Here is a 72,089-nt window from a genome sequence, read left to right as displayed (position 1 = left end):
CGTTCGCGCAACAACTCAAACTCTTTCTCTGCAATTTGTTGGTCGTTTGCTGAGTTTTTCCCGGAATTCGGTCTGTTCTCACTTAGTTTATCAACACTAGTGCCCGCGTATTGTTCGTATAACAGTTTGAATTTCTGATTGAGGGTGGTGAAATTGGGCCGTTCGAATTCCTTCATTGCCCAGCACTGTTCTAAGGTGGCGTAGACATTCTTGGGACAGGTGTTGGGTCTGGCTAACTTCTGTCCGCCTTCAATGCACTCCACTATTTTCTGGTTCTTCATGCCCTAGAATTTAAGAGAACTTGGTTTTCATTTTGAACATTCAAAAAACCCTATTTCTAAATCTCATTGAGAAATAACCAGACTTTGCATATTGACCTTGGAAGAAAAATTCGTTTGCTTTCTTTCATAAAAAGGAGGACAAAAGACTGCTTTTAATTTTTTTTCGGAGAGAAATATTGCACAAAATTGATATATACCTTCAGAGTAGTTTTGCCAAAGTTTTTACTTGAAAAAATTTTCAAATCACGATTTTTTTATGATGATATGATGCGAAAAGAAATGTTAAACAACAATTAGGTTGGTGCGCAAAGAGCACAGAAAATTCAGGCCACAAACATAAGCAAATATTTAAAAAAAAACAGTTTCTTTTTTTTCAAGTTGTGTTGTTTTTTAATTGTGTTGTGAAAAAGAGAATCTAAGCGAAAGCCAAAAAATTTTTACTTTGCCCAAACAACTTGCATTTCAACCTAAGAATGCTTGAAAGAAGTTCATTAAACTCACGCGTGAAGTCATTGACAAACAGGTGTTTGGTTTTGCTACGTATATTGGCTTGAGAAAAGCATTAGACACTGTAAACCATGATAATATAATTGCAAAACTGGAATGTATTGTTTTTCTTTAAAAAATTTTGGACCTGGTAAAAATTTAGTTTGCTGGTAGATATAAATATGTCGAAATATATGGCAAAAAGTCTGAACACGAAGCAATTTCTTCTGGTGTTTGTGCTCAGTTTTAGGACCACTAATTCTGTAATTCAGTATTTCACTGAATTGACAATGTCTTGGAAATTCAGACTGTTTCATTTGCACAATACTATAATTTTCCATGCTAACAAACTGAAAAAAGATCTTTTGTTGAAAATATAAATTTTGCAAAAACTGGTTAAATAAGAACTGTTTAAACATAAACGATTCGAAATGCCAGATAAGAATTTTGGGAGGAAAAAATATGTCGAGTTCGGAAAAAATTGTCGCGTTGGCAACTGCTTAATCATCAAGGAGTTGATGTTCTGGTTGTAATGTTCTGGTTGATGTTCTGGTTGTAATGCCAGAACATGATTTTGGCTGATTTTGGATGATTTTGGATGATCAAGGAGTTGATGTTCTGGTTGTAATGCCAGAACATGATTTTGGCTGGAATAAGCTCCAAATAAGTTGGAAAACATTAGCGATTCATTGCTGCAAACATTTAGGTGTTTTGGCTAACAAAAATTAACTTTCCATTAACATGCTCAAAGAATTGTCGAAAAACAAGCAACACTTTTTTGGGTTGTTGACAAGAGTAGACATATTTTTTTGAAAAAAAAAAATCAAAAAATAGTTTTTGTAATTCCTACAATAGATGTGTTTATTTTGGTATAGTCGCATATACAAAAGTCACTTTGTAAAAATTTACAAAATGCAAAAAGAACAATTAGTGGATTTTTTTTCCAACGAAAAGTCAAATCCGTGCGCGAAATCATTATTGTTATCAGTATTATCAGTTTTTGGAAAATTTTGCTGTAAATTAGATGATATCCTGTTTAAATCAAGGATAGACGGAAAAAACATGAAAAAAAAATTGATTTTGAATCAAAAACGAAGACAAATCACACCCATAGTAGAATCAAAAAAGTTTTTGCATCTAATATTTGTCAGACTAATTATATGATGAAAACCCTGGAACGTTTTCTTTCCTTAGCATATATTTTTGGCGGAATAATTTGCAAAAGCCTGCAGGCATTGACAAAATGTGTATTACAGATTACCAGAATTTGTTAAAACTTTTTTCAAAAGTCACTTTGACGAAATTTACAAAATGCAAAAACAAATAATTAGTGGCATTTTTTTTTAAACGAAAAGTCAAATCAGTGCGTGAAGTAACAATTGAAAATTGTGTATTATCAAAAATGATTTGTTTTTCAATCAAGATCACTTCTTGTTTGAGAATTATTTCTTTCATTTTTCAGGTGTGCCACTTGTTGGTTCGTATTAACCTTTGGGAAATCTTCGGTTCAAACTTAAATGATTGTAATTTTTTATATTGTAGCCTAAATTAAATCAAATTTCAAACTTAAGCCTAAAAGTAAAGCAATATGATTTTTCAAAAATTCAGAAAACTTGTTTCACCTATAACAAATTTAATTTAAACAAAATTGCTGAGAGAATCTTAAGAATATTTTTCGCCAATTTAAAACTAATATTTCGAGTTGAATTTTTTCGATATAGACAAAACTCACAAAACTAGACTAGAAATCAAAAGTTTCAAATCGATTTTTCTCGATACTGAGAAAATGTTTTGAAATTTTTGTAGTTTACGTTCGAATGAGGGCTGAAAAGCTTCGAAATTATATGATGCTCAGTCCATTCCGATGAATGGGTACAACGAGACCTGATTTTTTTGCGGAAAAAATTTATTTCAAACTTCAAGCAAGCTTGCAAGTGTAATCATCTCAGTGATCTGAAAGAAGAACAGATTGTTATTTGTCCTACGTTGTCATCATTTGTTCGGTGAACTTAAAAAACAGCTTGTTTAAAATTAGCTGTTTTTCTAAGTGATTGGTATTAAATCAGTCCTAGATTGCTGACTATAATCCAGTGTACTTGGAAGGCAAATTCTTGTAAAGGAATGCTTTTATTGCAAGATTTTTGAAAAGAGAGTAAATTGAGATGTTTGTACCGGTGAACAAGATTTATTGTGATATTTTTGCAAGTTTTTGCAAGTTTTTGCGGTTGTAGACTACCGGTTTTTTTTCTTGAAAAATTTGTAACAATGGTAGGTAAAACAAAGGATGCAGTTGATCTGTTGGTTCGATGCTTGCTGAAGAGCACTACTCGAATTTGACGATTGTTTTGATTTTTATTGTGTGGAAAATAAATTCAAAATTCAACAAAGATAGCCGGTTCTTGTGCAAGTAGCGCATATTGTTCGGACCACATTCATCAAAAACTAAGAGAGGAAAGTGTCATGTTTTTGTGCGCGGTATGATGAGAAAAATGAGAAAACTATATAAAGGCGTAGAGAGTTTTAAAAAATAAGGCATAATTGACAGTAGTTGTTATCAAAAAATATATGACAAACAAAAAATGAAGAAATTTTTCAGAAAAAATTATATAAAATTTTTTCAAGTTTTTTTGTGGATTAATTTTTTTTTATTAAAAAAAAACATTTGATTGCCAAGGAAGCGCTAAATGAAGCCTCTTAAATTGTTAGGGTTGTTTGTAGTACCCTGTGATTGGTTGAAAAAAATAATTATCACCCTAAGTCAAAGTTCCTCTCCATTTTCAATGGTCGGAGCAAACAGAGTGCCGAACATCAGTTGTGTGGCTTACCTGGTATGGTTTGACCCCGAACATGAATATCTCCCAGCAGCAGACTGCGAACATCCACACGTCTGAGGCGGAGGTGAAGCGACGGTAGAAAATGGACTCGGGAGCCATCCACTTGATCGGCATCTTCCCTACAGGCAGTCAACAAACTTAAAATCAACAATAAAAAGAGTTACAAATATTTGAAAAACTCCCAGATATGCTCTTAATAGGTAGAATTACGCATGCATGTCATAATGTTTACTTTTTGAAGTGTGCCATTACCTTTACCATTTGAGTTTTGGCTCCGTGTTCCATTCTGCTTTAAAATTATCAAAAAATTATCAGAAAAATATCAAAAAATATGTGCAATGGCAACGGTGGATCAAGTATTTTTTTAAGAAGGAATTTTCAAAAAATTATTTCCATCAATTCGATGTGAATTTTATGCGATATACTTTAAAATTGAAAATAAAACATGCGTGGTTACCTTTGGATCTCGCTCGGTAGTAATTGTGATCTTGCATCAGCCTTGAAAGCCCAAAGTCGGCTAATTTAACGAGCTCAAAATTGAATACGAGACAGTTACGAGCAGCTATGTCTCGATGCACGACTTGTTTTGATGCCAGATATTCCAGGGCGTTCGCTATTTGATAGCAATACAGCAAGAGGTTATCCAGCTGAAGTTTCATCTGGTTTTGCTGCAAAAATGATCTCAATTCGCCGTGTTCGGCTATTTCCATAATTAGGCTAATTGGCTGTGTTTGTGATACGACCCCCAATAGGCGTATGATGTGGGGGTGTGAAAACTTTCGCATCGTCATTGCCTCCAGGAAGAAATGATCTTGAGCAGAATGTTCGACTTTAGTCAGCATTTTGATTGCGACTTTGGTTACCGTTCCGGTCATCGGCGACCGGATGGATCCCTGGAAGACTTTCCCAAATTGACCTTCGCCGAGTTCCCGAATGATCGTAAGCTGTTCTTTGGGAACCTCGATTGCCCGGAGACATTGGAAACTGTCCATTAGAGCTAAATGAAGAAATTTATACAAATAACTTGCAGTAAGCTGGGTAAATAAGTTATTCAGTGGGTTGGAGTAAACAAATGGTTCCGCGAGAATTGACCGCTAGAATAAAATAAATCAATAAAACCGCTTCCCTAAAAATATCCCACCTCAGACGTATTTATTTCTTAATAAATGCTATTAAGCTTCAATAAAAACAAGAACACTAAATGAAGAAAAAATTATACATTTCAAAATCGATGATCTATTCATTCGTTTCAGACATTGCAAGTTTGAACGTTCTTTTATATTTTGACTTGAGTCTAGAGGGTTTTATTTTGATAGGTTTTATTAGATTTAATTATACCAGTGAGTAATAACTTATAACTCAAAAGTGCAGTAAATATATGGATCAATCTAGGCCTTAACAAAGGTGTTTTCAATCAGTTCTGAAGGGATTTTGTACCCTTAAAAGTAACCGTCTGTTTATTTGCTTTCGACATTTTATAAGGATTAATTTTATCCCGATCCGTTGCAAAGTTAGATCTTTGAAAGCTCCTTTACTTCGAAACTAAATTTCAAGAAACAAAGGATTTGACTTAAGATTTAGTGATATATAAATCCTAGCTTTTGATAACCGTTTTAGTACATGAGGTTTCAAGTTAACTGAACTTAAATTGCACAAAAGAGCATAAAAGTAATGCCATTGTTTGTTTTGGTTACTTTCGTAGTCTTCATTTGAAAAGCCCTTTCAAGAGGCTATAAAACTGACAATTGTGTCAATTAATGTTTGACCAGTTTGAAGCAGTTGTAAATTCGGTCAGCATTCAAGTCAAGTTAACGAGTCTGAGTTTTGTTCTTAAATCTTCCCAATTAAAATTTCTGTAGCGATCGGGAGATTTATTGCCCTGACTTTTGAAGTGAGTGACGGAATATTTGTGCTCGGGGCGGTTTTTTCTCTGAACAAAGTTTGAACTTTTAACTTTCAATTTTTTATGGAGTTTTTTAGTATTCGGAAACGATTCAGTGCAAGAGTGCCAAAGTAAAAAATTGCACTTTAACAAAACAATAAGGAAAAACAAACAACGGAAACTGATAAACTACTCCAATAATTAACAAAACTGTCCGCTTGAAAATTCTCATAGTGAAAATTTTATAAGAATCATCATTTTCAGCACTCGTGAACATTATTTCCATAATTGAACATTAGGCGAAAAAGGATGGCTTTGTACTCATTGCGTGCGTTTGATGATATTGGAAAACTTTTGGTTATCATTTTTTTGATTTTTTTCTACTTTAAGTCATAACTGCATCAGAAACATAAAGAGCAGCCTAAGCAATCAAGATTTCACCCTGATACAAGAAAAACTTAGATTCTTATCTACAGAGCTGAAAGTTATATTACTTAGCAACTTCAGGCAAATCATTTTTTCAATTGACATTTGCTAAAAAATTATATCAAATGACTTTAATTGTTCAAATTACTGCGAAGAAATTGCTACAGGCCACATTTGTGAAAAAAGTGAAACTTTTTTGCGTTCTCAGTCCTAAAAACGTTCTATTGCTTTAAGACAATTTTACAGGTTCCTTAAGTGTTGGCGTTGATAAAAGCTTAAAGAATTCATTATTTTGATTTTTGTTTTTACAACCAACAACATATCTCAAACAAGTTTTAAGAGTCATGTCTCCAAAATAAATTCAGTAAAAAAGCAACCGGCCTTTTAAAACTTGCATTTGAAACTGTCAACACCTCAAAAAAAGTACCCAGTAATATATCGAAGGAACTCGATAGACGCGCCGCTACTCAAGAAATATGAGATTTTTTTTAATAGGAGACCTAAGAAATATTCAAAGCGCAAAGTTTCTTTTGTAACAATAGAAAACGTTTGTTTTCTGATATTTGGCGTTCGATTGAAATCGAAAACAAAATGTGTAAATTTGAGACATCCAAACAAAAAGGATGCATTATAAAAGAGAGAACAAATATAAATAACCTTTTAAATATCGAGTTTTGAAGTTAATAAAAATGGCAAAAACAATAAATTTTCGGGTAAATTAAGTGCTAGTCAAACAACTTACTAGTCAAATAAATTAGCGCGAAATACTTTCCTATTTTTATCAAATTAAAAAATCATATATAAAATACTACAAATGAAAATTCTTATTTTGGATTCTCGTCACTGACATTTTTTCATTATATGGAATTGTAAGGATGGTTTTTTCTAATGCACAACAGATTGGCAGGTTTTTTGAAGTTTTCTAGGGCTTTTTCAAGTTTCGTTTCCAACAAATTTCTTTTACAAACATAGTATCTTGGAAAGTTTTCACACATAACTAAAAATAGCATTTGTAATCTCTTTTAATTGGTTTGTTTTGATAAAAACTCGAAATTAGAAAGAGCATAATTGTTGGATTATTTATTGCGCAATTTGTTTTATTTTAATTTTGCTTTAATTTTGCTTTAATTTTGTTTTATTTTGTTTTATTGTAATTTGCTAACTTCTGACAGTTCTGTGTTTTGCAAATTTACTGTCTTAGCTTTCCTAACCGTTAATATGCTAGTGGTACTGTTATTACTCTAAATTCTATAGCTATTTCTTCAAATTTTTCGTCTGCAAGTTCTTTTTAGCAGTCATTGCTTGGATTTTTGTTCCGACTTTTGTAACAAAACTAACGGGATATTTGTGCTCGAGGTGGTTTTTTTTTTCTTCAGACAAATTTCGACTTTTTAACTAGCAATTTTTGACAAAATTTTTTTATCATTCAAAAAGCATTGTTGTCCTGAGCTGAAATTCGAAAAGATATTTCATCTGTGATCATTTTTTGTAAAATTATTGGGGTTAAAAGTTGCCATTTCGACCAATTTGGGACAATTTATGCGTAAGCGGAGATTTAGTTCGTCTTAGAAAATATCCAAATTGGTTGAAGGAAGCTTATTTGCCATAATTGATTTGTTACTAGGAGCAAAGTTTATCGCTTTGTAATTTATGTCGCTTGTGGGGGAATGGTTTTCTCAAAAAAATCTCAAATTAAAAAGAAATCAATTTATTTTACTATTTTTAACTTTTTGATGTTATTACCACTCCATAGACCTTTAAAGGCGGTCGGAACATTCAGGGCTGAGCCTTGATACGAGCAGTCTTGATTATTTTTTAGATTGACCTAAGAGTGTGTATCTTTGCGTTTGGTTTCGTTTCTTACTCTACTCCTCTTTTACGATTTAAGAAAATGGTTGATATTTTAATTAATGATACATTTTATTTGATCTACAGTTCCGGAAAAAAAGTAAAAACGGACAAAAAATCAAATACCGTGGTTTCTATGTTTCTTTTGCAGTTCAGTATCATCAAATGATTTGATACGAAGGCATATTTTATTTGAAACTTTCTGAAGCACTGCAGTTGAGATAATTGTTGATCAAATAGAAGCACTTCCAATGAAACGCGGAATTTTTCGCTTTGAATTTTAGTGATTCGTTTTTAAGCAATGAAATCAAAAACTAGAAAGAAGCATCAAGTATCAGTACTGAATAAAATTGAAAAATGGTTGTTAACTAATTTGCTCGGTCTCTTCATTAGCTACCTCGATGAAACAAAAAATATATCTAAGCCCGCAATTTTAAGTAAGATATCAAACCTGTGGGGTGAGTGAAAAATTCAAAAACTAACTCGGACGCTAAATTATTGAAAAAGCATTCTTCACCTAGAAAAATGGCAACTCAAAAATTATCAAGTCAAAAAAGAATTGGACTCAAAAAACATGATCAAGTTCTAAACAATGTCACAGAAACGGAAGTCTAAGAAAAGTAGGTCACCAAATTATCAAGGCCTTGAAAAATAAACAAAAATGCCCTTTCATATGAAGTAAAGTGGAACAAAATTTTAACTGCATTATAAAGTTCAAATTCAACTAACTATTTTTTGGTTGCGCAAATTTCAGCCGAAAACGAGTAGCAGAGGAGTATTCAGATTATTCTCGGAAGCAGCGTTCGTTTCAATTTCAGCGATGAAAAAAGTAATGACACCGATCAATACGTAAAATGTAACGCAATTTCTCTGTTGTTCAGACCAATCTCAAAAAATATAGATACATATCATTAAAAAAACTGATTTTTTTTTGAAAAAAATAAAAATTTTCCCTAATGCTCAATTTTCAGTACAATATTAGGCGTGATTGGCAGATTCTGCGCTAGTTGCTCAACGAAATTAAATGGCTTCATAATCAGTTATATAAATATGAACAAAAACAAACATCGCGAAATTCGAACATAATCATCTTTACAGATATTTTGAAGCATTACTTAACTAACCATCAAAATCCGTTTCGCGGTTAACTAGTGATAGGCGAGGGGAGGCAAGCCAAAATGAGTAAAGACATGTGAAGTGATTAGTTTTGAAATGAATGGGATAATAAATTTAAAAGATCAGATAATGTGAAAACGTTGAACCAAAAAATTAGAGATTTGATCAAAATCAAGAATTTGTGATAAACTGCGAGATCAGACAAGATTTCAAAACTTAATTACCTGCCATTTCAAATGATCTAACTACAGATTTCTAACGTGAGCTGGAACACAATAAAAATAGGGTAGAGGAACACATTTTTCTAGGGCTGACCAAATAACTCAGGTTCAACCACTTGTCTAAAACAGACTTTGGGGTTATTACGCAAATCTAGTGGGGAAATTTGACGTTCACAAGGAAATTGCCGACCGATTTAAACTGGGAAGAGTGAACGAAATTGGTTGGTGAAGAATCTTCACATGGTTTGGCTGAACAAATTGAGTTTCCAACCGAGAGTCAAATGCATGACCATGCTACTAGACATGCAGTTTAAAGTACTGTATGGGATTAAAAGTTGGTTTAGTCCTTGGTTTACTAAGTATGGTACGTGACTTCTTTTACTAAGTGTTTATACAGTGAAGTCAATTGCAGTTTACTGAGAAGTGTTCGCTGTTTTGACAAACGTAGGGGGAAAACTGAAGAATTTTAACCAGCTTTAGACAAAACAAACCGGCTCAGTTAGTTTTTTTAATTGAAAAAGTTTGTCACAAATTTGGGCTAAATTAGGTAATACATATGGTTTTCACTAACCGTGTTATCAGCTTTCAAATAACAGTACAAATTAATTGGGCGAATATCCAGACTTTTTCCTTCAGCTGGATTTCACTGAGAATTTAAATTCTTGATGATTTATCGGTAAGACAAACAAAAATTCCAATTAAACGCCAGAAGCAATTTAAACTCGTCAAATAGTCATCAAACCATATAGTCGTAAAATGAATTAAAATCAGAGATTTTTACTGTTTTTTCGGTTACACAATTCTGATAGAACAAACAAAACAAGCAATGCAAGCTTACTTATTACCAAATTTATAATTGAAAAAATGCGAAGAATTTGCTGACTAATTTTTCGTTATTTGGTATTCTATTCATCATCAAGAGCATGAAAACTATTTGAGAGAATTGCTCGTCAACCGTATATCTTTTGCTTAACTTCTAAATAAAGGAAACTTATCCAAAACAAAGCTAAAATTAGGGGAAACTACTGTGGTTGTTCGTAGCTTCGAAAAAAAAAATTAAGTTAGCACTGTGGTTGTTCATAGCTTTGAAAAAAAATAAATTAGCAAGTGTTTTTTATCAGAGTAAAAATGATGCCCGAAACAATTCATCTCGTTCTGTTTTCCACATTCAAACTTTATACCTACTTTTGTTTAAGAAAAGCTTTATCAAAATTTGGAGTTAGGATTTTTCAATTTATGCTTAGAGCCATTTTAATGCTGCAGCCCCAGTCTAAAATGGTGACAAAAAATAATTCAATACCCGTCTTTTTTCATCTGGAATTTAGATACTTTCTGGAAAAACCATTTTTTTTACTTGCTATCGACTCATCCTCGAATATTTGTAATGCCTCGTGGTGTGGCCAAAGAAGGTGATTTCACAAAGAGATTAAGAATGTGTTGCTCCGACCGCATTTTTATTTGCAATTTAAATCATAATTTTTTTTTGCTTTTCTGTGTTCTTTTTTTATAAAGGGATAAAAGATGGAAAAAGTGTAGCTCCGGAAACTACTCAATGAAACTTTTTGGTATATGTTATTTTTGAAAATTACATTATTCTGTGATACTAGGATGAAAAATAACACGTTTTCCAGACATGATTGAAAGTAAAGACATTCAGACCGTGTTTTATCGGCAAACTACTCAAATAAAATTATATTTTTTGCTCAATTATAAGAAATTTGAAGAAAAAACGAAAAAATACAATTTTTTATCCTTTCAGAAAAGCTAATGGTTTTTAAATGGACAGGATTTGCTGTCTAAGTTTGTACTGTACACGCAGGGGCGGATCAAAAATTTTCTTGAGGGGGGGGGCGTATTTTCGAAAAGTTTGTCACCTTTTTTTATATAGGTCGGCTAAATTGATTTTCCGAGCTCTCCCAAATCATTAAAGAAGCCTTGTTTCTGCCATTTTTTGCGCCAGTCGTATTTATGAAAAACAGGCCAAAAGGGCGTTTTGAGGCGCTTTTTGGACAATATTGACCCAGAAGGTGTGTTTTTTTGGCGAGCGCTCCCCCCTCAAAAATAGTAATTTTTGGCGCCAAAAGCGCCCTTAGAAAAAAATAAAGTCATTTAGTCAAAAATGTAGGTCTTAAAATGGTACCAAAGAGGGTCTTTTTTGGTAATCAGGGGATCGAATCCCTGAGGGGTAGCGCGTATAGATCATTTGATTGCTAAGCTAGTAAGGAAGACGGTTCGGTTCACGGTTTTTTCTATCTAAACTGAAGCACATAAACGTACCAAAATAAATTTTTAATTGTGGAATAATCAATTTATCATACCGCTTTTGTCGGTTTTCCAGCTAATTAAAAATTGCTGGGTTGGGTGGACCTGGGAATTTTTGAAGCAATTTAAAAAACAACAGGCCAAAAAATGATCAAAAATCTGGTTTTTTCGAGGAGCGCTCCATCTTCAAACTTAGTATATATTGGCGCCACAAGCAGCTTTAGAAACATTAAGGGTCATTCAGCCAAAAATGGAGGTCTTAAAATACTGCCAAGGGGGGACCTTTGGATAGTCAGGGGGTCGAATCCGTGAGGAAGCAACGTAAAACCCCCCTTAAACCCCCCCTGTGAACACGAGTCACCAACCCACCAATTAATACCTGCATTTTACTCATTAGGCCCTAAACTGACTCATGTGAACACCTCTCCATATCGATCAAGCGAACTCTCCCCATCAATCAAATAAGAAGACGAAATCAACAATTTATTGGACAGAACTCGTTAATATGCAGACAAATATTATCGAAACAGTTATGGGCAAAGTTGTCGGGCTGACAACAATCCAAGTTCTGTAAGACCAGCGAGGAAAAATTGTTTATTGTCCAAATTTTTGAGAACAATCGGCTATTTAAGCTGTCAAATTATTCCTCATTTTCACAATTTCATTTACTTTCTTTCTCTCAAAATAGCTACATTCTAATTTGTTGAACGTTAGCATCGTTCATAGTGCAAAAAAAGCGAAATAACTAAGTGAACTTGATCCCCTCAAATTGTTCGGGGAGATTGCTCATCATGTCCTTTTAACTTGAAGAATACAAAATTTGCTTTATATTTACTACGCTATTTTTAAAACTTTATGGACAAGCAAAAAAAAAATCAGCAAAAACTACATAAGAGCACTCACTGCGTTCATGATTCTTATGCAAGAAACACAAACTGAAACTACCAAATTGTATATTAAAAAACGAGAAATTAGTTAACTTTACAAACAAACAAAAAAATATCTCTCCATTAACTGTCAGTTGCGTTTGCATGATATTTAAAATTACCAATATAATTTATCAATAATACGCTAATAGAGGCTGTCATTTTTGCAGTCATTGTGCTCCCTAACTAGATGCATTGAACTTGAATATTCTACAATCTACGACCTTTAAATCGTCTTTCGAAAACCTTGCCCAATTAATTCCATTAAAAAACGAAAAAAGGCACGATATCTTCTCTGGAATTCGACATCGCTCTTAAAGTTCACGTTCCCTGGTTAATTTTCCAGTTTTTTGCAGAAGGAGAACCCTTGTTTTAATTAGTTAAATTGTTACAACACTCGATTAAGTGTAATCTTGCTTAACAGTTTGCACCTACTTCAACTGGAGGACAAAGAGAAAACTGAAAGACACACCGAGGCCAAGCGGAGCTCCAAATCTTTTGCGAAACAACACAAAAAAAAATTTGAGTCGAAAAAACTAGGTTTACAAAAATGAAAGTTTTCGTAGTCCTCAGTAGAAGTTCATTTTAGGCAAATATGCCAGACATTCGATATTAAATTAGCAGCAGAAAAAAACTTTCCAAGGGGAAACAAAGCCGAGAATTTTGAGCAGACACGAGCCAAGCCAAAAAAAAGTACTTAAAAAATTCTAGCCTTTCTGAAACTACATTGAACAACACTTGCAACTTCAATAAAAGTTGCTTCCAGAACAAGAAAATCCGTATCAATGATAAAGCAACTAAGTCGACAATCTTTGAGCAGTCAAAATTTCAGCTGAAAAAATTAAACTTGAACAACACTTGCACTCGCAATTACAATGAAAGCTGCTTACAGTACAAGCGAAATCCGTGATATGCCAACCAAGCCGAAAAAACTTTAGCAGACAAAAGAGAGTCCGACAATTCAATTTTAACCGGAACAAAGTTTCAATTGCATACATCATGAAAAAAAAATACAAGGTCCAGCTGGGACTCAAACCCCTGACTTTAGGATGGAAAGGTATCGGCGTTATGTCTAGGCCAACTCAAAACGAACCTGAAAGTAAGATTTGTAAGAAAATTTCTTAACGGGAAAAAAATTCGTTCACGATTACAAGACACTTGCTTTCGCAAGTATATAAACATTTTAAGTCAATCATGATTACTTCTATCGAGGGCGCTCTATTGCACCGAAATACATCAGCGAACGTAAAAATTTATTTTCAGTGTTGGAAACTAATGATATTCGAATGTTCTGAATGCAGTTTGAGAATTAAACGCAATTTCGCGTGAATAATGTTTTGCTTAGAAGCAAAATCGAGAAGAAGTTTGACAAATCCAGTTTTGATTGTTCGATCCCAATTCAACTATGTTTTAATTTTTGTACAAGACATCCAAACTTTTGAAAAAATCCAACTCCTCCTCGATAGAAGTAATCCTGATTGACTTTAAAATGTTTATATACTTGCGAAAGCAAGTGTCTTGTAATCGTGAACGAATTTTTTTCCCGTTAAGAAATTTTCTTACAAATTTCTTAACGGGAAAAAAATTAGTTCACGATTACAAGACACTTGCTTTCGCAAGTATATTAACATTTGAAAGTCAATCAGGATTACTTCTATCGAGGGCGCTCTATTGCACCGAAATACATCAGCGAACGTAAAAATTTATTTTCAGTGTTGGAAGCTAATGATATTCGAATGTTCTGAATGCAGTTTGAGAATTAAACGCAATTTCGCGTGAATAATGTTTTGCTTAGAAGCAAAATCGAGAAGAAGTTTGACAAATCCAGTTTTGATTGTTCGACCCCAATTCAACTATGTTTTAATTTTTGTACAAGACATCCAAACTTTTAGAAAAATCCCGTCACAAATGGCTTTTTAAAAAACCGACCTTCATGCAACCTTCTTTCTTTGACAGCCGGAAGAACAACAAAAAATTAACTTGGAAAACCTTTCAAAAGAAACAGACAGCTAAATAAAGGTGAACGTAAAATTTTTTTTAAATTCCCTTTCGAAGTTTCTTTTTCAAATACCTAAGAAAAAAATGACATGGAAGCTCTTAAACTCAAGAACTTTTTATGACTGACATTTTTTTTGCTTAATTTGCACCAATTTGATAAAACTGGATGAATAGGAGAAAATAGTTCGCCGAAAAAGCTAACATCGCAAATAGACAATTGAGAAAAAAAGTCAATGAACGCAAGTTCTGATTTTCTAGTTTTTTGACAACTTTTTTGACAACATTAACCCGATTTGAGAAAACTGGATCAATTTGACAATTTTGTATTTCGCTGGGAAATCTGAAAATTAAATTCCATTTTTGAAACTAGAAGTCGATGGTTCTTTTTGTGACCTTTATACTTATGCTGTTCGAGTGGAGTTTTCCTCCTTTCGACAGAAGAAATTTACTGCACTTAAAAAATTTAAAATTCAAACCGCAAAAAAATCATTTTTAGGCCTGAAAAAAAATCAAGACATGAGTATTCACTACGTTCATGACTCTTAAAAATGATATTCCACTTTCGAAACAAAGTATTTCACGTTTGTTTGCACCATTTCATTTTTTAGATGGAGAGCGCTGTTTGCCTTCCTTTTAGCAAATGAATTTGAATTGAACTTAAGGCACGAAATAATATACTCGAATCCGAAATAGTTATGAACTAACTTTTCAGATTTTTCCTGAAAAAAAAACAAAAACGGCAATAATCTACTATTTCTGAATGTCACTTTCTTTTTCTCGAGGGGCCGGATTACTTATCAAAATATCATTTTGGGCTTGATTTTCGAAGCACTTCAATTATAACTTTTAACAAAAATAATAGATTAAATTTGATTCGATTCTATTTTAAATGTACACAGAAAATGAAGATGAAAGAGGCATTAGCATGTGCACAGAGAGTGCGCACAGAAAATGAAAATGAGTGAATGATATTACAATGAATATACTATGTTTTTACAGTTTGGCTTGTACGCTATTCGGTATAACCAAGTCAGAAAACTCCTTCGAGTCAGCTTTTCCTTTTCCGATTTCTCTGAACAGTTGAATAACAATCTCTGAGTGGTCTGCATATAAACAGTTTATGTCAAAATCGGCATCTAAGTCCACCCACTGAGCGCCCACAGCGTCGTCTCCTGCCTGCAATTTGCGGCCGAGGTCGTCTTCGGTGGCGAAATGAAACCAGAAGGCTTGCGTTTCCATCCACGCATTGTCCGTATTTCGAGGGTCATCCACCACCTTCGAGATGATCTGCAGAAAAAAAAACATGATTCAAGCTTTGGGAAAGAATAGCGAGACTTCATATAAGCAGGAATTAACTTCGATTACATAGATCAAACTATGCTGTGTTCAAAAGCATAGAAGCTCTATTGCAGTGCACTTGCTAAGTTTGGATATTGTTTTGCCTCATTCGCAGAAAAACATGCGCTGTAGTTATTCCGAAATTTATGGTGTCAAGAGTAAAGGAAAGTTAAAGCTACAATTTCTTATTTTTAAAACTCACTAGTGGCCGGCAATTAAGTTAGCCAATCAGGATTCAGTATTCATAACGTTGATTGGTTCAAAATCTTTGTGATTATGGTCCTTTGGACATGAGGATTCATACTCACAGGTTCCTCCATCTGTTTGTGCTGTACGAATCTCTTCACAATCTCCGCCCTCCGCTTTTTCTTCTCCTGGGGTGACAGGGCACCAGTTTCATCTCCCTCGATCGCCTCCTCACAGAACTCCCTGATAGCAGTGCCCGACAACTCATTCTCCCCAGGGTCCACCATACCCTGCAAAGAAGACACTTCTGTTGAATCGATCATCTTCCGCAAAATTATGCCAGCACGAATCGTTAAAAGTCAATATGTATGAATGCACATCTGTAGTTATTACACACTTTAAGAGTTCCTGAAAAAAAAATCAGTAAGACCTATATAAGAGTCATCACTACACTACGTCATTACTCTTAAAAACTGATTTGGACGTTAAGAACAATATTCAAATTTTGAAAAATTTTCCAAGCTCGTCTTCCCGCCTCTATTGAATGCATTGACGCAAGCATTCTCAGTTTGTCAAAACCTCCTGGTCCAGTTCACTTAAAAGTTAATTACACGTTAAGTTAATTACTACTGATTGTGGCCTCTGGAAATAACAATCGGATCGAAAACCCTCGGACCAATCGAACTTCAAATGAGGGGTTTCTGACGGGTTCTATTAGTAGCAAACTTACTCCCGGGAGAGCAAACTCTTTCGTGTCTTGTCTGGAGATGAGAGCCAGCTTCAGAGTCTTAGGACCACTTTTTGTGGAGAAACTGTAACATCATACAAAATTCATGACTCATCGTTATAGAAGAGACAATAATATGCTGGTAAAAAGTACATGTACACTTGAACCATTAAAAAAAAAACTTTTTTTCACAGTGAGTACCCAAACCTAAATAAGGAGAATTTAGGGTAGGGCGGGGCATTCGATTCCTCACCCACGCAACTGGTATCCTTTTGGTACTATTTTACCAAAATTTGGAAAATTTGCGCTAAAACTTTTCCAATGGTGCCAATATACCTTAAATTTGTGAGGTGAACCATGCAAAAACGCCTTAAAAGGTCATTTTGTGAGGTCATTAATGTTTTAGTTCCAATTTTTTTTTGAAAAAAAAACCACCACCTCGAAAAAACTCTTTATGCGCGCCTGCTAATACTAAAACTAATTTTCAACGTTATTCAATTCCAGATTGTCAACGTGGTGATTCCACTCACCAGGTGACAACTGGATCGGCCGCATGGTTGGGTCCATATTTGCCCAACAGTCCCCTGCCCACCATGCCAGTGCGCCCACTTGGGTTCAGAGGAGCCCCTGTGATCGGATCAAGCTGATAAGTGCCTAGATACGAGATTCTGTTCACTTCTGTGGTCTTGTCAGGCTGAAAGATAGAGGTTATTGAAACTAAATGGTAGTTTGTTAAACTACTAAAACATTTCTTTTGACCTTGTCTACTTACACCGTGCATTGGATGATAAGGAACTTTTGCCCTGTCATTGAACTTGAAGTACATATCCCTGTCATTCCTATAAAGTTAAATTGCAATTTTTCATTTGCCAGAAAAACATTCAAACATAATGGAGCGCATTCATATATTGATACTCATGTATGTTTTTTGCGGAACAGTTGATTTCCAGCAACAAATGCTCAATAGTTATACTGCTATCATTCAATCATGGCTACTAAATAATTGCTAGCATCTTCTCAAATCACTATAATCACTACATTGTTGCAAAAAATACAGGCCTCAGACGAAAATTTACACGAAACCACGACTGTGACTTACATTGTCATTCCTAGTAGTTCTGGGTCAGCCCATATGGGGGGATAGTACAGCATGTTCTTCTCATACCCCCCGTCCGCCTTCACCTTCTCCATCAAATTGAACTTCTGCTGCATTGTGTCACGCGGCTTCGTGAACAACTCCTGCGCACTATACAGTATGGGCGCATAACCTGGGTACTCCAACTGTAAGAAAAGGCACATTAGCCAGGCGACAGATGTATTTGGATTATTTAACCCGATTATTAAAAGTCTTGGAAGCACTAGGCTAAGATATTGTTGAGTACTCTGAATTAGGAGCCATCATCATCCACTGAAGGAAGAAATGATGAGCCAACAAGGACAACTTTTAGGTTGAGTATTTAGCTTTTTAGCATGAAAATTTGTCAATTGCGTTCGTGGTTTGAGATATTGTTTTGCAATTATGGGATCAATATACCGTTTTCGTGATAAAATGTTGCAAGGCTTTGTGGCTGTAGTGCTGTACTAGAATTGAAATGCCAATTAAGTTTAATTATGAACAAGAATGAACACGACGGAACCGATGCGGAACAATGTATGTACCTGCCACGACTTTTTCTCCTTTGGCACTGGATATCTGGCCAGATACTTGCTGTTCTTCAGAAGCACTGGTTTAGGGTACTCGTCCATAACCACTATTTCATCCTGCTCCTCCCTCGCTTTTTTGCTCCCCCCTGACATACCTGAGCAGAAAAAAAACGAGAAATAGAACTGAGACCCCATTGGAACTTGCTAACTATTTTAGGGGACAATAAGGGGGGGGGGGATGAAAGTTACAGAATTGCGTAAATCAAAACACGGAAAAGCGCTCGAACTTAATAACAAGTATACGTAGATATATAACAGTACGTAACTTATAACAGTAAATAACTTGCCATTTCTTCTCTTATTCGAGCACTTCGAAACATGAACATAAAATAGATCCAAAACTATTCCATCTCCTAGCAAGCTAAATTTGGGTGAGTGAATACAACAGAAAAGCATAACGAAAATCGTTTTATCGCAAGGCGACTAGATTATAATTGAGTTATATCAACTACTCGAGAATTTCGAGGAGCTGATTCAGACTTATGTTTCAAAAATATCTTTTATGAGAAAAAAATACAAGCCTTTAATTTTTCTGCAGTAATTTCCCATCGTAAAATTAGGAGCAAAATTGCAAATTAACGAAATTTAATCACACGGTTTCAAATTGTTCACGAAAAAGAGCTTTAACTTGGTCGCGTACGAACATCATAAAAATGACTTGAATCAAAATTTGCTTCCGTTCAGTTTTTGAACCTGAATATCATTTTAAAATTTACATACCAAGGACTGAAAATAGACATAGTGTTTAATCTAAAACGAAAGGTATGCAGATGATTTATCATTGATTTGTGCTCGACCGTATCACTTTAAAAAATCAGCTTCTTGGATAGTTTGATAAAATTAAGTCAAAATTGAAAGATAAGTTTTCAGCTTTTCGAAATCATTGACCAAAAAGTTAATTTTTTTGCACGAAATCAAAGGCAAGTCCTCAAATTAAATTGTGAAACATAAGAAAAACTTTTTATTCGCAAACAACCAATTTGGAAGCTTTTTGATGACTAAAATTCTTGATATTGCGGTTTCAATCTCACTGAGGAATCTTTCCTTCTCAGTTTCATAGCTCACTCTTCCAAAATTTACTTGGCCCGGAATTTGAAAGATGGAACTGCTACTTGAGTAAAATCCTGCAGACTATTCGGTTCTCTAGTCCAAAGGAATACGTATATTTCATGAACAAAACATCCACTGGTCGGAAAAAAATCACCTGTTATATTTCGTTTACGCTTGCGTTTATTCGGGTTCTTAGGACGAATATCAATAATCTCATGGCTGTGTTCATTTCTAGTCGCGACCAGTTCGAACCCCGAAGTCACTGCCGTTTTTCGACACCTTAACGACTTCCACTTGGCACATTTCCAGTGCTGGGTGGTGAGTGTTGTAGTTTTCTTGGTAAAAGAATGCCCGTCTATTATAAGGGTGCGCTGGTTTTTCTGAGACAGACCCCAGCTAATTTCGACCATGGTTAAAGACGACTAAATGATTCTTAATTTAAGTTTTAAAATAATTAGAACTGATATGAAGAAAACGATTATCGGTAAAGATGATTAAGTATTTGAATCAAACGGATCCAAAAAACTGAGTAAATGATTATAAAAATATATAAAATATGGCTATTTTTAAATATCGCCAAGTTCGCTAATCCGATTAAAGCTTAATATTATAAACCAATTGAGTGTGAACAAAAATCATCTAATTTTGAGAAAACTTCACATTTATGTACTCAATATTGAAGCCTCACAGATAAGCAAATTGGGCCATTGGGGCTTTTAAGCCTACAAACAGTAATCGTACAAAGCAATGCATTAAAATGGTCTAACCACATTGGGTATTTTCCGTCTTATTTGGATATTAAACACAGCTACTACTGCCTGAACAGAGACACAATATAACGTGTTACTCCGAAGGTTTTACTTGCACCACTACATACTCTATCTATGTTTGGTAGGTTAGTCTAACGGCACAAATGTTTTAACCTTTTCGGTGTTCACATTTGGTTATTTTATGTTGGGATATATTATAAATACTTCTGAAGCAAAGCAAATGCGTCCCCTTTTAATTTCAGAGCTAGCGGAGCAAAAAGCGCATGTAGCATTGTTTGATGCAAAAAATACCTTCAGTAAAACAAAAACTTTTTAATGATGATACTGTAGCTAGAGCGCGACATTTTACAAAATTTAGATCAAGAAAAAATACACAGAAAATTTTAAAACACCGCCCATAATGCTCGCATCACTTTAACTAACCAAAAAAACCAACTGACAACGAATTAACACAGAGGCAAAGCGGAGTTTAGCACCACTTGCGATACAACAAGACAACGGCGAACTGGCCGACAGAAAAAAAGACAAAAGCCGCTAAGTTGAAAATTTTTATTTAAAATGTCTGAAAAAACTAGATCTCCCAACGTTTTTCATGAAAAGCAAAAACTCCAAAAGCCCCTCTCAAATTATAAAGATAAGCGAGATTTGTTGGAGCATGATTCTTCGTCATCCTGTGGAAAAAGTTAATTCCGGGAGAAAACTCTGGGACCCCGTTGCAATACTGTTGCATAAAAAAACTAAAAATTGAAGAATTCCAAAAAAAAGCGAATCAAAAGCTTTCAGTATTGGCATTTTTAGATGAGTCTAAGAAATCAGTACTTCCCTGCTTCAATCTACTTGAAAGATTAAAACTAAAATTCAACTAAAAAATTAAAGTGAAGCTGTTTTCTGAAAGCGTAACTTTGCTTTCGTCTTCGTGAATGAACTTGAAGCTTCAAAAACCACAAAAGCTTCAGACCACAAAAATTGATCATAGGCAAAGCTGCACTTCGAAAACACAAGCGATAAAACGGCAAAAATAATCTGTTAAATTGCAAGAAAGCGAAATACGTTTATATATTTCAAGGTTCATTTTCTATGGGCCGGTATCGAATTGCCGACGGGGAAATTACGAGTTTCGCATCCTCTCATCTGCTCCCAGGCCAATTGAAAAAAATGTAACACTAGGCAACAAACTAAAGCCAATAGAACACAGAGTAATGAATTAAACTAACTGCCACTTTTCATACTATGACTTCACGCCATTCATTATTTTCTGACCACTGACATCTGCCTATTAAAAAAAATATCTGATTTGGTTAGCTTATAACAAACTAATTTTCAACGGATAAAATTTGACAGCTCCAAACCGATTGTCTGACTACTGTTAAACCTTAGAAGTCATTGCATCTCAAATCAAGTCTGGAACTGACGCAAAATTTATATCAATTAGCCCTTTCTAAACTTTATCTGTTCAAGCTCAATTTTTCATCTTGGCAGCTTGACTTTTAATTTGTTAAGTTCACTTCGTATTCATTTTCCAAGTGGAAAAAAATTACGCTCTGCAAAACAAATGGCGCGAAAAAACGTGAATTACTTTTAGTCGGTCACGAATTAAAGCTTCCCATCGCAATAGAAAATTTACGTATAAATAGTTTTATCAAAAAACCGTCATGTAAATCAAAAATTCAACCGTAGGCAACAGACAGTTGGAAAAGATAAATGTACAAAAGGAATCAGAAAAAAGAAGACCTGTTTTTTGAAAAAACTTCAATTGTCCAATTTCAAAATAAAAAAATAGATGAAATTAAACCTCTTTGAACGCCAAGAAAAATTAAAAATGTTACTTTTTGATAAAACAAACCCAATTTGAAAAATAAAAACTGGATTATTAGGTGAAATTTGTATTCCGCTGAAAATCAATATCCACTTTCGAAACTAGAAGTCGACCACGTTTTTCGTGACTTTTACACTTTCGCTGTTCGAAAAGAAATGAACTGAACTTAAAAAGAAATCAGAAGTCAAACCACGAAAAGTAAATTTGAGCCTGAACAAATTTTAAGACTTTTCCTGAAAAAAATCACCAAGACCTATATACGAGTATGCACTACGTTCATGGCTCTTAAAAACACCTCGAGCACAAAAATTCCGTTATTTTTTATGAAAGTAGTCGAAAGAAAAATGTTCCGAAGCTAGAAAACGACATGGTCACGAAAATGAGCTTAAAAAGCAAGCAAAAATAAGAAGCTGAAATTTCTCCTCCGCCGAACGGTAGACAAACCAGGGACATAAGGATATCAGCACATTGTTTAGTCATCCGCTCCACTATCTATGCTATCGGCACCTGCTATATGGATCAAAAATATCAGGTACAAAGTTTGAGTTGAAGTTTTCAGTAGTTTGGAAGAAAAACTCACCTACGACAGAGACGGTTTAACAATAGAAAGAAAAGACCAGTACCTGAATTTCTGTGCTTCTGAAAATCAATAGTAAGTCACTTCTAGTTCTTGTGCAAACGTTTGTGCTTCGGGTTTCAACAATCGACACAGTAATTTCTCTGACAGTCTCCAAAAATGGCCTTCAGCACATTGTATTCATTTGGTCAAACGGTTAGAGATAACAGCAGCAAAGGATTGAAATCGAAGTTTGTTGAGCTTCTTTTACAGTAACAGCATAACGGAAACGAATCAGTTGGTGCTTACCGGACTAGAAAACCCAAAATGAAATTAAATAGAACGCGTCAACAGCGCTTTAGTGGAAATTCAGACTGATATAAACTTCAGTTTCAATGTGGATTCTAAATTGCATGCATTAAGAACTCACTCACTCTTCTTACTTAAAAAAAAATGGGCAAAAAGCTTTTTATATCCGAATTGGCAGATATTTGACACGATATTAATTTAAACACGCAATGCTTTACTACAGTGGTTCTACAGGCCAACTTGGTGAGTTAAAAAAAAAGACAAGTACATATACTTAACTAGTTTCCAAAAATATATATACATTTTCATTGACTACTCCAGATACCATTTAACACAGTAATAGAAATGAAGCTTCCAGGGGTTTTTATTTAAACTGACCGCTTTGGTCGACTGCGGCTCGCCTTCTGTTACCACCATTTGAACACTTGCTGGAAGGAGTATCAATATTCATTTTAATCTGAAAGCCATTTCAAATTTTGTTGCTGGTGGATGCTCTAAGAAAAATTTTACGTTGAATAGTGTTCTCAATTTTACGTTTATCGATGTCAAATTTAAGTTCTCGACTAAAATAATTCATTGAAATTTTTGTTCCGACCATTGAACTTTGTCTTCGGGTTTGTTTAAGTTTTTATATAGTTTTCACCCAAAATCCGGTGCTTTTTGTTTTCCTCGCAGAATTCGGTGCTTCATTCAAATCAAAATGTTCGTAATCCAGCTTCAAGACTCTTTAATGATTTAACCTTTTCGATAACACTGAAAAAGTTTACAAAACTGTAACAATAGGCAAGCTTTATTTCGCTGGAAAATCTATTAACTAAAATCTATTTCCGAAACTAGAAGTTTTTACTTTTTCGGGCCATTTCTGCTTTTATCATTGAAGAGCATAAATTGCTATCTTTCAGCATATGAACTCAGCTGAAATTGAAAAATTCTTTAGGACTTTTCCTGAAAAACCAATCACCAAGACCTACATAAGAGTATTCACTACGTTCACGGCTATCAATGAAAAGTAAATTAACACTAAGGCGTAGCTGATCTTCGGCCACGTGCGATACAAAACAAGAAAGCCGCTGTTGAAAAAAAAATCGAAAATGTCGAAAACCTAGATCTATCTAAATGAATAAGGCTAGTTTCGAAACAAAAATGTGCCAAGACAATAGAATATGAAATTAGCAAACAAATCTAACCAAGCGATAATAAAGCCAAAAATACCTTGGCAGAAACCCTTTAACTTGAAAAAAACTCAACAAGACTTATCAAAAGTTATTGAATTCACTCGCCCTCATAACACATACACACAAAGAGAACTTCCGTTCCTCGAACGACGCAATATGAGGCCACTAAGCCGATATAATATAGGCTAACATAGGCCTAAATTTATAAGGCCAAAAACAATTAAAAGGAGCCGAAAAAAAATTAAGAGTTAAAAGTTACAAGCGTGTAACGCACCTCCGGTTTTTCGAATTTTTGACAACTCATGAAAAACCGCTTATATTGAAAACCAGATCTGCAGGCTTTTAGTGTACTCTGACAGCACCCAATTACATGGTTGGTAATTTCATTTTATAAAATTTTTTAATTCCTATTTTCCGTCATCTCGAAAAGTACAAAGATTTGAGTGGTCATATTTGGAGGCAACATTTGCAGCTCCTGGGAGTAGCCTAGCAGCACCCAATTACAGGGTTGGGATACTTAAATTGTGTGAATTTTTGAAAACCTAAGTTAACTGAAAATTTAGGAAAAATCATAAAAAAGCCCTCATATCTCGATAACTACAAGGATTTGAGAAGTCATATTTGGATGCTAGATTTACAATCCCTATGAGTACCCAGACAGCACCCAACTACAGGGTTAGGAATTTGAAATTGAAAAAAAAAATCAAAGTTGAGTTTTCTGATAAACTTTGCAAAAAAATCACAAAAACGTCATATCTGGAAAACTACAAAGATTTGAACAGAAATAATTGGATAGATAGAAGGTTTGCAACCTGTGAGAGTACTCTGATAGCCCCCAAGTATAAGGTTGGGAATTTCAAATTTTGAAAAAAAAATTGTTTGAGTTTACTGAAATTTTTTTGAAAAAATCACAAATAAACAACACTTTTGCTTGTCGAACGACGCAAAATTAGGCCACTAAGCCGATAGAATATAGTCCTTACTTATGCTGCCGAAAAATGAAATTAGAAACTAAACAATTTTACGAAGCGGAAACAAGGCCGAAAACCTTTGAGCAGACACCAGTTGAGCAAAAACAAACTGATTTTATAAACAACTTTAAAAAGTTTCAAGTCCCCTGAAACTATCCTCTGAGTAACTATTGCCCACTCAGTAGTTATTGGTAAGCTAGTACCCACCCAGATAGTTCACACACATAAGTGATTCAACTAATTTTGTTCAACTAGTTGTTAACCCGAAAAAAAAGTCAACTTCCGATTTAACAACTCTTGCTAATCGCAAGCGTAAAAAAGACATAAAAACTAATTAAAAAGTTGTTAAAGCCCAATACTCTTCAATACACACACACGGACGCACACAAAAAATTTTTTGCTCATCAAACGACGCAATCTGAGGCCAATAAGCCGATATAATACAGGCCGAAACTTAAACCGAAAAAAAAAATGAAAACAAAAAATGAAACTTTAAAGACTTAACTAATAAAAAAAATTGTTAAAACCCCATCACCTTCAATACAAACAGGCACCAATTTTTGTTGCTCATTAAACAACGCCATATCATTGCACTAAGCCGATATAATATGGGCCGAACTATTTAAATCGAATAAAAAAACATTAAGTTTTAATAAATCGAGTTGGTAAAATTACAACCGTTACTTGAAAACATTTCGAACAGGACAGATATTTCAAATGCCAACAAGCACACAATATTTCTGTAGCGGTAAACTTGTTGCAAAGAGGCTCCCATGAAATAGGTCCAGATGAAAAGAGTCCTGTGAACAAAGTTATTTACGGGTAAATAAGTACCAGATTGCAACACGGTTGCTTATCGCAAGGGTAATTAACTTTGCAAAACGTAATAAGCTTTGAAAAACGTAGAAAATTGTCCTCTACGGCATTTGACCGACTCGATAAATTAGGTTAACGTTTTCAAAACAGCTCCATAGCAACTTCCTGTCTTCAAACACTAGCCAAAATTTAAATACTGCTAAAAAAAAACAAAAAAAAATTACCAAGACCTATATAAAAATAATCACTCCCTTCATGACAGCTGTACTTGTATTTAATAAAGAACGTTTTAAATTTTTAAAGACACCATGGAAGGAAAAAAACGCAAAAACAGCCGAGAGACGATTCGAAAAGAGTCAATGAACGCAAGTAAAGAAAAAAAATTGTTTTGTTATTTGAAAAATCTTCCGAATTTCCAGGAAACCTTCCGAACTTTCGAATTTCCAAGAAAAAAAAACGATGGTCTTAAAATTCTTTGAAATTCTAGATAAAATTATGACTAAAATCAACCCAATTTGAGAAAACTGGATCAACAGATATAACTTTTACTTCGCTGGGAAATCTGATAATTAATTTCTATTTTCAAAATCAGAGTCGATCACGTTTTTGTGACCTTTACACTGCTATTCAATAGTGGAGTTTGTCATTCTTTTAAGAAAGAAATAAACTAAACTTGCAAAGAAATCATAAGTCAAACCGTGAAATATAGCCAACTGACATTTGGAAAACAGTAATGAACGCAAAGAAACAGAAAAAAACTGACGTGTTTTCTTTAAAAACATCAAGTTTTGAAATTCAATATATATAAGATTTAAGGGCATATATATGCCCTTGAAGCTCCTTTAATTTCAATAAAAATTTATGATAGGTAATTTATTGATAAAGAAAAAAAAATATCACGACATATATAAGAGTCTAAGCTACGTTCATCGACTCTTTAAAAATATAAAAATATGTACATGGACAGCAGAAAAATGGAAAGTGTCAACGAACTCAAGGTAACCGAAAAAATTTTCTTGGAAACTTTTCGAGCTTACGAATTTCGATGAAAAAAGTACATATCAATTTCAAGAATCTATTATGATTGCCATTTTTTCATTAAGATAACCCAATTAGAGAAAACTGAATCAACTTACCTTTCTATTTTTGCACCATTTGCACATTCGTGAAAGAACAGCATAAATGCTTCTTTTTGGCAAAAACATTGACTTGTTTTTGTAAAAAAAAATGGAAAAATTCGCATTAAATTAAATCTTATTCAACCCAAAATTTGAACACAAGTTTGGATCTGAAAAAATGGTTTAAAAAAGAGGCGAAGCTACACGTCGAGAAAACGCCAGAATTAGCACTAAAAAGGCAAAACAAAAAAGTCAAGTCAAATATTCAAGTTCAAAACACAGAACTGAAGCAGAGCTTCACATCACTTGCGTAACAACACGAACTTAAAATTTACATCAGTCGAAAAAAATGAAAAATTTCGAAAATAGGTCTACCGAAATTTCCGTATGTCTCAACACAAGTTCTTGCTAGGCAAACAAGCCAAGCAAAACATTTGAATAGTAATTAAGAAACGAAACCAAACTTACAAAGAGGAAACAAAGACGACAACTTTTGAGCCGACACCAGTTGTAAAAAAAAAATCAATTTTAACCGGAAACAATTTCAGTTTCAAAAAAAGTGAGGTCCGGTCCGGACTCGAACAGCTAACCTTGGATGCAATGACGCCAACGTTACCTTTAGTCCAAGTGGGAGCGAACCTGGAAGTTTTTACGTTTCAATAATAAAGAAAGTTAGAAAAGCAAGAAAGATGTTGAAGAAAAGTTGTTTACGGGAAAAAAATCTTGTTCTCAATTATAAGAAACTTGCTCCCGCAAGTGTAATAAAGAAAACATAGACAACTCACTGGTGAAAAAGAGTAATGAACGCAAGGAAATAGGAAAAAAAGCTGACTTATTTTTTGAAAACTAGAACTTTCGAATTTTAAAATACATTTGGTGCATTTTAAATAAAATTAACCCAAATTGAGAAAACTGGATCAATAGGTAAATTTTTAATTGCGCATTTTTCGTGAACTTTAAATTTTTGCTGTTCGATAGTGGAGGTTGCGGGAAAAAACTGAGCGTGAACAAATTTCAAGACTTTTTCCTGGAAAAAAAAACCAAAAAATTACCAAGACATATAAAGGAGTACTCGCTACGTTCATTAATATAAGACAAAATTCAATTATTGACCAAGAGATTAAGAATTTCACGTCCTCCCATCTGCGCCTTGTTTATATTCAAATAATAGCCAACAACAGAACGAGTATCGAAAACATGCTATCAACATGACATTAACACAGAGACGAAGCTGCGCTTCGCATACACTAGCGGAAAAAAGCAGCTCTATAAAGTAAAATAAGCCAAAGAAGAACTAAGCCTTCAAATCGGCTACGAGTCGGATTCCATCATGCGACCTAGAGAATATGAGTCTCCCGCACTTACCACTCGGCCACGGACGCTTAACTATCCACAAACACTAGTCAAAAAAAGCATAGATGCTATGCAATTTCCAATGCTTCAGATCTAGATGAATTATAACAAAAGTGCCACCAAACGAGCACTTTTATTGGTGAGTTGGTATGGATAAAAGAAATTTTGTACAAATACACTATGCTAGCAAGCTCGATGGTGTTAACACTGTTTCAACGAACGCGTTTACTTGTGACTTGGTTGAGAAAAAAAGTCAACTCGTAGAATAACACTACGCTTGCTAATCTAGTGTCAAAGGAATTGGTCTCTTCGAATAACGTTAAAGGAGAAAAAATAAACATAGCCGATTGAAGATTGGAACAGAGTAATGAACGCAAGGAACTAGGAAAAAAGCTGACTTATTTTTTGAAAACTTGAACTTTCGAATTTTAAAATACATTTGGTGCATTTTAAATAAAATTAAACCAAATTGAGAAAACTGGATCAATTGGTAAATTTCTAATTGCGCATTTTTCGTGAACTTTAAATTTTTGCTGTTCGATAGTGGAGGTTGCGGGAAAAAACTGAGCGTGAACAAATTTCAAGACTTTTTCCTGGAAAAAAAACCAAAAAATCACCAGGACATATAAAGGAGTACTCGCTACGTTCATTAATATAAGACAAAATTCAATTATTGACCAAGAGATTAAGAATTTCACGTCCTCCCATCTGCGCCTTGTTTATATTCGAATAATAGCCAACAACAGAACGAGTATCGAAAACATGCTATCAACATGACATTAACACAGAGACGAAGCTGCGCTTCGCATACACTAGCGGAAAAAAGCAGCTCTATAAAGTAAAATAAGCAAAAGTAGAACTAAGCCCTCAAATCGGCTACGAGTCGGATTCCATCATGCGACCTAGAGAATATGAGTCTCCCGCACTTACCACTCGGCCACGGACGCTTAACTATCCACAAACACTAGTCAAAAAAAGCATAGATGCTATGCAATTTCCAATGCTTCAGATCTAGATGAATTATAACAAAAGTGCCACCAAACGAGCACTTTTATTGGTGAGTTGGTATGGATAAAAGAAATTTTGTACAAATACACTATGCTAGCAAGCTCGATGGTGTTAACACTGTTTCAACGAACGCGTTTACTTGTGACTTGGTTGAGAAAAAAGTCAACTCGTAGAATAACACTACGCTTGCTAATCTAGTGTCAAAGGAATTGGTCTCTTCGAATAACGTTAAAGGAGAAAAAATAAACATAGCCGATCGAAGATTGGAACTGAGTAATGAACGCAAGTAAACATAAAGAAAACACTTCGTTGAAAAAACTTCAACTTTCGAACTTCAAAGAAAACAATAGACTCTTTAAGCTCTTTGAATTTCTAGAACGATTTATGACTGCCGCTTTTTTGATAACATGAACCCAGCTAGAGAAAACTGGACCAATAGGTAAAGTTTTTATTCCGCTGGAAATCTAAAAATTAAATTCCACTTTCGAAACTAGAAATTGTTCACGATTTTTCCCGCCATTTGCACGTTTGTATTTGGAGAGTGCTATTAACGTCACTTTCAGCAGATCAATTTCAATTGAACTCAAAAAGTGCATATATGCCTAAGTGCATCAATATTTTTAGACTTTTTCCTGAAAAAAAAATCAGCCAGCCCTATAAAAATTAGAAGTGGGTTTTAACTGTTCTGTACTTTTGCCCTGCTTCAGACAAAAACCAATGTTAAGTTGAATACAACTTACCATTACTTCGTCGGCAACAAATAAGAAACATCTAGAAGAACTGCATGAAACTCTTTTTAAACTCTTAAGCAGTGACGATGACAAATTAGATTGGCTGCAAAATATCTCCTTGCAACAGACAAGCAATCATAACAATTTTCACTTTCAAAAGATAAATACGGAGGTGTGCGTAAGTAATGAAAAAATGGACCTAGCTTTCAACAAACCTTTAATTGAAACATTGAAGATTGTATCTCAAATATGGTTCATTAATTTAGTTACGATGGTAAGAAAACTCTTTCAAACGCTACATTTTATACATGGTCATACAAAACTAAGAATCCAAATGAAAATCGGCGAGTTAAATTCGTTCTATAAAAGCGTTTTATAACACCGTTCTGCTTATATTATAAATCACTACGTTTATCTAAAAACTTACGAGATTAATAAAAAGCCATTTTTAGCGGCAGCCATAAAAATTAAAATGAGAATAAATCCAATTCCAACGCTAAATTGCAAAACCTTCTAAGGTCTGAGTTATAAATGAACCGACTTACTTTTTCGACCACAAAATAGAAACATCGTCGAAACTAATAATATATAAATTTTCAGTGTTTTTGCTATTATTTTTCAAAAAAAAGTAATCGATTTTGTTCTAAAATCACATATGAGAGATAGGATAGATCGAACACAAAAGCAAGTCTAGTTCTGATATTACTTAAAGTTAATCGGTATACAACGCAGTTCAAATAGATGAAATTTAGTACTGAACTTACCAAGTCTTTCCAACAGCGCCTGCATGTTTTCTTCAAGGGTTGCGATCTTAAACAAAACGAAACGTATTAAGCAGACCGCTCAGTAACACAGTCGATAGTGAAACTAACCTATAATATCAAAACCAAACCCATTGAAAGAATTTGATTGCTTTTCATGAAGGCCACTACGATTTGCGTCATCGTCGCTTTGGCCTTAGTGACAAATTTGTTTTTGAAGTTTTTGCGAAAAGTACGTTTGCGTCATTGATCCAATTCAAAATATTTGTTTTTTTTCCCGTAAACTACCAATTTTATTGCAAGCAAACATGATCATTATCGTCATCATCCGTTTTTAAGATCATTTGCTTGTATTCGATGACGTGGGTGATTTTCTGTTTTCTTTTGTAATTACCTTATTTCCGCTACTTTTGATTTTCAGAAATGAGTGGCTATTTGTTTTTTTTTGAATATTTGTAAAATTATTTTTGCACGAAAACCTTCAACGGGCATTTGTGCAGAATCTTTTCTGAAGGACTTGTAGCAACTGATTTCAACTTAAAGACCTTATGTGGCCACTTTAATTACTTTTTCGAGGACTAAACGTGAAGAGAAGTAAAAATACCTTAGACTGCCATAAAGCTTTTCGAAATAAAATAAGGAAATACAAACTGTCTTAAGCAACTATGTAGACTAATAATAAAAAGTCGATATTCCGGTGGAGATTGATCGCAAATCCCTTGAAAGCAAAAAATGATCAGAAATGCCCTGGTTTCAATCTAATCGACGTCTAAAAAGATTTGATTTCGACTGCGTCTGTTTTGGTTTATCCGACCATTTCTACTAACGGAGACAAATATAGTTGGATAAGACATGTACATTCACCAGCGCAATCTAGATACCGAAAATGTTTCGGACAGAATTGGTTAAGGTATTATATTAAATCCTATATTTATCGCAATTCTGATATAAATAAAACCGTACTAGAGCTTTTTAGTTTGCGGAAGTATTCAGGCCGTTATACAAATTGCCAAATATTAATCGAATTGCCAATTATTTTGAGCCTAAAACAGTAATAACCTATGCATTAATCAAATCAATGAGTAATCGGATATTCTGAGCTGAAATGTTCAAGGAGGGGCAGCTTAATCGGATAAGCTGCCCTTCCTTAAAATTAACACCCCACCAGTCATGCAGACTCAGTTTGATATATTCTAATTTTTTTATTAAGACGCCCGTGGAGCCAGTGTTAGCAAAACTAATGTTTAGAAGGGAAGCGCTCAACTGAACAGGCATTTTTTTGGATCCAAGCAAAATTGTTTATGCACTTTTGCTCAACAGATTGGCTGCGAAGAAACTTTTTTCAACATAGAGTTTTTTTAGTGTCAGGAGAGCTCAGAGGGAAAATTCAGAAGACTTAGAAAGCTGCCCCCAAAACAAAAAACCTAAATCTTTCGGCCTAAATGTAGCAAAAACTTATTCAGAAACTTAATGAAACCCAGTATTAAAAAATTTGTGGACAAACAAATCAAAAGATAAAAGACACAATAGAGCTGGGTGCAAAAAATGTAAATTAGAAGCTGAGTCTAAGAGTATACAACGGACGGGAGAAGGTGATCACCGTTCTAACTCTTGACACAGAGGCGAACTTGTACTTCGCATACACAAGCAAAAATATGACCGCTAACGTTACTGGGAAAAACTGAATAAGTAAAACTTTGAGTCTATAAAACTTCTTATGTGACGCACGCCAATTATGAGTCTACAAATTATCAGTACCAGTCAATTAGAAAAAAGAAAGAAAATTACAAACTAACATGCCTCAATTTATAGAGCGAACGCATTTCAACTAGTATACGAAAAAGTTCATTGAAAACATCCGACCCTGACAAGGTTCGAACCCTCTTATTTTGCTGTTGATCTCCTTCCCTACCTCTACGCTACAGATTCATGATACCTTGAAGCTAAAGTGCTATTTGTAATATAATAGTCTGTGATAACATCTTTAGCAGTGACTGTAAAAAATTAACTGGTTATTGATCAAAATTAACACTTTCAAATTGAACACATTTTGTCGCAACAAAATTTGCGTCGCATCAATATTTGCGACTTAGGTAGGAAAAAAGAGAGTCTATACTATCACAAGCTCTTCTTATGCAAAAAACGCGGTGAAGTTGAAAAAGACCGTAAAAAAAGAAAACTTCCATACTCGAAAATAAAAGTTTTAAGCAACCCCAACTCTTAAAATTTGTTAAGTATCGCGCTTGAGACTTTTCAATCTAACGAAACAAGATCGAGAATCCAAATCAACTCTGTACACCAGGGTGAAATAAACTTCAAATTGAGCGAAAACAACAAAATACAATGAATTTGGAGTTGAAACATGGCTACAGGAATGTAATAATGCCAACTGCTCTAAGCTGAAAGTTGATTTTCATAAAACCTGTTGTTATCAAACAGGACTTTAAGTTTTCTAATTAACGCAAGTCTGAAACTCTCCCAGGAAAAAACATGTTAGAAGATTCTGATCAAATTTTTTAAAAAAAAAATCAAGTAAAAAGAAGCATTGAGTTACAGAGAAAGAGAGAGGAAAAGAGAGGGACTTAATTTACCCCTTAAGGAATTTACAAAAACTTACACAATTAGGATTGAAAAAAAAGGAAGTTACATTTTGCTGACCAAAAACAGCTTACACTCTGATTTAAAGTCATCAACGATTTCCTGTAGAACACCTGAACAGTCTTTTTCTATTCATAAACTTTTGGTCTTGAAATATTTCCGTTTCTTTAAGATGAACAAACAGTTTTCAGAGCTCCAGAGTGAAGCTTGTCTGAAAGGATAACGTTATCGAAAACGTTTACATTGTGTTTCCCGTGGAAGAGTCCATAAAAAAAACAATAAATCAAAAATTTCGAGTTTATAACAAATCGGAAAAAATATTCAAGCTCAGGAGGGACGAGTTATAACAATCAAAGATCCTAATCCATTTAACGCGTCCTTTATTGAAAGACTCTAGCTGGATGAGATCTGTTTTGTTCGGAAAAAAAACTTGAGAAGCAAAAGATAGAATCTGAAAAATAACTGCAAAACTTTTTCATAACTGCAAAACTTCGATAATAGAAAATCAAGTGCTATTGAATGACAAATAAAATTAAAGAAAAAGTATTGAACAAAAAAAACGATAGCAAGATTTTTTTGAAATAGCCAAAATGGTAACCGAAACTGAAGTAAAGAAACGTGATAAATATTATCACTATGATCAGTTCAAAAGCTGTATCAATAACAAAGCAAACACTATTAGCTATTTAATGAGATTAAAAAAAATAAAAAAAGAGCAAAGAGAAAAATTTCTCAACAGCACAGTCCCAGAGCGGTGAATAAGCAAACGACATTCTGCTGATGCTGCGTGTAATATATATGCCTCAATTTATGCTGCGTGTAATATATATGCCTTAATATATATGCCAACTAACATGCCTCAATTTCTAGAATTATCTGGTACACGAATAAGTTCATTTTAAATATCCAACCCTGTCCAGGTTCGAACCCTCCTATTTTTTCATATATTTTTTGCGGGTCTCCTACCCTACTTCTACGCTACATGTCCATGATACCTTGAAGCTAAAGTCCCATTTGTAAAATAAAAGTCTGTTTCAATATCCTTAGCGTTGGCTGAACTTAATAGCTGGTTATTGATCAAAATGAACACTTTCAAAACAAAGAGTAATATTTGCTACTTAGGTTGGAAAAAAGAGAGTTCATACTATCACTCAAGCTTTGCTTGTGTAAACAAATCACGGCTGTCACTTTTTAAATCAAATAATTCCAATTTGAGAACACAATGGTGGAGTAAACCTTCCTTTTAACAACAAAAATGAAGTGAACTTAAAAAGAGCTCAAAAATAAATTTGAATCTGAACAAACTTTAAGACTTTTCCTGAAAAAAAAAACAAAAAAAATCATCGCGACCTATTTAAGAGTCTAAACTACGTTGATCGAGTCTTCATAAAATAATCCTTCTTCTTCTTCTTTCTTCGTCAATGCTTATTATACTATAACTACTAAAGCTTTAACCCCGATAATTGTAAAAAAAAAAAAAAAAAAACCGGCGCTGCGAATATTAATATTGTGGTTTCCGCGATTCGCAGAGGATCTAAGAAAGGATATTCAGCCTGTCTAAGCATAGTCCATTTCTCTCAATTCCCCACATTACAGACTGAGTTAATTCTTTGAGGGAAGCTCGAAATCAATCAGGCTGTGGTAGAACTGCTCTCACATTATCATTACCATGGCAGTGGATCGAATACCCGATCTGAAAGTTAACGCCATACCACTATGCTAAAAGCCCGAGAGCGGCTATAATGGGAAAAATCCATTAGTTCGACATGTAAATAGCAAATTGTCAGCTTTAAGGAATATAGAAGTAATGGCTCAGATATTGACCTGTTTCTTCATCTGTGTCACTTCGTCATTCGACTGGTTCATTCTGTTCCCGATATAGTCTCTGGTCCGCACACCTTTCCCTGCTGTTGATGCAGTGAATGGCTTCCGCGCAACAGGACCATCTTAAACAAGGATAAGAGCTAGCATTGAAAACAGTAACTAATTGCGATTATAAATTGCCAAATAACACTGTTGTTGTTCAGAAGTGTCACATTGCTCGCGGACTAAGTCCCTCTAAAAACTCTTCTTTGCAGTATAAAGCGTGAGGCGACAATTCGTAACAGTCGACGATTCGTAACAGTATACTGCTAGCCAATGCCTTGTTAAGAATTGTCGCTTGCAAAGAATAGTCGCCCTGCCATATAATATCCCCATATAAAAATGGTTGAAAGATAATTACAAATTGGAAACCATAAAAACAATTTAAATTAAAAGTATCCCCTTGAAGTAGGCCGATGGGAATGCGAGCTGTTGGCTCTTTTTCTTCCCTTTCCCATCCACTGTTTGATTTTTATCCACCTTTTGGGCTCTTTTCCAGTTCCCCCCTTTCAAAAAACCGAGTTTTATGTTTGTTTTACGTGTTATTACAGCTAAATGCGTGATGTTACGCTGTTAAATATGAAGAACAAATCTGTTCACAGTTGTCGATTTGTTGACCACGCCAAATATCATTGCCTTATGACAACGTTAATTAAGCTTTTCGAAATTGAATTTGAAAAGGGGGGGGAACTGGAAAAGAGCCCACCTTTTGTTTGATTTTTACGAAATGTTCATCATGCTAATTAGTCCATGATGAACATTTGGCTTTCATACTTAACCTAGTGAAACCCCTCTGTACACCATTAAAACGCAACTGCTGGTCTCTCTGAGGCGAATAAAAGACTCTGGTGAAAAATGCAAATCTGTACACGACTGCAACAATTTGCCACTACAAACAGTTCTTAGCAAGGCTATCACCGGCTTCAAATGGAGACTTGGCAGACACTGGATAACAACCGGAATTTACATGTACGAGAAATAACAGAAAAGAACGAACCGATAAAATGACCACAACAAGCGTAGCGTTGAACGGTCATAAAAAACGCGAATTGACTTGATTTGATTTACAAATCTCTTTCCACTCCCCGCATCTTTGAATTTCCTTTTTCAAAAACTACTTTGGCATTGTCACAATGCAAAGAAACCTGGCATGTTATCAAACTAACAATTGTCAACAAATTTGTTCTTCATTCTCGAAAGATTACGCGTTTAACTTTAATTGCACATAAAACAACAATAAAAATAGAATACTTAAGATGCGAGGAAGGAAAATAGCCCATAAAATTATGCTTATGTGAGAGGTGTCGAGAAGAGGGGGGGGGGGGGGGGTTGGTGGGGTGGCTTGAGAGCCAAGCTATGAAGACTTTCTTATATCCTACCAACGTTATTCTCTATTCTTGGGTCATAGTCCGGCCCATGTTTGTGAGCAATTGCCGACGCCTTAAGGAAGTCACCCTTCGACGTCCAAATGCTGGCTTTGCAATGCGGCAGCTCACATTCCCATCGAACCGAGTTCACCAATTCTCGTTTTTTGTAATACTCGTAGTTATTATGAATCACTTTTTGCTCTCCTTCGTTGTTTGACACAAATTTAACTTTGTTGTGCATAGTTATTAGTTCGACTGACCCAGTTTATAAAATGCACGTGTCGTACGAACTGAACAAAACTTAAGTATTTCAGTCCAGATGGGGATCTTAACAATTGAAATTCCCCAGCAAAATAGAGCCTGCCCCCCCCCCACCCCCCGCCGCTGGCATATACTTAAATTTACGAGTTTGTATGTAAACGTGTTTGTAAACGAGTACTAACTTTTAATTCGAATAGGACGCGAACAAGGTTAAGTATATAACAATACACTCCCCCAGCTTGCAAACAAAGTTAACTTTTTTTCACTTTGCCCAATTGTTACCCAAATTAGCATGCGGAATAGAAAGATCATGACAAACCTATTTGGTCTTTATACTTGAACTTGTAAAGGGTTTTACAAGATTAAGTATGAAGACCAAATATGTTTATCAGGGCCTAATTAGTGTGCGAGCCAATTTTTATGAGAATCGGACAATGTGAACAGTAAGTTTTCTTGTCAAAATTCGCAGGTGATGAGAAAGAGCAGGGAAGGGCTATCTTTTATTGTTTCTAGGGTGGGAGCTCTAACAATAAAGACCCATTTTCAATTATAGAAAACTTTCTCGGCCGGTTGTAATTCAAAATGATTTTAGAAGCAAATACACCAAATTAAGTGATGAAGCTCAAAGAGCAACTAAGAGAAAAGCCCTTTAACTCGAAACAAAGATCTCTCAGATGCATAGCGCCCAGTGCCTGTTTTAAGCCCAGCTGTCAAAAATTCAATATCTTTGATCCATCCAACTTTAACCAAACTTTTACCCGAAGCTTATCATAAACATGCCTTTCGCCCGATGCATTCCACCACAGCACTGTCAACTTACTTATCAGCGACGGTTTTAATTAATAAAGACCCCCAAAAAGGACTGTCTTGGCCACACTTGATTTATCAAAGCTTTTGACATGGACAGCCAATGCACCCTCCTGGATCTGCTTTATCCACCAGCGTACCGAAAGGCCTAATTAAGCGGTTGTCAAACTACCTGAAGGGGCGTCCAAAAACTATCTTCAGGGACGCCCTGTCAACATCTAGGATTGTTCGCACAGGCCTTTCTCAAGGATCAGCCTTACCCCCAATACTTTTAATTTTTAGGCACCTGATAATCTAACATCGCTCCCAGATGAAAAACTGCAGTCTTCCGCGGATGATTTCCACCCTTTTGACCAGTCCACGGTGATGAATTTCACCATTTTGTCCAGTCGAGCAACATTTCAACGGCCTCATCAGTCTTATCCTGTTATCTAGCTAAGTTTCACAAATTTTCAGCTTCAAGGTCCCTTGTTCTTTCTTCTTAAGGTTCAGCCAGTCTTTTTTTTCTTTCAACAAAGATTTCAGCACTGATCCGAATATTAAAACGAACTATACTATACTGTCCCTCGAGAAACATCTGAAAATACTTGATGTCTTCTTCCATCTGTCCCTAAAACTCTCAGAAAATTGCAAAACAACATCAGCAAAAACCGCGCGCAGGATATCGATCCTGAAGGCTGTATCCGGGAGTTCCTGGGGCCAGTCCAAAGATGCTTTGCTGGTTAGTTTTAAAGCTTTGATAAAACTTATTTTATATTATGCGAACCCAGCCTGGTCCCACGCTGTCAGTACAACTTCTTTATGGAAACTGCAAACAGTTCACAATGCCACTCTCCGCTTGATTACAGGGTGCAGAAATATGAGCGCCACAGAACATTTACAATCAGACTGTGAACTTATAAGATTGGAACAACACCATCACCTACTGGCGTAGCATTTTGCCCTCAAACCTTCGTTTCATCAAATCTGCTACTTTTTTATCACCATTTTGCCAAACCCCCACGGAATATCAGCCCTTCGCTGCTTGACTTATACTTCACTAAAATCGACACCACCTTATCAACTAATACACCATCGACACCACTCTTTCGCCTTTAAAAAAATTTTAGTTCTTTCATCTGCAACAAATTTAAATCGCTTCAAAAGCAAATTCACACTCAGAGTTAGGCAGGCCACAACAGATGCACCACCACCATAATTTCTGTCCCTTAGACCACCTGAAATCTGCTCCGCCAAAGATGACTTCCCTCATTCCACTAGCAGAACCCTTTCCCAGATGAGCTCCGGGTACATCCCCTTCCTAAATACGTACCTGAAAAGAGTTGACCCCAACGTCCCCCCGAACTGCCCTTCCCCACATACCACGCCTCATCTTTCAACTGTTCCAAGAACACCCCTTTTTAACCCCAATTGACTTGTCGCTTCGGCCGACTTGTCGCAATGTTTCTGTGGCTTGGAATAAGCATGCCGGAAACGCCCCTCGGAGCTAAGAACAACAACAACATGGCAAAGATCCCCATAGGTAAAAGGGCATTCTTCCCCATTTTAGCCCCTTATTCAATTATAGACCCCCAAAAACAAAAATCACTGTTTAAGGGGACTATGAACTTCCTGTTGAAAGGGTATATGAAGGGAAAAACTTATGCGGAGGTATTTTGTACCATAGTCCTTGCTCCTCGTTCTACTAAAGTTTCAGTGCACGGGGCTCTTTTATGTTACTATGTTGGGCTATAATTGAAAGGAACTAGGAACCAGGCTCTTCACCCTTTCCCCCACATACTCAATTTTTAATTTCAATAATTGTTTTCAGGTTTTATAGCTATAAGCGTGATGTTCAGACGTAGAGTTTGTAGAACCTATCTGTTTAAAATTGTTATGTTTTTACGCCAAGTTTCATCTCCTTATGGCTATGTTTATATGGTTATTTCAACATTCAATTCGAAATTCAAATCTGGGGATGGGTGAATGGAAAAGGAATATAAATAAATTATGAGGCTGAGGCATTAAGTTTTGTTTCTTTAAAACCAATCTGATATCGGAGTGAGGCGTTAAACATTTTCCTAATTCGTATGATTATTGAATTTTTAGTGTTCCTGGGAGCACTTGTACTTATCTTTCTAGAAGTTATTCTTTTTTGCTAACCTTGATGAGATCTTCAGACGAAATTATGTTGCTTAATATTTGAACAATCCTGACAAAAAACTAGTATTTCAACAATTCTAACTATTTTGTTTAATGTTTTAAATAGTTCAGAGAGATGTAAATCAGTAGCACTGCAGAGATGATGATAATCAATTAAGCGCTTTAGAGTAGCAAACTTTTGTCTGTGAAAAACTATTCGGTGCAGTCTTTTAAATGTCTGGTCAAGATATTTGATTCTAGTAATGTTCTTTGAGCCAAAAAATAATACGATGTTTTGAATAACAGGCTGAACATAAGTTTTATAAACTTGTATCATTTGTGATGATGTTAAAGTCTTGCGCAGCTGGTAGATTGTGCCGCAAAATGTGCTCAACTTTTTCTTAAAAATATCTATAAGACCGTTAAAATTGAGATCAGAGTCAAGGGTAAAACGTAATTACCTGAAATGTTTCTTGTTTTCAATTGCTGTTTGATGCATTTGAAAGTCAAAATTTATTTTACGTCTGCTTTTATTGAATGTAATAGTTTAGTAGTAGTTTGTCAATGTTCAGAGTAATTGTATTGCTCTTCAGCCACTTACTAATCTCGTCTAATGCTTTTTGATGCTCTTTGAACGAAATTTTTTGAAGCGATAGTTAAAATTGCAGTATCGTCGGCATACAAAATCGTCTTTATATCTTTTTGTTCAAGATCGATTACAAAAATAATGAAGAGTGGACCTAGCAAAGAACCTTGTGGGGCACCAAACTTAACATTCCTTAAATTTAAAGTGTTTTACTTACTTTTGTGTACTGTTTTCTGTTTTGCAGATATGGATTTAGGAGACCAAACAGGGGACCTCTTAAGTCATATGAAAAACATTTTTGATTTAATAACTCGTGATCTAATGTGTCGAAAGCTTTTTTAAATCCAAAAACGTACAGTGCATGATAGTCGGATCTTATTAGTTGAATCTTTGCCATAACCGCATCTATGGTGCTTCTTTTTGCCCTGAAACCAAATTGATTCTTAAAAAAAACATTGATTTTGCAGAAGCTCATAATTCTGTGTAAAACAATTTTTTTACGAAGTTTTCCAAAGGCAGGAAGCAATGAAATGGATCTATAAGTTTGTGACTGGGAATGTCATCCTTCTTTGTAAAACGGAACAATTTTTTCTAGTTTAGGGCATTCTGCAGTATTTTTCATCGAAATTTTTTTTTGAAATAACTCAGTAAATGTCAGGACAATGGATGGCGTTAGTCTTTTTAAATAAACACAGTTCAACTCGAAGCTGTCCGTACTATATTTAGGCTTCAAGTCAGTAAGTAATTTTTCGACCTCTTTTGCTTCAACGGCAGCAGGATCATTGAGTTCATAGTTTGTTTCATTGTAATTTGATTCGTTTTAGATTCGTTGACGGTCAGGTCAGCTCAGTTAAACAAGTGCAAAACAAATAGGCCAAAAATCCCCCTATTGAAAATTTCGAAGGCCGTAGAATATGAAGTGAAACAAAAGAGACTGGCGAAAATTGTCAGAAAGAAAAGCAGCCAGTTTTTCTATTGTTACCACTTTTTTACATAGGCTCAGTAGTTTTTAGGAAAAAATTAAATTTCCGCTTAAAAAGCAAAAACTTTCTAAAGCGTTACAAAAATAAACCGAAAAGGACAAATCTCATAAATTTTCATAATACCTGTTTCTATCAAACAGGAATTTAAAATGTGATAGTCTGTGTTAAGATCGTTACCATTGGCTGTACTTAATAGCGGGTAATTGATCAAAATGAACGCTTTCAAAATGAACATATTTTAACGCAACAATATTTGCGTCGCAACAAAATTTGCAACTTAGAGAACTTTGAAAAAAAGAGAGTTCATACAATAACACAAACTTTGCTTGTGTAAGTTTTAAATATTGACCAAAATGTCAAAACTGGTCTTGCTTGAAGCCAGATTTTTTTCAACCAAATTTAGCGAATAAATACTTGAAAATAGGAGAATCCCACATTTTTTGTGCATTCCCAAGGAAAGCATCATCTCATATTTGTGTATTTGAGAAAATGACTAAGATTTCAAAAAGTGTGTAAAAAGTTTTAAAATTTGACTAAAATGTTAAAACTGGTCTTGTTTGAAGCCAGATTTTTTTCTTGTTTGAAGCCAGAAGGGAAGATTCCTACATTTTTTCGCGTTTAGCGAATAGTTACTTTAAAAGGGGAGCAAATAGCGAATTGTTTAGCGAATAGTTACTTGAAAATAGGAGAATCCCACATTTTTTCTTTCCAAAAAAACTTCCTTAGCAGTGGCTGTACATAATAGCTGGTTATTGATCAAAATGAACACATTTTGTCACAACAATATTTGCGTCGCGGCAAATTTTGCAACTTAAGTTGGAAAAAAAGAGAGTTCATACAATAGCACAATCTTTGCTTGTGTAAGAGGTTTCAAATATTGACCAAAATGTCAAAACTGGTCTTGTTTGAAGCCAGATTTTTTTCTACCACATTTAGCGAATAAAGACTTGCAAATAAGAGATTCCCACATTTTAACTTTTGATTAAAACCTTCATATTTGTGCATTTATTATTTGAGAAAATGAAAAAATCCAGAACAAATAGGCCAAAACCCCCCCCCCCCCCTATTGAAAGTATCGGAGGCCCTAGACCATGAGGTAAAACGAAAAAAGTCTGGCGAAAAAAGACAGTCAGTTAGAAAAGCAGCAGGTTTTTCTATTGTTACCATTTTTTTGCACATCGGTTCAGTAAATTTTAAGAAAAAATTAAATTTCTGCTAAAAAAGCAAAAACTTTCCAAAGCGTTATAAAAATTAACCAAAAAGGAAAAATCTCATACATTTTCATAATACCTGTTTCTATCAAACAGGGACATAAAATGTGATAGTCTGTGTTAAGATCGTTACCATTGGCTGTACTTAATAGCGGGTTATTGATCAAAATGAAAGCTTTCAAAATGAACATATTTTAACGCAACAATATTTGCGTCGCAACAAAATTTGCAACTTAGATAACTTTGAAAAAAAGAGAGTTCATAGAATAACACAAACTTTGCTGATGTAAGAAGTTTTAAATATTGACCAAAATGTCAAAACTGGTCTTGTTTGAAGCCAGATTTTTTTCTACCAAATTTAGCAAATAAATACTCTCAAAACTCTTTGAATTGTACGATTAATAGGTTTTTTGATAAAATTAACCTAATTTGAGAAAACTGGATCAAAAAGTAAAATTCTTATTTCGCAGGGAAATCTGATAATTAAATTTCATTTTCAAAATTAGAAGCCAATCACGTTTTGCGTGAACTTTAAATTTTTCTTCTTCGATAGTCAAATTTGCCTTCCTTTTAACAATGGAATTGAACAGAACTTAAAAAAAAATCAAAAGACTTTTTCCTGAAAAAAATCAATAAGATCTACCTAAGAGAAGCCACTATGTTCACTACTCGTACAACAATTCTAAATCTAAGTTGTTACATTGACGAAATAATAAGACGGTGTACACATTGTTCAAATAAAAAAACCTTCCACTCTTGCGATATTATACCGGCAAAAACTAAGCAGAAACTCCAATAATTCAAGTTTTCCCGGACACTTTTAAAATACATACAAATCCCATGTATAAACTAAATCGAAAGAGCATGGATGTTGTTTATGTTCAATAATAGCGCAAGTTCAATTTCTTACAGATTTGTAGGAAAATTTGTGAACGAGAAAAAAAGGTTGCCGTTTACCATACACTTCGCAAGTGTAACGTTTCGTAGAGTTACCTGATTTTGCGGAATAAACATGGCCAACTGAAGTTGAAAAAGAGCAATGAAGGCAATGAAACAAAAAAAACTGACTTTATTTTTGAAAAAAAAAAACTTTAACTATCAAATTTTAAAGAAAAAACACATGCCCTTAAACCTCTTTGAATTTCACGGAAAAATTCTGATTGCAGCTTTTAAGATGAAATTAACCCATTTTAAAATAGGATCAAAGGCAAGCTTTTTTCGTTGAGAAATCTGATTATTAAATTCGATTTTGGAAATTAGAAGTCAATCACGTTTTTCGTGACCTTGAGATTTTTGTTGTTCGATAGTAGGGTCTTTCCTTTTAATAAAGGAAATGAAGTGAACTATAGCAAAATCAAAAGTCAAGCAGCGAAAAAAAATCACCATGACCTATATTAGAGTAATCACTACGTTCATCACGTAAGAAACACATGAATACCTTAAGAGCATAATCAGTGGTCGGTCAAAAAAGAGTGAAAAAATCTGCTATATCTTTGTTTCATTTATACCTGATATGAAAGAATTGACGACTGCATTTCGTGTTCCGGCGATCTCTCTAATCAAATCTGACCGCTCATCCTTTGCAGCCCGTTCCGAGGCAGGAGGGAAGTTAGTTCTGACAAAGTCAGGGTCAAACTTGTTAGACACAGAAGGGTCAGTAGTCGTGTCATTGGGCATGTTTTGTGAAGTGTTATCTTCACGTTGATTTTGAGATAGAAGTTCATTTTGAAGTTGCAATTCGGTCAGTTGGGAAATAAGACCAGAGAAGAAAGGAGACTCGCGTAAGTTCGTTTCAAAAACTGAAACAAAGTATCCGTTTTTGAGCAAACATCAATTAAAATCAAAACTATATTGAGGTCACAAATATACTACCCTTGACTTTCATGTTTTAAAGCTAACTATTCTTGAGAGTTCAAAAAACCTATCATTCATTCTATCAGCATGAAAAATGCATCACGGTTGATATAAAATACTCAACGAAGATTTAATTCTTGCTCTCTTAGCCTCTTGTCAACGTGTGCTCGCCAATATCGATTCTCTTCAAACTTGTTGTGGTTCTCATCGTTAGTTTGTTTCATTCGAGTGACAATCTGCTTAATTGCTGTTTTAGTTGCACTGTCTTGGATAAAGTTTGTCAATGGGTTCCAATAATTGTCCATTATAGCTCAATTTTTTCCGAAACTTCTTCAATTGTAACGAAAACGATCCTTTTTACCGAACTTGTGATTAAATCGTTCTTTTAAGAAACTAAGCACGGTAGCAGGCGAAAGTCTACACAGGTTGACTAATACAATGAATCTGAACAACAAATACTAGTTTCAGAACAGCTGAGCTACGTAGTCAAGAGCTTTTGTTACGTCAGAAGATTTTTGCCATGAGTCATAAAATAGATGTTCTGGTTTCATCAACTATAACTTCGTGCTATTCTAACATCGTATTATATTTCGGTGACACAATGATGCGAATGAAATCATTGGCTACTTCCCATTCCTTAATCGTTCCGACCACTCTCGGAAGAGGGAATGGAACTATGGATAATGACCGGTTTTAAAACTTTTTTCAGCCAAGTTGGACATTTTTAAGGAGAGATGGAAAGGCTATCATATTAAAATTGTCTCAGTGTCAAGAAAAACAATGCCACTATTTCCGATTTTTAGCCTAAAGTAGAATTAAGTTGCTGCAAGGCATCATATATTTGAATCTTCAAGAAAATGAACTTAGCCAACAGACAGTTAGAAAAGAGTCAATGAACGCAAGGAAACGAAAATATCTGACTTGTTTTTTGGAAAAAAAAACTTCATCTGTCGAATTTCAAAATAACAAATAAATGCCCCTAAGCTATTTGAATTTCAAAAAAATTTTGACTGGCGTTTTTGTGATACAATAAACCCAATTTGAGAAAACTCGATTACATATACAACAAATGAATCAGCAAGCAACAGTTGAAAAAGAGCATTGAACGCAAGGAAAAAGAAAAAAATCGAATTCCAAAAAATATATAAATGGCCTTACAGCTCTTTGAATTTCAAGAACAATCTATGGACAATTTGAATGAACTGGATCAAAGAGTAAATTGTTATTCCGCAGGAAAACCTGAAAAAAATTTCACGTCTAGCAGTTTCTCCGGTTATCAATATCGAGCGACAGGAAGCATATACGGAAATTGAAGCTTCGAAACGCAATCTGTTTTTTTTTGCTGGAAATCTGATTGTTTTTGATTAAAATGTTCACATCTTCATCCACATATTTCAGACTTCAGCAGTCATGAACGTTTATAAGATACTACTAAATCAACGGGATGCCAAAAGCAGACCAATTCCAGAACAGGCACGCAACTATAACAAAAAATGCAAGAAGGCCAAGCGGAGCTTCGCACTACTCGTGATATATAACAATTATAGCATTGCTAACTAACCAACAGAAAATAAAACAAAATCTATCCACTTCTATATTTTCATTCAGGCTACTCTATCACTTGCGATACAGGAAAAAATACTGAAAAAAAAACATTTTCCAACAGCGAGTTCCATATGAGCAAAAGTTGGAAAACACGTCAATTGTTTGAAACTTCGAGACATTTGTGGATACTCCCGCCACTCTCAACTCAAAGTTGGAAAGGAATCAATGAACACAAGTTGAAAAGAAAATACTGACTTGTTTTTTTTTAAAGCTCAACCTTCGAATTTCAAGAAAAGAATATAGCCTTAAACTTCTTTGAGTTTTCTAGAAAATTATGATTGACACTTTTTTGATAAAAAATAACACTATTTCAGAAAACTGGATCAACTTTTTACTTCGCGGGGAAATCCGATAATTAAGTGAATTTCCGAAATTAGAAGTTAATCATGTTTTTGTAAACTTAACACCTTCACTGTTCGATTACGTATTTTGACTTCCTTTTAACAAAAGAAAAAACTGAATTTAAGAGATATCAAAAATCAAACCTCGAAAAAACAAATTTGCGCCAGAACAAATTTTAATACTGTTCCTGAAAAAAATCATCACGACCTATAAAAGAGTCTGAACTACGTTCATGGACTCTTCAAAACTGTTCTTATCATAAGCTTGCAGTTCAGACTTCTTCAGTCATTACGCTTACATTGAATCAAAGAGCACATTGAACCAAAGAAAGCTTGTTGCATAATAGGTTTTCAATTTTAAGAAAATTGTATAGCAAAAATTTTTGAAAGCAGCAAGGTATCACTACAAGTTCTCTGGAAAAACGTATTCCAAAAAATGAAAAATACCATGAATTACAGTCCAAGAAAAACGAAAATCGAAATCCTTTACTCAAAACTTATTCAGCATAACATAAAATAGTTAACAAACGACAACGCCAAACCAGACGCCACTGAAACCAAAAGTCACCGAATTTGAGCCCTAACCTTTGCAATGACTAAGCTAACTACCAGCAAGCAATTGAAACCATTTCAAAGAAAAGGAAATTATTTTTCAAAAATGAATCAATATCTGTTTGGAAATCCGCTAGGGAAAAACATCGTTTAAAAATAAACGTGACTCGCGCCTCTTTGCGATTTGCATTTCTGTTGTAGGAGAGCGCAGTAACTCTGATTTGAATTATGCAGTAGCGCTGATTTGAGTAGCGCTAATTTGAGTCTATTACGCCAAATTAAAAGAATCAATTACTAACAAAGTTATATCAAAGTGAGCCTCTTACGTAGCTTAACTAAGAGTAAGAAAAGTATAATCTCCAAAAAAGAAAAACTTGCGCAAATGGTGTAATAATTGATTTTAAATGAAAAATGGGATTTTATGCGTTTTGTCCGGATAATTTATATTAGCACTGTACTTGAAGTGCAATCAAGATTTTCAGGGTTACATCAATAGTAAAATACTCTGAAATGAAACAATCTGAAATAAGATACTACACACTAAGATTAGAAGTGCAGATAAAATCAATAAACACCACAAAGCATGCACAACTCTTTAAAAACGACTGTACCAGGTGTTCATAACTACTTACCAATATCGTCTAAGGATGTAGGCTTGAAGTCGCAGTGCTAAATTTGATCAGGGGTTAGTGACAGGGTCGGATCTCGAGGATTTTCTCGAGGGGGAATTTTCAAAAAATTTTCGAACAAAACGTTTTTGGTCGACCTAATTGACTTTCCGAGCTCTCGTTTTCAGGCACTTTTTGGAAACTTTTGGCCAAAAATTGCGTTGTTTTGGAGCGCGCTCCCCCCTCAAAATGAGTATATATTGGCGCCAAAGGCGCCTTTAGAAAAACTTTAATCTGTCAGCCAAAAATGAATATCTCAAAATAGTTCCAAGTGGGTACCCTTTGGATCGGCAGGGGGCCGAATCCCTGAGGAGGGGGAAGGGGGCGTCCGCCCCCCCCTAAATCCGCCTCTGGTTGGTGATCTTACAATCTTACTTGATTTCAAAAGCAATTTTAACCTCAAGACGTACTGTACCTTGTTTGAAATAAACTCAAGATAATTTAATTAAGATTGTAACGCGCAGTAGAATAAACAAAAAGTTTAATTATGGGCGACTTATTTTTCCGCGGCCATTGCTGTATATGTTTTATATGTTGTTTCAAGCGAGGATCTACACAGCCCAAATAATCTTTAACCTTCCGCTTTACAATTCGCTGTATACTGTTGTGGTAACAAGTTGTAGCAGCACTTACTTCGTATTCGTTGGAAATCCAACTATTCCTCAATTGACTTCGTTTTCCATATTCGTCACTTTCCAGAGAAATCACTCGTCTAAAGGCACTACTATCTCTACTACGTACGTCTCCACCATCGAGACCAGTCCTGTCTGAAAGAGTTGAGGGCAGATGGTAATGGACAGCACCACTTGTTGGTTCAGAGTCTTTGAGAGCCCTCTCAGAGCCTGTACCAACCCTGTCAGAAAGAGTTGAAGGCATGTGGTAATATACAGCACCACTTGGTGGTACCGATACAGATTCTAGAAGTATCTCTAATACTGTTGTATTCCGTTCAGCTCTGGCTATGTCCAGACTGTTATGACCTCTCTGAAACATTATTCATCATCATGAAAGAGAAAAAGGCCACTGACGACAAGAAAAGGACTATACGTAATACAGATACCAGGAAAACTCTTTATAACTTTACCACAACCCCCAAAACATGACTCTTCTTAAAACTTGTAGACTTAGAAAGTGAAAACTTGAAAAAATTTCAACCACTAAGGCGAAACGGGGGAGCTTCTCACCACTTGCCCTACATTAATGATAAAATCAGAAAACTAAGAAACAATGAGATATCTACTCCAACCCACGCGTTTCTAGACACCTTTGGGTAAATAGTAAATACCCCTTTCGCTGGAGTCTCTGGCGCATAAACTAACAATTAAGCATTGAGCATGCAAAGTTTTGAGCATGCCTCAAGTAGTACCTATCTCCACAAATCATTACACAGAGGCGAAGCACACCACCAACACGACCAAAAATCAGTTCTATCAAGTTAAATACGAAAAAGTAGAAATAAGCTACGTGTAGGATTCGAATCTGCGAGCTAATGCAATCAAAAGAATTTGAGTCTCACCCACTTTCCCCTCAGCCACTCAAGCTTAACAACCGATAAGGGTGCGTATTCATAGGTCACAAAATGAAAAATCAGTACCATTGGTCCCAAAATAAAAAAGCAGTCGCAAAAGTCCCAAATCCTTTCAATTGGTCAAAAGACTAAATTAGCCGAGCCTCGGTTTTAGGTCGCCGGTGGTCGCGCTACGCCGCTTTGCGGCGATAACTGGCTCTAAATTTCGTATAGAGTCCTACCTTTTTGTGGCAAGCTCGCAACACGCTAGCGCGGCGGTCACTATTCTGTAGCTAGAGCTTATGCTGCTTGAACAGTAAACAATCAATCCATAAACTTGTTGGCTCAAATTTCAACCAATCAGAACTCAAGAAGATACATTTTGGGACTTATGCGACTGATTTTTTTTATTTTGGGTGCTATGAATATAGGGGCCTTTGGGCATTCGCCCCGACAAGCATTAGTCACGAATAAAGCAGCTACATATGCTAACAAATTGCCAATGCCATTCAGCACCAAATACAAATAGACTAATTTTTGCGATAAAATAATTTGGAATATAACAAGCAGAAGGCATCCACACTAACTTTGCATGTAACAAAAGGCAAAGCAAAAAGCCACGTTATATATAAATTGAGCATTTCAAAAAATGCGAGATATTTTGAGTTACAAACTTCTGAAATCGAGTTTTCATTATTAATATGTTGTTTGAAACAAATAGCTTTTTTCAGTTCATTTAAATTAAAAATTCATCAACTGTGTTAATTTATTAATATTCGAATGTCAAAGCACATGCTATCAAAAGTTGCAAGGATGTCCATCATTATTGGGGTGCCGCACCATAAAAGTTCCGCACCAATATTTGCGACTTAGATTTAGAAATAAGTTAACAAAAATATACGAAGTCAAGATAAATAAAATTACATATTGCAGGAGTAAATCCAAAAACTAACAGCAACTACAATGAAAATTGCATACAAAAAAAACCAATTCCAAGGTGTGGCCAACAAAGCCGTTTAGGCAGGTAGACAAGAGGCCGACAGTTTTTTTTAAAACGGCATATTGACCGTTTTAAAAAAAATACATCCTGGTCAAATTCGAGTCCAAGACCTTTGCGTAATAATTACCTACAACCAAGTGCGCCGGAGACTCCACGAAATTCAAATTCAATATGAGCTAAATGACCAAGTTAAAACCGAAAAAAAGTCAATACTCCATTTATTTACCCCTGCAAATCGCAAGCGTAAATATTAGCCTGATTATAAAAGTTCTAAAGCGTTCATAATTGCGCCCGCATTCATCACTGAAAGAGCGAAATTTGAACAGTATACAAGAAAAAATTCTGGGGCCAAGCAGGGCGATTTATAATTGGTCTCATTAAAACCCTGTTTGCAAACTTCTAGGAAGGCTGCCAAGAAGTACCAGATAAAGTCTTTGGTATTGATATCTTGCTCGCGACTTAGTGGATATACGCTTGCAACCTTCATGAAGTTCCGGGTTGTCGATCAAGACATCTTGAACTTTCGGGCGTTTCTCGGGAGTAATGCAAGAGATATCCATTTCTACTTTCGGTCCAAATGAAAACCTTTGTTGAAGATCAAAAAAAGGCTGATGGATTTTTCTATCTAGTAAAACGACGAAGTGAACTTGGCTGGACTGAAGGGGGAAAAATTTCTAAGTGACAACCTACATTGACAAATTTAACGAACTCATGAACACAGTGATATCTTTGACTTTTTGAGAACTTCGACTCATAGCAAACTCATCTCATTAAGTGATTTCTGACCTTTCAAAGATCACATTCTATTTTTAAACGTTTTATATTTCACATCTTTGCGCACTGTGAAATCCAGCGGAGAGCGACATTTTGAACCGTTTGCAGTTTTTTCAACGATGAATAACTGGGGATTAAAGGAGCACAGCACGTGGGTAAAATCACGGAACAAATTTGTTATGGAGGTATTAGGTACAATCTGATAAGGGGATAAGTTATAGGATGCAGTAGTAACAAGAATATTCCATAAAGGCAGGGCAGTAAACGATTTTTCAGCTTCTTTAGTCCTCGGCATTTAAAAAAGATCCATCCAGAGACGTGGCACAAGACGCTTGCGAGAGATCTGATAAACCTTTGATTAAAGAGGAGCAAAAAAGACCGACGTTAGCATTTATAAAGAAAATATTTCTCCATATAGAGTACTTTTATTCAGCAAATTTTTAAACAATTTATTCAGTACATCAATGAGGATTGGCGAGAAAGGCACTTGAAATCGCCCACTGAGAGCCTACCCTTAAAATAGTCAGAACTTAAAGATTTCAAACATAGCCAATCGAAGATTGGAAAAGAGTACTGAACGCAAGTAAACATAAAAAAACACCGACTTTCTTGAAAAAATCTCAACTTTCGAATTTCAAAGAAAAAAATATAGCCCTTTAAGCTCTTTGCATTTTTAGAACAATTTATGATTGGCGCTTTTTTGATAACATGAACTCAATTTAAGAAAACTGGATCAATATACCGTGAATTCAACTCACATCATCTCGTATCAATGGGTCCGAGCCAGCTTTGAGAAGCATGTCGACAATGAGAAGGTTTCCCAATTCAACTGCATCGTGCAGCGCTATCCTTCCGTCATCCTGAAATAGAATTTACAACTCATATTCACTTGCGTCGTGGGCATATTCAGGACTGGCGGCCAAAATCAACTTACCAAACTAGGTCGATTAGGTTCTACTGCGTCCAAGCTCAACAACAGCTGCAAGACTCGATACTGTGCATATCGTGCAGCAACCCTGACTGGAGGCCACCCACTGATAAGGTGCTTTCTGTCTCTAACATATACAGGCTGACATAGGGAGTCTACGGGTGCTCTCCTTGATATCAGAATCTTCAACAGGGTTAAGTCACCATCAGCACACGCACGGCACACGTCTGATACCGATGGAAAAGTCGAACTCATACTTAACCTTCAATTATAATAACAATACAATTAAAATTAAACATATCCAGTCAAAAACAACTAGTCCAGTCATTAAGTTTGGGTAAGCATAAAATTCAGTCAACAAAAATGGCACTTCACTAGACTTACATTTAAAAGAACCGTTGCTTTTACCAAGGAGTGATTTTTGTATTTTGGTTTAAGTTGTCTGTAGCGAAATATGAATTTGGCCATAATATGGGCACGAAAAATCATTTCAATCTAGAAGGGGAATACACTAACAATTGATACTAAGACCCCATATGGAGTAAGCTAACCACACTTGGTACCCATATATGAAGCAATATCATATGATGACACCAGTGGATTAGGGGGTGGGGGGATGGAGGGGGCGGATGCCCTTCCCTCCTCCTCAGGGATTCTACCCCCCCCTGCCGATTTAAAGGGTCCTCTTTCGCATTATTTTGAGATATCCATTATTGGCTGAATGACGCAAAAAAAGTGTAAATTTGAAGGGGGAGCGAGCGCCGAAAAAACGCCTTTTTTGGCATTGTTATTTTTAAAACTTTCCTGCGCGGAGAAAATTTGATCACAATGGGATCTTTATAGTGATGTGGGAGAGCTCCTCCGAAAATCAATTTTGCTAACTTACAAAAAAGCCCCCCCCCTCGAGAAAAACCTAGATCCTCCCCTTGCTGATAATTTGTCTGAAAACATCAGAATCGCATGATATCTTGGCCTAATTAATGCGATAAATTTATCAAAGTTTAAAGAATTTTAAAATGTTAAAATGTTCAAACGTTTTCGCACATTTTGAGATCATCAGGATAAATTTTTTTCCAACCTATACAAAATGAGCCAATATCAAGACAAAAAGACAAACATGTTTAAATGATACAATTGAAAACTTTCGACTAATCAGAATCATACAGCAGTAATTCACTCTGTCCTAGCCGGCCTCAATTGTTTTAAGAGGACTCCAAAAGCCAAGAAGTCAACCTTCGCCCATGTCAGCGAAGCGGAACCAACAGAATTGGTTATTTGCCACAACGCCATTAACAACTCACTTTCGATCCACTTTAACGACTTTGACTAACCGGTACTACTATTACAGAGTGGTCCCACGAAAAATAACTATGATAGACAGGTCCCGCATGCATTTCGCATGTTATAATTTTGAAAACTAATTTGTGTATAAATTATTCATTTCAAAAATCTCGCGAAATATGCTGAGTCAGAAACTGTTCAGATTAATAATTGCAAATACTATTTTGTTTATATCAAGAAATATGCTCGCTTCAACTTATTTAACGGTTAAACAACCATAATGGGGTTGACTTATTTGTCATCAAAACTCAATGTTAACGGGCTTTTTGAATATTCCACCTTAATGGTGAAGAGGAAGGTTCTACGGAGTAAACGAAACAGAAATTTGGTTTCAAAATATACTGCGGCACCTTTCTGAATTACAAAATCACAATTATTAAACAATTTTAGAGCCCTAGGTATCTTATTAGCAATGGACCAGGTTATTTTTAAGAGCCCACTCTATCATAGTAGTACCGACTAACCTTAGTTGTCCGGATTTAACTCATTCACTGAAGACTGTCTCCTCTCGTATTCGATCAACTGTAACAGTCGCCTACTTAGGTCACATATGAGGCTTAAGAAAAATAGGCCCTATAACCATTCGCTCAAGAGTCAGGGACACTATCTCTTGTGTTTTTCTACCTCAAAAACGGTCGGAGACAATTCGGTTCGCTTGCGACATGAGACTAGAACCCGTTACAGCTTAAAGGCTACTACCAAAATATCCCCCCACTCAAGAAAATAAGAACGTTCCCATACTTAGGTCTCGAGATACCCAAAATACACGAACGCCGTTAAAAACAGGGTCGGAACAATCCGTTAAGTTATTTTTTATTAGACAGTGGAACATAACAATCATAAAATACACTCGAGAAAACTAAATTTGGTACTTACATAGCAGCACGCTTGAGACACAGAGTAATTCAACTAATTAACGACTCTGGCATAAATATAACCAGATATAACTCAAGAAGTTTTCTAACGATAAGTTCCAATTAAAGGAAGTAAGTTTTTACTCAAGAATATAGTTTTGGATCGGGACCATTGGGAGACTTCACTTGTCCGCCTTTCCGTTGAAGGTTCACACTGGTCCAGTTGATTTTAGCTCTACTCTCGTATTCGCTTGGTCTCCTATGTCAGGTAGGACAGCTCTACTCTAGTTTTCTACGATGGAAATTGCGAATAGCAATTTCCCACTGTATATATTTGACAACTTTCCCGCAATTGTTAATTCGGTCGTTCTGATTTCTTATTTGATATTTTCAGTTGTCGCGAGAAAACTGAGCATGACAGGCTCCATTTTTTTTGAAAAAAAAAACTTCACTCCAAAATCACGTATTTTCGTGTCCCTCAAGGTCAAAATTCTAGATATGACCGACTGGTACCTACTCCCCGGACTCAAGATCGATGTCCTCATCGCGTGCTGCCGTCTGTCAGTGAATCCCCAGAAACCCGAGTGTTACTCAAGATACAGTGCCAGTGGCCATTTACAGAAGTTTGCAGCAGACTTAAGTTTATCTACACCCCAAAATTCACAACCATGTAAAATTTTCACACTATCGCTAAACAGCAATCAAAATCTGCACACACCTGCACCTGTGAATTTTCGCTTTTTAAGCTAGTAATTTAAAATTTCTTTTGTCCTAGTCAACCAGGAAATTGTCATGCAGCATTTTGATCTAAATAATAGATATAACATATTAATAACAATATCTCATTTGTTAAAATTTCTTTTTGGTGAACCCAGATATCATCCGAGTTCACCCTCGAGCCCCCTTCCCTCTCAAGACTCAAGACTCTAGAATTCCCTTTTGAGCCACCGAATCACCTCGCGTTCTTCGCCTTCGAGGTACCAGACCCAGATGTATTTGACACCGTGATCTGTTTCAATAGTGCCTCTTCATCATCGGAGCTGATCACGATCTCCTCCCAAGCCTTCAGCTGTTCATCGGATCGCATCCACTCCCTTTGCTCCTGCAATCTCTTCGCTTGATTGGGTAAACTCTTCACCCTCGACTCTCGGTTCAAACAGAAGGAATTGTGAAGACTCAGGCTCACATTCTTCGCCAGGTCTTCCTCTAGTATCGACTCCCTGGCTCTGGTGTTGTTTCTGGATACTCTACCAACTCTTTTCCAACCCGTCGTGATCGCATTTCCTCATGTGTGAGGTCGATGCTCCTAAGATTGCGTTCTCCCGAGGCTTCTAGGAGAGCTGAAGTTCCATCATTTTCTCGTGTATCGCGTCGTTCTCTTCCAGGTTTGGAGCACCAACCAAAGGTTTCCCGATCACGTTTTGTCTCTTGTGGTCACTTGTGTTTTCACCTTCCAAACCCAGAAGTTCTTCACCCCAGATTTGACTCAAGTCGTCCCTCTGTTCCTTCGGCACTGTCCATCGCATCTTCCTCAACAGCTTGTGTGAGTGATGCAACATCCGAGCCAGTCTTACGCATTTTGGCACTGAGAAGGCTTTGTCTATCAATACTCTTTGGCTGGATACCTCCACCATCGCCATGTGCAATGGATAGTGGCTGCGACATAGGTTGGCCATCACTGCCCCACTAAGGACTTCGCATTTAGAGGCAGACCATAGGTTTCGCTCATGGGAAATCCCATTTCCGCTTCAAGTCCAAACTTCCAGCTCTTGATGTGTTTCTGGGTTACCTGCAACACCCCGGGCCACGACTCCACACTCAACGCGGTCACCAAGTGGTTTTCTGACTCTAGCCTCTCTAGTGATTGGAGACTGCACATTCTTGAGAAGAATCCCAGAGCTGTTGCTAGGTTCACCGTGGTACTCGCGTAACACTCAGCCACGATCTGTATTTCACTCTTCTCCCTTTCGGTAATATCTTCAAACCAGGTGACTAGGTCTTCTTTCTGGAAGGACTGTATCCTGACGCATGACCTTCCATCACAGGTGTGCTCGCCATTTCCAAACGTCGAATCAAGACAATTGCCCGGCTCCATTTTCTTCAACGACCCTAGTCTACTCGTCACTTCACTTGACTCCTTCACCTGAGGCAGGATCAGTCTGTGCACTATACTCAATGTCGCCAGATCTTCATCCTCCGCTGGTGCTAATCTCACTCGCTCCGTGACCTCCTCGGTCAGGCTCGCATGGGGATGTGGACACCAGGAGGGCCTCAGCAATTTCCACACCACTCCCAGATTCGTGACCAACATGCCATTCCCGTTACCCATCTTCAGTTCGACTCTTTTACTTGAACGCGGCACACTTATTACTTCTGGTGCCTTCTCGAGAATCAAACCTAAGCTAGGTCTCTCTCTCTCTCTCTCTACAATGTCTATCTCCACTATCATCTCTGTCCAGACCTTTAGCAGCTCCGCCACCTCGTAGTTTCTGTGAGCGCCTCCGGTTTCCGAGTCCAGGAAAGGGTTGTATGCCATCCCCATCACTCCAGACACATACTGGTACTCTCCCTTTTTATTGGGTTTCAAGTACTCTCATGACGAGGCCAAGTTACGGTGCACGTCGTGTTTCTCCTCGAACTTCTTGTTGTAGAATCACCGTATCTCATCTAACTTCCTGTGGCTCTCTAGAGACTGCCTGGAACCATCCTCCTTTTCTATCCCAGTACTCTGGTATACGTTCAAGATGACTGCTGAGACTATCCTTTGCACCGTCTTGCTTCCGATTGGTTTTTGGTGACATGCTAGGATGGTTTTATCAGTCATCATTGACATTATCCACCTCAAGAAACAGGTAGCATCTTTCTCCCTTGCCAGACTCAAGCCTGAATTATCCCTAGCAACGTGTTGCATCAGCACTTGATACAACTCTAGATTCTTGCCTCCCAATTAGAACTTATCATACGACGTCAGTGTCTCTAACTCTATTCCCACCAGGCTCCACGCGAACATCGGTTGTCCTGCTGTTCTAATGAAGGGATTAGCCATCAACGGCGATGCCGATGATGATGTTCTCATCGCTTCTTCAAAATGATCCCTCAACAAGTTCTGCCAAGTTCTCTTCAGTTGGCTCCCCAATTCCAATTTGTTGATGTCAGCCTTCTGCTGGGTAGCCCAGTTTTGTCGTTTGCGTGACACTCCACTGTCGAGCTTCTTTAGGCAATCTTCCAATTCCATCAATGTTTCCAGGGCCACCCACCACGGTCGGGAGGTGTTCCTTGTTTTATTCTTCTCAAGAGGTTTGCTAGTCACTTGCTTCCCAGTGACCTGATGTTCATTTGAGACCCATTCTTTGCCGACGTCCACTTCCCATTTCTACCCGCTCGTCGAACCTCGTTTCATTTTTGTCCTCTGAGGCTTGAAGTCTTCTTCCGTTGTCGAGCTGGTGGGGATCTCCATCTCTCTTTCTACCTCGAGCAGTTTCCTTGGTGGTTCGTAGCTACTCTTGTAGGCTGCTGTCTTCCATCGTGCCAGAATCATGGGGGCCGTCTCTCTCAAGTTTTTCTCCGAGACCGCATCCGCCGAAGGACTACCCAATCCCTCCACCTCTCTCTTCCTCTTGCGAGACCTCAGGTCTTTACTTGGGGGCGTTGCCGTTATCATCACTGATTCAACTTCTTTGTCTCCATCCAACCCTTCCAACTCTTGCCTCCCCCCTGCTCGAGCCTTAAGGATATTAGTACTTTTAATTATATTACTAGTTTTGACCTTATCCCCCCTTACACTTTCAATTATTTTATTGACAGTTTTTTGTTTCAGAGTAGAGCTGTCTTTACATTCGTCCTCTTTAGTCTTCCGTGATGCCTTTCTCAACTCGACCATCTTGCTCAGCAGTTCTCCTCTAGCTTTCTCCTCCAGACCCGTCCCCATCAGGACAGGCTCTCCGAACTTCACCACCGTGTCCCACGGCTCTTCCTTGAAATCATCCAATGTGATCTCGCCATTCACTTCTTGATTGAAATCGCTCAAGAATTCTCGCCAAGCGTCCTCATCCAGAGTGCCTAGGAACGCATCTCTGTTTCCCTCGAAGCTGTTCTTCTCCCTTCCTTCTGCGCTCAGGAATATCATTCCCATATTAGGAGTCTCGCTCGTTAGTGGTAACTCTAGATTCTTGCGAAGAGATGAGGTCAGAGATGGCGTGGCAGTGTCTGCCCAATTTTCTTCGCTCAGATCCTTCAACAGTTCTTGAGTGGTGAATTCCTCCTCTGATGGTTTTGGCTCCGGCGTGTTTACCACTTCCATGTCCTCTCCTAACTCGCTGAGAGTCTCGTCCATGCTTTCCTCTCCTGATTCTACTCTTCTTCTCTCAAGAATCCTTCTGAATCTATCTTCTACAGGGCCGCTCCTTTTATCATCAGGGGTGCCCACCGACAGGGGTGATGGTGTCGTCGGACCCGGTTTCTTGTATTCTGTCAGAGCCACATACAATGGGCCTGCTGCATCCAGCTCCTTCCCCTTCTGTCTCATCTCCACTTGCTCCAGTCCGTAAGGTGCCCGTCATCTTCTCGTGACAAACTTCATCTCGTCCTATAGTGCAATGTGTCCTTCCTCCACGATCATCCTGCCATCATCCCACACCTGCAACATGTTCTCCAGACCCGCCCGCTCAAGTGTTCTCAAGACTTCTCGCACCTCGAATTTTGGGGGCATCGAGCCTCTCATCTTCTTCGCTTAAGTCGTCCACGAGTTTATTTTTATATCGCTAGTGTGAAAATAGACTGCTGCAGTGTAGCCGATGAATAGGGGATCCCAGCCATTGGCGAATTCCCTCTGTTGCTCCTCAGCCGCTGCTCTCGCGAACAGGGACGGGACCACCAGGGAACTGTTCATTCCCAGGGTCATTCTCCTCACTGTTGGGAACTCTGGAATGCTTGTTGATAGGACTTCCTTCTCCAGTATTGCCTCTAGCTCCCTCTTCACCGACTCGAAGCTCTTCTTCCATGCGGGAATTCTCAAAACTTCTTGTCCACTCGCCGTCAGATGATTTAGTTTCCAGAACTTTGGGTTAAGTTTCGATGGGGCCTTTGCGTTTACCTCCCATCCTACACTGCAGTTGTCCTCGGAAACTGTATACCATCAACTCTGGATCCTTCACTTTTCCGAAGAGCACCGTGTTGCTTATTTGTGCCCTCAGCACCTCTTGCTGACACCAACTGAGTGTCGTCCCATCCAGTATACTTATGAGGCTCAAGTGGGTCACTGAGTAGCGATAAGCTGTCACCAGAGGGTCTGGAAACGCGTATGTCACGGCCGGTCCATAAATGCAGGTTACGACCTCCTCCAGCCCCCAGATTATCCCCATGGGGTCCGATCTCATGGCCAGGCATAGGTCCGTCAACAGAGGCACGCCCCCCATTCACTTTCCTCCATTCATCTCGCGTCTTTGGGTTCTTCTCTTCACCAGTCAGGTGTCGGTTCTGCATCAAGAGGTACTGCACTAGCAGCGTCTTCAGCCCAGCAGCTCACTTATATGAATAGGTGTCAATGCTCGAGTGGGTTTTTCCCATCGACAGGGGCTCCCCATTTTTCGTAAGTCGATGAAATGACAGCAGTTCACCATGGGTCAGGAGCACCAATGCCAGATATCCGTCAATCCGGAGTGTTTCCACAACCCGACTGAACATGTACGCTGGACCCATATTGAACAGGTACCTCGGGTAAACCAGGTACAGTGCCAACAACAGGCTGATGGGCAAGTTCAGGATTTCTTGTATAAAGGCACAAAGATAGTCTCTTTTGCACTAAACACTCCAGCCATGAACTCTTTTCCCCAACAAGGACTCAAGAACTCAAGAATCTCGTGATCCCTCCTCGTCTTCAGCTCACCCTTTGCCTGCTCCCTCCAGAATCCTCCAATTGTGACCTCGTTGGCCGCTGTGACGAACCTGGCAACCGTCATTTCCCTTTTCTTGGCCACTTCCAGCTGCTCCTCAAGAAAATCCCAGATTTGCTTCACAAGAGGTGGAGCATTGTCCATCGTCTTCTCCGTAGCGTTTTCCAACCTTGGTATCAGGAAGGGCCATCTGCCTCTTTCTTGTGTCAGTCGATACACCATCGACTCCAGTTGCTTCTCCGTTGCGGCTACGTTCTTCCTTTCATTGCTCGGTCCTCTAGACTTACTGGTGGAGCTTGTGATAGTTAACTCCATGCTTCGAAACCACAGGCTGGCCGTCAGGTGAGTTACTATTGGATGATCATCCCCTATAGCTGGACTGAGCTTGAGTTGCCTGGCGAAGTTTGATATGTGCAGCAAGAGGACCTCGTCCAATACAATGAGGATATCTGCCAACTCGTAGAAGCCCCTCAACGCGTGGGACACATCCGCCCACGCCGCCGCCAGTTCTGACTTGCGAAGCCTCAATTTCGTCGGTTCCAACTCCCGATTGGGAGCTGCCATCAGGACACGCCACCCATTCTCTTCAGCTATCAAGATCAAGACCGCATATACAAATTGCAGAGCGTGAGGCATGCTCGCGTACCCGGGGGACGTCGTGAACACCACTCTTGTCTTGGAACCAAATCGTGAGGTAACGTTTTCCTGTACCTCATTCATCGCTGCAAATAACGTCTGGATAGCTTCCCAGATTCTCTTCGGCGCTGGTTCATCACCCTTGAGTCGCATGCAGGTGGTCATTCATTCCCGCAAACAGTAATAGCTCGGGCTCGCAAGGCATCTCCGATTTTATTGCTACCACCAAGGTTAAAATTTGGTTCAGCTCCGCTCCCGGTAGTGAGTATATCAAAGTTCCGGCCAAAACAACTTGGGAGACGTTCCCTCGAAGTCCGATCCCGCTATGATGACCACCCTCGCGGCGGCTGGATCTGCTCTGTCACAAACTGCCAAGGTCTTAGCCAATTGGATGTTCCCACAGGGTTTTCCGTATCTAGGATCGTCTGCCAACCTCGTACCTTCATAAGCGGCGTCCGGTAGTTCCATTTCCCTTGGGTCCACCAGTTTGTCCACCACCCTCAACTGTGCTGGAGTTGCCAACCTAATTCTGGCAATGCTTGTTCGATGCTTGGGAGGCTCCACCACGAGTCCCGGACTCCCCAGCAAACTTGAGAGGCCTGTAATTGATGGGTCCCATGACCGATTTTGTGGGAATCCCAGTCAGATCCGCCGTCTCCATTATTTTCGCTCTTGAGAAATGCGTCTCGTGAGCCTTCAACCAGTCCACGCACTGGTGTCTACCCAAGTCTTCATGTGACACTCGCTCAAGACCCAAAGCTTCCGCCAACTCTTGCCTGCACTCCAGATCTTCCAAGTCCAGCTCTTTCACCTTCTCCACATACCTCGACCTACTGGTCTCCGCTGGCCTCTCCACCCTCCTGCTCTCCACCACCACCACCGAGGATATTACCGAACTCTGAGGTGTCGATGACGTTGCCTCCTCGGCCTTCATGGGTGCTGCGCCTGGTAATCTGGTCCGGCTGCTCCTCGAGCTGTCTCTAGAATCGGCCATACATCCCAGGCGACTAGATAAAGCTCTTGGGTTGAAGAAAGGTGGATTTGGGTGTGACCCGAACGTGACTTAGGCCGTCTCTAGCAACTCTGCCTCCAACGCGCTTATGTGCCTTTGGAAGACATCATTCAACCACTCTACTCCCCTGGGCCTGTCAAAGTGAATCCCGTCTGAGGATGCGTCGTCGGGGAAACAGATCGCTCCATCTGCTCGGCTACGTCCAGTTATCCAACGGGGAGGACACTCCTTTGATGTATTTGCCTGATTATTTCGTTCAGGTTTCGCACCTTCGTGTTCAACTCCATCGCGTGTTGGTCCGCCTTCATGTTGTAAAGAATGGTACACACCGTGAGAAAGGCAGGATCCATTTGAATCCGCAATTCCTCAAGGATGCAGCTCATCTTGTCATGTAACCTCGTCACCTTCCTGGCCTCCCCCCTGGACACGTCATTCGTCCCAATCATTAGAGTTACCGTGTAACGCAGCTCCAGCGAAACTCAAGATCCCCGTTTGCCAATGTGATTGAATCCGGGTCAGCACCCGCAGCAGGCTGTCCCCTACGATCAGGTGGACCGCCCCCTCTGGCACACGTGGCTGCGTGAGGTATTCTACCCAAGCCGCGTCATGGAAGCAATCCCTCATGACTCTCATTGCCGTGCTCCAATCCATACGGTTGTGCCTGTGGTATCTGCCTTCTGTGTTCTTTTTGTAGCTTGAGATCAGCACACTCCTGATAGGTTGCTCCCTCCTCGTCGGGGGTAGCTCCACTCTTGCTGGACTCTCACGATTCCTTAGCTGTAGCCTCTCGTTCAATTCTTTCAGTCGTGACGAGCTACCACTCATCTGACTACCACTCGGGGTTGAACTTGGGGTATACCCAGGCAGTGCGACATCCATCAATGGGCGTAGTGTTTGTGTCTCTAGGCCACGCAGGGAGGACGTTGACTCAGTTGGTATCCACACCTCCAACCCCTCATTCATATGCTCCTGAGCCGCGCGGTCAAGGTTAAATCGTCCCTTCGATCTGGGAGCTTCGTCCACCTCCATACGCGACTCTGGCCTTGAGCCGGTAACCATTCGCTCCTTGGGCCTAGCCCCTTTCTGCATATCGAACTCGCGTTGTCGTTGCTGGATTCTCTCAAATTCCGACGTCAGCTGCTCACAATTCGCGGCATTCTCCCGCACTCTTTGTTCTTGTAGATGCTCGGCTTTCAACATATCAAGTTCACTCCGCGCTTGGTCCTTTTCGACGACCGCTTGATCTCTCTCCAGTTTTACCTGATCTCTCTCAAGCTTCGCTTGATCCCGGTCGAGGTTCGATATGTTCCTCTCCCGCTGAGTCCTCTCAAGCTCTCTTTTCATAGTACTGAGGTCCGGATATGCTTCCCCCGTTTGTTGCGCTCGCGTCATTGATGGCATCTTACTCGTGCTCTGGCCCGTAGATCTTGCTGATGGTCTGATCGGTAGTGGGAAATCCCCTGCGCCATACTCGGTGTTGTTGCCCAAGCCAGGGTTCCTTGCCAAGTCGAATCCCCTTATTCCCCCATCCACATTCCAGGACAGCCATCTGGTTTGCTCTTGGTTGGATATTCCATCAGCGGTGTAGCCGACCATTAGAACCGCTTCTGTTGCAGACTCCCGGCATTCGCCCTGTTCTTCCAATTGGAGGATGGCGTTCAGCATCACCGCCATTCTTTCATCCACTTGAGTGTAATCCATATCCCTCAGGCGTCTGTATAGCTCATCAAGTGTGGGCCTTTTCAGAGCCGATGGCATGGACTTCCAGAATCCCTATATGATCTTGAGTATTAACCAATTTGTGAACTACTTAGCAGCTTGTGAATTACCTTAGCAACTTGTGAATTACCTTAGCAACTTGTGAAATACCTTAGCAACTTGTGAATTACCTTAGCAACTTGAGAAACACCGTACCAACTTGAGTACTTGAGAATTAACTTCTTGAAGTGTTGTTCAACTTGTGTGTTTGTTCAAGAACTTCTTTTCTTTCAATTGAGTGTAGTTGGGTAGTCAATTTGACTTTACCAAATCAATCTGAAATTAACACTTGATTTGTAGACTAACATGCTATAATCCTAACCTAAAAGTCCCCTTGCCACTATAGTTAAAACCTTTTCCTTTTCGTTCTACTAAAATAGTTCAATTGGAAATTTTCTAAAAGCAGGCAGATTCATTTTATGTTTTAGCAACATCAATCATTTAAAATTTAATTGTCATGCCAATCATCTTTAAGATTCTTTTACCTGTTCTGTACCCCCACACCTAACTCGAGATCCCTTCATACCCAACTCGAGACCCCCATGTACCCGACTCAGGCGATGCTCAAGTACCATTATCTCCGTTTCCGCGAAGACCACGTGTAGGATAGCGTACAATTCCCTTGGGCTCAACTTGCCCCTGTTTGGGTCATAGACCGGCATTGAGACCTCCGTTATCCTTCTTTCAATCATGAAGTCTCGTAGTCTTGTTAGTGCCAACATCACGTGTTCAAGATCGATCGTGTTCCTGTCATTGACCCTCGTCACTAGGAAGCACAGGTATTTGCCCGGGACTTGTGCTACTGATGGTGGAAGCGCAGCCATTCCTCCCAGCCCCGGTCTCTGTCTAAACAGAAACTCCCTGTTCTGGTACTCTCTCTTAAAGTCAGCCTCCAGTCTTGATTTGAAACTCATGTCCGCCGTGATACAGATTGCGCTAGTCCTGTCTGACAGAATGAAGTCACTATCAGGATATTTTCCGAGTATTCGTTTGGTATTTCAAACTTCGTTTTGAAATTCCGTCCTATGGTAGGCTCGGCCTCCTCCCCATCTAGTTCCAGTCCGCTCGTTTCTCTCACTTCCCTGAGTTTCTTTATCATTAAATTTTTGGTGTGGGTAAGTCCTACCCCCACTCCCCGGACAAAAATGTTTAACGACGTCCCCGTCGATGATGCTGGTTCTAAATTAGCTGGCAGAATGTCGAGCGGCCTGTCTGTTGCCGTCCAGCCGAAGAGAAAACTTTCCGTTTTCATGTGCTTTCCCGCTGATATGTCAACTTGTTGTATGCTTTGTCCTTCGTCGCTTCCGTTCTTGACATCGCGCATCCATTCTAAAATCCTCAGGTTCGTATTCTCCCTCCTCTCTATCTCGCTCTGTTCCAAATCCGTCTCCCGCTCCGGTGTCGAGTAGTCTTCCTGTGGGTAGTGTTCATTATCATTGATGATTTGCCATTCATCATCTGCCACCAGTTCGCCCACACTTAGTAGCTTTTGCTTAGGTCATCGGGCTGTATCTTATCAATCAGGAAATTGTCCCCGTACCTGTTGTACCTCATGCCTGTTCGTTTGCGATTGCCACTCCTTGTCCCCGCTGGTTTTGATAAGTCTGGTTCTGTCCATTTTGGCACCTCACCTTGCTCCGGATCGTTCCAGTCTTCTTCCACAAAAGATTTCGCTTCAGAGTCCGCTTCTATTTTTTCATTGTCATCCAAACTCAAGTTCTCATTGCCATCATTTTTCTCTCTGGTGCCTCTTTCGCTCACTTCACATGCTGGCTCCACTAGTAGGTAATCAAGTCCCTCCATGTCTTTTGGTATACACCAGTCCTCTGGGGATGGGACATGAGGCTTCAGATTTTCATAATGCGCTGCTCGCCCAGTACTCAAGCGGTAGAACCGTCCTTGTTGATGTACTTCCGTTATCATGAATGGTCCTCTCCATTTATTGAGTAGTTTCTTTGTCCCTTTGGGCGGTATGACATTCTGGAAGACCCACACGTACTTGCCCACCTCATATGGCTTCGCCTGTAATATCTTTTCATCATATTTCTTGCGCTGTCTCATTTGTGCTTGCGCAGTGTTCCTCCTACATAGCTCTTTCAGTTCCTTCTGTCTCCTGATCGCTTCTTTCACGTAAGCTTGAGGCGACGTCCTCTTCCCTTCGTATTCCGGGTAAAAGAATGTCAGGGGCATTGCTCTCTCCCTGCCCGTCGACATCATGAAAGGACTGATGCACGTTGTTGAGTGTTGCGTACTGTTCTACGCCCCTACGACTTGCGGCAGATATTTATCCCAGTCTGTCATGTATCTTGAGCAGTATACCCTCAGCATGTTCACCAACGTTCTATTCTGTCTCTCTACCAGCCCGTTGGTCTGAGGATGGTAAATCGTTGAGTGTGCTTGAGCAATGTGTGACCTCTTCATTAATTCTTTGGTCAAACCCCCCACAAAGGCCTTGCCGTTGTCTGACTGAAAGGTCATTGGACAACCATACCTCGATATCCAATGAGTTATCAGGTGGTCACAAGTCTCCTCTGCCGAGGCTGTTTGACACGGCACCGCTTCTGCCAACTTTGTGAAGTGGTCTATTATAAACAGTATCTGGTTATGCCCTGACTCCGTCATGCAGATTTTTTGATGGTCTATCTGCACCACTTCAATAATTTCTGAGCTTTCCACCGACTTGAGTGGGAATTTCATCTTCGGTGGGTCTTTCACTTGCAGGCATGCCAGGCATGCATTCACCCATCTCTGGCAAGCTTTCCTCAATCCTGGCCAATCGAACCTGTGAAGTATTCTTTCTTGCACCTTGTCTATCCCCTGGTGCCCCATCTGATCGTGCGATCTGAACAGCACCTCTGTCTGATACAATTGTGGTAATATGATGAGGTTGTGCTTGTGTAATATCTTCTCCTCATCTTTTCTCTTGCATGCTACCACCCCGTCAGCTGTGTGATAGAGTGAATCTTTCCTTTCTGTGTAGAACTGGCACAGGATCTTGTAGCTGTCTTCTCCAAGTTACCTTTTCTCCTTGGACCCCGGTCGAATCCATTTGGAGAGGTTACTTGTCATCTTGTCATCCTTTTGGGCTCTTATCAGGTCCGACAGCCTATATCTCGCCTTGACATGTTCCTTTAGTGCCATGATCTGTCCATTCATTTCCCCAGGGTTGTGGATGTCGTCATTCAGCTTCACGCATATTATCCTCTTCACGATCTTCATATCATCTTCTGGCACCAGATTTGTTCTGACATTTGAGTTGCATGATAGTTCCCTGAATGGTTTCCTCGAAACTGCAATTCTTTCAAGTTTTTCACCTCCTCGTACTTCTTGTACGTCCAAGTTGTACGTTCCCGAGGATGGATCTGTTTGCAATTCCCTGTCGCGGTGTCTAATCTTCTCTTCTGCCAATATCATGCAAAGACTATCCTGATTGTGACTGCTCTCATCCGAGTCCTCATCCCATATTTCACACTCCCCGGACAAGTTTCCTCCTTCAGTATCTTCTTCCTCCGTGGACGTGGACCACTCCCCGGACTCTTGATCTAGTCCCAGGTATTCAGCCTCTTCCTTGAACGCCACTTTCTTTTTCCTAACCCGAGTCTGTTCAAGTATGTCGTCCGGGATTTTTTCAACCAGTGACTGCACGACTTCTCTCCCATCAGGGTTAGTCACCTCGAGGTGTTTTCATCACTAACTATCCCGCTCTTTCGCAGTATTGTGACCTCTGGTTCCTCCTTACCCTTTTCTTGGATCACGGGTTTGTCATCTGCTAGTTTCTCGAGTAACCTCATTAAGTCATCGCCTATTTGTGCCTCTCCCGTCTCTACCTGGTTAAGAGCATAGCCTTTTGCCTTGAGCGTCTCCCTCACAATCTTTGACTTGAGTATTATCCCTATCGGCATCCCTCGGTTCATTTTCAAGATTGTTTTCTCCGGAGGCTCTTTTGGTAGTTCGGGGTGATCTTCTATTGATTTGCCTGATTTGTCCAACCATCTCGTGAGTGGAAGACTGTCGTACGTTTCCTTATCCATGAAGGAGAAGCCATCCTTGATCTCAGGTCTATCTGCCTCCCTCTGTTCTTGTCTTTCGTAGAACTCCGTCTTCTTACTCAAGCTGTCAGCGTTTTGATGTTTGTCTCGTGTTCTATGCTCAATTATCATGTTGTACCCATCCAGGCGAACTATCCACCTCCCAAGGTAACTTTGGTTCATTGAGTACGTTTTCAGCCAGCTTAGTGCCCTGTTGTCGACTCGCAGCTTGAATGGCTCGCTGCCTAGGTATGCTCTATTTTTCTCGACAAAGGTAACCACCGCGAACATCTCTGCTTTCGGTGCCCCGTACTTCATTTCCGTGTCACTTAAGAATTTGCTCCCGTACGCTATTGGTCTCAAGACTGTTTTCCCGTTCCATTCTTGCTCCTGATGGAGAATTCCAGAAATCGCTACTACCGACGCATCCGTGTCCAGCACGTACATCCCTTTCTCTGTTGGCATTCCTAGAACTAGTGCCTCGCACAACTCTTTCTTTATTCTCTGGAATGACTCTTCTGCTGCGTTGTTCCACCTGAAACTCTTGCCCTTGTGTCTCATTAACTGTTGCATCGGGTATACTTTGATTGCATAGCCTTTGATGAATTTTCTGTAGTAATTCGCAAAACCCAGGAAGCTCATCAATTGGTGTTCCAATTTTTGCGATTTCCAAGTTAAAACTGCTTCTACTGCGTCTGGATCTGGTCTGATGCCCAGTCTGTTCACCATCCTGCCCAAGTATTTTATCGAATCCTTGAGTATCTCGCACTTTGATGGTTTACACTTTAGCCCCGACCTCTTCATACACGCAAACCCCTCGTCAAGTCTCTCAATGTGGTCTTCCAGTGTGGGTGTCGCTATTACCACGTCAACCATATAGCACATTACCAGATTGCCGTACTTCTTCGTCACACCTATCAGCGCGTGTGCCATCAACCGCTGAAATGTGGCGGTGGCATTGCAAAGACGAAATGTCATCCGTTTCCATTGAAACAAACCCAACTCGCGAGCAAACCCTGTCTTGTCCCTGTCCTGCTTCCTGAGTGGTACCTGCCAGAAGGCCGAACCTAAATCAAGAGTCGTAAAAAACTTTGCATCACCTAACTTCGAGAGGCTCTCATCAATCCTAGGTATGGGATAGGCATCCTTCACCGTGACGGAGTTCAGGTATCGAAAGTCACAACAAAACCTCTATTGGTCGCCTTTCTTTTTGGCCATCACTACTCCACACGCCCACGGTGATTTGGATGGTTCTATCATATCATACTCTAGTAGCGTTTCGATCTCTTTTCTACACGCATCCGATTTGTGTGGGGTCATGCGCCTCTCCCCCTCCCTGTGCGGTATTGCATTCTCCTCAAGTTCTATTTCATGCTCAACAAAATTACAACACCCGATGTCTGCCTTATGTCTCGAAAAAACTTCCTCGTTCCGTTCTAATACGTCCTTGATGGCTTCGAGCTGTTCGTCCGTTATCTTGCCTCTTAAATGTTCAATTTCCGGTAGGACCGGTTTATCACTCTGCATTTCATCTAGTGTGGGCCGTTCCGGAAAATTCGAACAGATCGATAGCCCATCGTCTGTCTCTGACTTGAGTGACTTCACAAGACCTGATGAACCTTTTATTTTTTTCAATCGTCTCAAGATACAAATTTTGTCAGTATGATTGGGCAATCAACAACTTCATTTTGTTTTTGGTTTTAGTCATTTCATATCAAATTTTTACGGGTAACGCATATCCCAGCTTCCTCCCCTCTGTATCGTGATTGGTATGTCAAGAGTATTCAACAAGACACTGACGCAGAGACCGCTCTTCGTTATCGAGAAGGATCTTCCTAAAATAGCAGCACTTTTGACTATTTGGATTTGGGACTATGCATACCTGCTTGTTGTAACTTAGTCCATTGTAATTTTTCATTCGTAAGCTTACGATCGCCGCTTCGTTCGCCTTTAGCCTCACCCTCCTACTCAAGAATACCGGTTCTTTGTTCTCATTCGCCAATATTAAATTTACCGGTTTAAATGCGTACCTCCTATCCGGGTTCCGTATCCTGAACATTGCGTTAGATCAATCGTTACATCATGTTCCTGATGAAGTCTCTGCCTAATATGAATTGGTCAGACCTATCTAGGTTTTCAACCACGAGAAAGCTTATCCACAGGTTGCGTTCCCCCAGACTTAGGGCTATTATCGGCGTTCTGCCCAGCACCCGCAGCGCCCCTTTGTTTGCAGCTGACAACCGTATTCTCGAGTCTATCAAATCTTTTTTGTTGAAGCCCATTCGTTCCCAAGTTTCAATTGGTATGACACTCAAGACCGCTCCCGTATCAAGTAACCCACGTAACTGAGTCTTCTTGCCACTTATGTCGAGCACATGTGCTGATACATCCGCCTCTGTCCCGATGTGCATTGCATCTTTCTCAAGCATGGCGCAGTGTCCAATCGATCTCACTTTCAACTCTTCTTTTCCTACGTAGATTTGACCTATTAGATCTTCATCACTTGTTATCATTGTTTTCGTATAGATGTTGATCCCATCTATATTTAGCATTACCTCATGACCATAAGCTTCTGTGTACCTGTTATCAACTCGGACTGAGTTGCTACCCCCTCTTGTGAGTAGTGCCCTCAATGCTCTAGAAGTCGTTTGTGGGCTTATACCACTCAAGTAATTTGCGTACACATCAATGTGCATTATTGTCTGGTCACTTGGTTCGCTCAAGTTTCTCGTTACCTCATGGCCGCCCACGGTGATTATTGACATTATTCTTGCCCCGATCTTTGTTATACCGAATGGCTTCCCCGTCACCATTTTTACAGTGTTGCAGTTTCCACTTTTTGTCGACCCCGCTACAGCCTCTGGTATTGACTGCGAGCAACCTAATGCCTCGTTCATTTTCTGTCTTTCGATCTCTTGCTTTAGTCGTTGTTCTATTTTTTTCGCCGCCAGGTCCTGTTTCACTTTATTGATAGCTTGCGCCGCCGCCTTCTCATAATTTATCTCTATTGCGTTCCTGGCCATGGCCTCTATTGCACTATTAACTTGCGTTACAGCTTTCACTGTTTTCGTTGGCAGTTCCGCACTTGGTGTTTCTAAGTTTTTCTTTTCAAATTCACCTTGTTTATTTCTCTGGTTCTGTACCGCTGCTAACGCCAACTTGTGTTTGGGGTGACTCTGGTTCTTGACTGCCTCCCAAAACAACAGACAGTCCATCCTGGAGTGCCCCTCTTGCTTGCAAAAGAAGCATCTTGTACCTATTTTGATGATCAAGCCACTATAGAACTCGTGTTCCTCCATCTGGCTCATATCCTCCTCATCGGGTGCATATCCCAAACTCTTCATGCCCTGCTTGTATGTTGTGCAATCCACCACGTGATGATCCGCTGACCCGCAGTTCGCGCATGATCTACGTTTGTCCATGTCATCTCTGGACTTGTACCATGACGACCTTTGTGGTTGATTCCCCCTTGCGTATTCCTGTTATCTGAGTACGAGTATTTCTTGGCTTTCATTAGCATGTACTCTCTTGACTTCTGTCTCATCTCTTCTGGAGTCGGTGCACTGTCTTTTGACAATGTATAGTATGTTGCTAACATTGTTCTCAAGTCATCACTCTTTACCCCATCAATGAACTTTGAGGCGATGGTAAAGTTCCTTCTCTTTGTGGATTCTTCCGGGTCACTCCTTCGTCTCAAGCTCTCAAGATCATCTAGGAACCTGTCTATCGATTCATTGTCCCTTTGCCTTCTCTTTTCAAATCGCATCATCGCTTGATGACCCTTCATGCCTGACCCGAATCGAATTCACAATATCTCGAAGATTCTATCCGCTGTTTCGCCTTCCTCTTCCTTCTTCGCAACCACGCATTTCAATGCCGTGCCTTCCAACTTACTGAGTATCGCTGTGCATGCTTGCCTCTCATCGTTCAAGTTGTCTTGTTCCAAGTGCAACCTCATGACTTCTACCCAAGTGTCAATGCATCCATCTGATTCATCCTTGAATTCTTTCGGTTTTTTGAAAGTTTTCCTGGATTTGTTGCTTCCTCTGTCACTCGAGTCGGTGTTCCTTGTGGCGAAGGCTTCTAGTGTCCTGTTCATCATTTCCCAGGTGCTTGCCCATGTCATGACATCCGGTCCCACGTTGTTGTGAGTCGTGGAGTCTTCTGGACCACTCGTTGTGTTTGCTGTTCCATTTTTCATAATCGCTTCCCCCCCCCCCGGTGCTCTACTCGCAGCATCCCGGGGTAATGGTAACGGTGTTGACTGCCGTTTGTTCCGTTGTGGTTCCGCGAAGTCAACTCTATTGCCTTGCGTTCGCTCCGCTGCTGGCCTGTCTTGTGACGTTGAGTTCCTCAAGATGGCGTCTAACTTTGTCTGTATTGCACATGAACTGTCAGCCTGGTCCCTACTCATCGTCCCAACACTGTCTCGCTCTTCATCAGTGGTATCTACCTTGTCCGACATCTGCTGAAGCCTTTTCTCTGTCGCTCTCGCTAGATTGAAGTAGCTGTCCAGGTACTCATGTTTGTTGTTTCTTATTTCTTTCCTTATCACATCTCTATCCTCTTCGCTGTGCTTCAGTTTCTTGTCTATCTGATCTAGCTTTGCCATCAAATCGCCTAGCTCAGGAGTAGTTGTTCCATTTTTAGTTGTTGTCCTGTTGTTGGTTGCTGTTCCCGGTCTGATCTGGTCTTCGTTTTGGTCGGTGTCTGTCGTTCTCGTGGAAACTGTTTCGAATGTTTTGCTTTTCTCGGCTTTCGTTTTTTCCACTGCTGCGTCTCTCGACTTCATTCCGACCATTATCGCCAATCTTTCAGTAAAAGACGTTCTTTTAGCTTGAGCCCCGTCCTTCACCGTTTCTGGCGTGTTGCTT

At 38.3% G+C, this 72,089-nt stretch overlaps 2 protein-coding genes across 7 annotated transcripts in view; both read right to left on the bottom strand.

Annotated features, from left to right (window-relative positions):
- Positions 1 to 9,922, bottom strand: part of LOC134846909 (focal adhesion kinase 1-like) — a 10,603-nt gene extending 681 nt beyond the window's left edge. The window contains exons 1-5 of one of the 4 annotated variants that reach the window (XM_063864328.1): positions 9,666 to 9,922; positions 9,098 to 9,214; positions 4,059 to 4,598; positions 3,593 to 3,720; positions 1 to 284 (exon numbers count right to left, since the gene is read on the bottom strand). The exon at positions 1 to 284 is cut by the window's left edge and continues 681 nt beyond it. In XM_063864328.1, coding sequence (XP_063720398.1) covers positions 1 to 284; positions 3,593 to 3,720; positions 4,059 to 4,598; positions 9,098 to 9,104 — 959 coding nt within the window. In that variant the 5' untranslated portion in view covers positions 9,105 to 9,214; positions 9,666 to 9,922. The other 3 variants (XM_063864329.1, XM_063864327.1, XM_063864330.1) reach the window with 3 other exon arrangements.
- Positions 9,923 to 15,015: 5,093 nt separating this feature from the next.
- On the bottom strand, positions 15,016 to 48,231 carry LOC134846902 (ADP-ribose pyrophosphatase, mitochondrial-like). 3 transcript variants are annotated; one of them, XM_063864318.1, is made up of 11 exons: positions 48,120 to 48,231; positions 43,975 to 44,265; positions 35,092 to 35,213; positions 30,673 to 30,718; positions 18,191 to 18,330; positions 17,631 to 17,812; positions 17,304 to 17,370; positions 17,062 to 17,225; positions 16,535 to 16,616; positions 15,927 to 16,094; positions 15,016 to 15,567 (listed from the first exon to the last, which is right to left on the bottom strand). In XM_063864318.1, the coding sequence occupies exons 2-11, from the start codon at positions 44,141 to 44,143 to the stop codon at positions 15,274 to 15,276; spliced, it is 1,434 nt and encodes a 477-aa protein (XP_063720388.1). In that variant the 5' UTR covers positions 44,144 to 44,265; positions 48,120 to 48,231; the 3' UTR covers positions 15,016 to 15,273. The 3 variants fall into 3 exon arrangements, with proteins under 3 accessions (XP_063720388.1, XP_063720387.1, XP_063720390.1); XM_063864317.1 differs by lacking the exon at positions 48,120 to 48,231 and adding an exon at positions 44,445 to 44,765; XM_063864320.1 differs by lacking the exons at positions 30,673 to 30,718; positions 35,092 to 35,213; positions 43,975 to 44,265; positions 48,120 to 48,231 and adding an exon at positions 19,440 to 20,801.
- Positions 48,232 to 72,089: the final 23,858 nt, after the last annotated feature.

This window comes from Symsagittifera roscoffensis, chromosome 5 (assembly GCF_963678635.1).
Source record: "Symsagittifera roscoffensis chromosome 5, txSymRosc1.1, whole genome shotgun sequence".
Taxonomy (NCBI): domain Eukaryota; kingdom Metazoa; phylum Xenacoelomorpha; order Acoela; family Convolutidae; genus Symsagittifera; species Symsagittifera roscoffensis.
This window is presented reverse-complemented; position numbering and strand designations above follow the sequence as displayed.

Excerpts from the sequence above, each read along its gene's own strand:
- LOC134846902 (XM_063864317.1), bottom strand. The coding sequence starts at position 44,625 with ATGGACAATTATTGGAACCCATTGACAAACTTTATCCAAGACAGTGCA. Across the intron at positions 18,331-30,672 it reads GGCGCTGTTGGAAAGACTTG|GTATGTCAGGGGGGAGCAAA; the intron begins GTAAGTTCAGTA and ends TTTTCTGCTCAG. Across the intron at positions 16,617-17,061 it reads GCCGATCCAGTTGTCACCTG|TTTCTCCACAAAAAGTGGTC; the intron begins GTGAGTGGAATC and ends ATGATGTTACAG.